Consider the following 72,089-nt stretch of genomic DNA (forward strand, 5'->3'; position numbering starts at 1 on the left):
CACCAGACGCCTCTTCACCAGACGCCTCTTCACCAGACGCCTCTTCACCAGACGCCTCTTGCTGAGGGCTGGCAGGTTTCTTTTCTGGGGGTGGTGTCTCGGGCTCATCATCTTCTTCCTCTTCCTCCGCTTTGGGTGATGGAGATTTTTCCTTTGATGCCTTTGCTGCAGGGCGGCTCTTTCCTTTGGCCTTTGCTGGACTGGGAGTAACTACAAAATACATTACAGTGAAAATAAGTGCTAGGCAGAAATTATCTTAAGAGGGGACACTGCTGTGCCTTGATAGAATTAGGGCCCTGAAGTGTATCTAACATGCTGGGGAAAACCCCACAGTGGCAGATTTACTAAGCCTGGCATGTACGGTTACACATGCCATGTACCAAGTTTGTAATCCTTTAAACACTGTCTAGTAGGGAGTTGTTAAGTGCACTTTTTTTACTGGCTACACCACAAATTAGCACAATACTTGTATAAGGTAAAACAAGATGTGGCATAATAAAAAGCGTCTAACAAGTCCACCAATATGTACGAAGCAACATATGCCACATCTTCTGCCCATCTCATCTAGTTTAAGTTGTAGTCTATCCATCAAGTGACAAAATACAGGACGGGGATTTCTCCTAAAGTGTAATTTTTTACTTCAAAAGGCGAGGCTGGGGTGCATGCAACACAAAAACGTTAGGTTATTTTTAGGACCAGCAATTTTTACTGTGCATTTCTTAGGGTTTTTTGCCGCTTATTTGTAAAACATTTGCTTCTCAACTGGGTTATGTTGAACCAGCCTTAGAGCTCAATTGCTGGCTCCTAGTCCTGGTTAAGATTTGTCCAAAGCTAGAGTAAGCCATTTCTTTCTTACCTGTTGCTTTTAGCCTAGGCTTCGGTACTTTTTTCTCCCTCTTTTCAGGCTTAGATTTTTTAACAATTTTCTTCTTCTTCTTCGATCGACCATAATCGCTGTCATCATCGTCTTCATCACTCCCAGAAGACACTGAAATTTAAGATATGTAGTTGTAAAAACTGTATCGTAGAGGAGATACTGTGAACAGCAGCAATTCAAAGTGCCTGTGTATTACACTTTATTCTCATCAGCTGGAAACGTCAGCCAAAATATAGAAGCAACCTATAGGGAGAGGCATATGCTGTGCCTGCATATCATGCACCCTTGAACTGGATTGTGTACTCAGTACTTGAGGCAGTATTTGGAAAATTTCTTCCCAATGCATATCTTTTATTGGGCCAATATCTGCCTCCCATTTATGTTTAGACGCAATTGGGCTTTGTAGATTTATATGTCACAGAAAATTAGTGTATACCTGAGAAATTCCCAGATGTAGTATTGGACACTCCCACATCAACCACCACAGAAGTTGACATTTTCATTTCCGTGTGTAGTATCTTCCACCTGGTAGGCGTGTCTTGACCATAAATACTTATAAAATTACGAATGTGACAAATCATACTCCGTTCTTATTTGGTCAAATGTCTTTATACCCTCCTCTGTTGTACTTGGTGATAGCAGTCTAATACCCTTACTTTTGCAAATGTTGAAATCTGTAAGTTTAGTTTACTTAGCTCCGGTAATTTGGCATTATCCCACATTGGGATATAGTGTGTACATTCCTTGACCCCATCAATATCCCTGGCTTCACGTCATTTTCTAAATAGGATGTGATGTGGTTCCAAAATCCGAAGCTGAAAAATCCACACCGTCAAGAAAGTGACAAAGTGTGCCATTCAAACGAAAGATATCTATTTTAAGCAGATTCTGCAGTGTGAACATACCCCTTTGCTGCCACTGAGGCCATAGCCTTCAAGAAGTGCACCACCATATGTAGGAGTATCCTGCTCATCAAGAACGAAAGTCATGTGACCTTTCCCCTTAGGAAATAAGAAGTTTAAACATCTACAAATTACCATCCTAACGACCCATAACATTGATCGGTACAATATACTGCAATACAGAATTGTATATTGTACAAGCCATCATGTGCTTAAAGGGGTTGTCCCGCGCCGAAACGGGTTTTTTTTTTTTGTTAACCCCCCCCCCCCCGTTCGGCGCCAGACAACCCCGATGCAGGGGTTAAAAAAACAAACCGCTCAGCGCTTACCTGAATCCCGGCGGTCCGGCGTCTTCATACTTACCTGCTGAAGATGGCCGCCGGGGTCTGCTCCCTCCATGGACCGCAGCTCTTCTGTGCGGTCCATTGCGGATTCCAGCCTCCTGATTGGCTGGAATCGGCACGTGACGGGGCGGAGCTACACGGAGCCGGCATTCTGCACGAGCGGCTCCATTGAAGAGAGCAGAAGACCCGGACTGCGCAAGCGCGGCTAATTTGGCCATCGGAGGGCGAAAATTAGTCGGCTCCATGGGAACGAGGACGCTAGCAACGGAGCAGGTAAGTATAAAACTTTTTATAACTTCTGTATGGCTCATAATTAATGCACAATGTACATTACAAAGTGCATTAATAAGGCCATACAGAAGTGTATAGACCCACTTGCTGCCGCGGGACAACCCCTTTAAGTCCCCCAGTGTGACAAAAGTAGTAAATAGTGCAAGAGGGTTTTTTTCCCCTGTTAAAACGTAACCAAGTTCTGTGAAGAACAAGCCCTCAAACTGATAAAATAAAAGTTATGGGATTCAGAAAAGTGTGACAAAGCAGTTTGAAGGAAAATCAAGACTGTACAGATCTAAATATATATTTTGTAGTCCTATAGACCCACAGAATAAAGTGAACCTTTCATTTTTACCTGTCCTTGAATGCCAAAAACATGCAGAAAACTGGTGGTTTTGTTTTTTTCAGATCACCCCACTGAATTTAAGTTTTTTTTTAACACATTCTATAGCAGTATTAAGAAAATAAAACGTTGCCCTGCAAGAAACAAGTCCTAATGTTTATTATGATAAAAATTGGTGTACTTAAAGGGGTATTCCATGACTATTGATTAGCTGATCATCCAAGTTTGCTGTCAGTGCAGCAAAGTCCAGCACTGACTGCAATAAGGAGCCAGAAGTATAAGAGGCAGCGCTCCCCCTGATTTCAGTTTGAGTGAAGGCAGCAAGTAAACTCCAACACTGACAAGCGACGATGTCCGGTCTGCTGCACTTACACAGCTGAATGATCAGCTGTTTGGCAGTGAGCCTGAGCAGCAGGCCCCTCATCAACTACTGATTACCTATCCTGAACACAGGTCATTAATAAAGCCCTGAAATACCACTTTAAGGGGTTAAGTTTGAACTGATGGTCTGGTGTCCTAGGGGGAAAAAAAAAAAAAAAGTGTAACCCAGGTTAAGATTTCCACACCCTCTACTAGCACATTTTGATTTTAAAAATCACAGCAGAGATGAGTGGTCCACATTGAAGTAAACCAATGCTTTGTAAAAACTCACTTTCCATTAACATCTCCCTCTGCTTGGAGACAGCCTTAGATGCAGCTTGTCTTTGTTGACGGACAGTTTTACGTTGTTCCTTTTCATCATCACTGTCATCTAAAAACAAAAAGGGGGGGGGGGGTTTAACAGAGCACTTGCGTCAGTTTTATGGTCTAAAAAATAAATAAATCTCCACGAGTTTAGATGGGTGTCATTAGCAACTTGGATGTTTTAGCACTGACTGCACTTCAAAAGGCAAGAGGGGGTGTTGCCTTAAATGGATCAACAAGTTATAGCTTACGCTAGGATATGGTGCAAGTTACAGCACAACTCTACACCTGCTCATAGCAGATACAGATTTGAATTTCAGCAATATGGATCGTTAGAGGTGTCAGAAACACACCTCTTGGGTTAGTAGTAAGATGTACCAACATACTTGATTTCAGATAAGCCTAGGATACGTTCGTATTCACCCAACATGTTAAAGTTGAATAAGATAATTTAAGAAAAAAAAAAATTTGTAACAAAAACACATGGCATAACCTGAAACCATGGACCTAAAATGGAAAGCTGCTATAAGCACAGAACACTCCATACATATATAGTCAAACCACTCCAAACTACCACTTCCTCCTTTCCTGTGAGCCTTACAACATTAACTATGTATACTGCCCATTTGAGAGGATCACCCTCCTAGAAAAACGAAAGATTTTCACTTTATAGCCAAAGGGCATGATCATAGATGAGTATGATATAGTATCCAATATGGCTCATGGAGGCTTCCTGTAGAAGCTTTAATTAAAAAAAAAAGTTAAATTTTCTACCTTGGGCTGATCGCTTCCTTCCTTTGGAAGCACGTCTCTTATCAGGCGTCGGTTTTTTGCTCTTTTTTGGACTCTCATAGTCACTATCTGCTTTTCCATCGCCTGCTGCCAAGTCATCATCACTACCAAAATCTTCCTCTGGAACAAAATTAAAGGGGTTGTCCCGCGAAAGCAAGTGGGGTTCAGCACTTCTCTATGGCCATATTAATGCACTTTGTAATATACATCGTGCATTAAATATGAGCCATACAGATGTTATTCACTTACCTGCTCCGTTGCTAGCGTCCTCGTCTCCATGGATCCGTCTAATTTCAGCGTCTAATCGCCCGATTAGACGCGCTTGCGCAGTCCGGTCTTCTCCCTTCTGAATGGGGCCGCTCGTGCCGGAGAGCTGCTCCTCGTAGCTCCGCCCCGTCACGTGTGCCGATTCCAGCCAATCAGGAGGCTGGAATCGGCAATGGAACGCACAGAGCCCACGGTGCACCATGGGAGAAGACCTGCGGTCCACCGTGGGTGAAGATCCCGGCGGCCATCTTCGCAAGGTAAGTAAGAAGTCACCGGAGCGCGGGGATTCGGGTAAGTACTATCCAGTTTTATTTTTTTTAAACCCCTGCATCGGGTTTGTCTCGCGCTGAACGGGGGGGCTATTGAAAAAAAAAAAAGCCGTTTCGGCGCGGGACAACCCCTTTAAGATAGTTAAATATTAGCACAGTGTGCAGGGGTATTCCAAGACTATTGATGACCTATGTCCCACCACTTGGGATCTCTACCGATTAGCTGATCATCCAAGCTTGCTGTCAGTGCAGCAAAGTCCAGCACTGACTGCAATAAGGAGCCAGAAGTATAAGAGGCAGCGCTCCCCCTGATTTCAGTTCGAGTGAAGGCAGCAAGTAAACTCCAACACTGACAAGCGACGATGTCCGGTCTGCTGCACTTACACAGCTGAATGATCAGCTGTTTGGCAGTGAGCCTGAGCAGCAGGCCCCTCATCAACTACTGATTACCTATCCTGAGCACAGGTCATTAATAAAGCCCTGAAATACCACTTTAAGGGGTTAAGTTTGAACTGATGGTCTGGTGTCCTAGGGGAAAAAAAAGAAAAAAGTGTAACCCAGGTTAAGATTTCCACACCCTCTACTAGCACATTTTGATTTTAAAAATCACAGCAGAGATGAGTGGTCCACATTGAAGTAAACCAATGCTTTGTAAAAACTCACTTTCCAAAAACTGCGCTTCATCTTCATCCTCCGGCTCCTCCTCTTCACTGCCAGCATCTCCCATTAACATCTCCCACTGCTTGGAGACAGCCTTAGATGCAGCTTGTCTTTGTTGACGGACAGTTTTACGTTGTTCCTTTTCATCATCACTGTCATCTAAAAACAAAAAAGGGGGGGGGGGGGTTTAACAGAGCACTTGCGTCAGTTTTATGGTCTAAAAAATAAATAAATCTCCACGAGTTTAGATGGGTGTCATTAGCAACTTGGATGTTTTAGCACTGACTGCACTTCAAAAGGCAAGAGGGGGTGTTGCCTTAAATGGATCAACAAGTTATAGCTTACGCTAGGATATGGTGCAAGTTACAGCACAACTCTACACCTGCTCATAGCAGATACAGATTTGAATTTCAGCGATATGGATCGTTAGAGGTGTCAGAAACACACCTCTTTGGTTAGTAGTAAGATGTACCAACATACTTGATTTCAGATAAGCCTAGTGTGAGGGTATATGTATATATTGCCATATGTTCTTTATGCTTTAAATACCTGTATGCAAGTTCTATTCAAAGTTAAAATGAGAAAAACGTATATGTCGCCTTACATCAGATATGCCAAGATGCTTTGCAAGGCAAACAGAGGAAGAATGTCCAAAGATACTGGATGAAGGATGAAGGTTAAAGTGGAGGAGAAAAGAGATATGGAGAATGCATGCTTGGCCGCTTTCTTAGAATTGAGTGGGTGATTCTTTGCACTGGAGTTAATTAAATACGTGATTTTCTGTACATAAGCCAGAGGCGCCATATCAAGATAAAGACCGTTCAACTATGCATCTGAACTTTCACTGTCTTAGGCCGGAAATCCGGACTTCCCATATATGGTTATGATGTGAATTTTAGCCAATGAGCCCATCACCCATTCCTGGTGATGGGACAAAAGGGTATAAGATCTCATGTAATCTGTAATAAAGCGCGGAGCGCAGTCATGTCCCCGTGTGAGGAACGATACCAGACCTCCGTGTGGTGTTTTCTTCTTACCGCCGGCAGCGGGGCAAGTGGGGTGGGCCTGATTGGTGCTGTACTTAGAATTTTACCCTGACAAAATGGCGCAACCAACTGGGGCGACAAAACCGGAGCCGTACAACGCATTCCACCCGGATCCACGCCACGGAGAAGCCGTCCTGCTGCAAACCGAGCCTGATCAACTCACAGAACTCCAGGTAAGACCAGCATATATTTATGTTGTGTTTTACGCTGAGTCTTGCAGCAGGAGGGACTATCTGTGGTTTGTGACCGGACGGGTTGGGTTAAGAGTTCTACATGGTAACTCGTGGGCTTCGGGTTTGCCGTCATGGACCACTGACCGTGATATGCGCACCAATCGCTCACCCAGAAACTAGTCTGTGGTCTATTTGTACTTTGAAGTCTGTAGCGTTTTAACGATAGTGAAGGTTGTTTGTTGTATCTGCAGAATTTTTTTTCCTCTTTTTCTTTTCATTTGGTCTCACAGAAGAAGGAACCCTCGGTTATTTTAGTTGTAGATGGTTTAGCTAAGGAGAGGGAAGCACTCTGTGAGACAGATCCCATAGAAGAAGAGACCCTCGGTTTTAGTTTAGTTAGTTGTTGATGGTTTAGCTGAGGAGAGGGATGCACTCTTTGGGACTGGTTCCATAGAAGAAGATGCCTTCGGTTGTTTTGCCATATATAAGGGGCTGACAATTCGGGTCAGAAAGATGCACTCTATGGAGCGTGTTATTTTTATTGTTGTTGTTGTTCTAATATGCGTAAGATCTTATTAAAGAAGACAGAGCCCCTTATGGGCCGCCGCCGTGTGGATGAATTTGTAAACTGTAAGAAAACTCTTATGAAAATGTGTGACACCAACCCGCACGGTAGATTACAGTATGGTGACTAGGAGGGAAGTCTTTAGGACCAAGAAGCGTGCCTTGAAAGACCAAGGTTTGCTAGAACGTGCTGGAGTGAGAAGGAGAGAGACAGTCAGAGAAAGTTAAGTATGTACACATTATTTGTTTAAGAAAGTATCCGTAAGTGAAATGTTGAAAAGTACAGTAAGTGATCAAGAGGGTGTCGGGAGAGTGTCTATTGAAGGTTACATTGGCAGTTAGGTAGGGAGAAAGTGCTGAAGGAACAAGCAAAGTCGAGAAGAAAGTTACAATGCATGTGATTTGTTGGCAGAGAGAAAGAAGAAAAGGTGTATAATACAAGATAGATAATAGATATATATGTGTGTATATATGTATATACTGTATGTGCAAATAGTTAACTGAGCTTGCTTTTAGTGTGAGAAGGTTTTGTTTACATGTAGCTGCAGTTTGTCTCGTTTTCAAGGTCGGGCAATAACAAAGCAGAGAGAATGAAGTGCTGACCCTGGAGAATGTCTCTGCTTGCCTAAATGGAATGGAGGCTTGAAATGAATTTAATTAATTATACTGTCTTAGTAGGCAGGAAATATAGCAATTTCTAAGGTATATTCTTACTTATACAGGGGTTGAAAATGAATGTTGCAAGGTCCCAGCATATGTGTTATTTATGAGTTCAAATGCAGGGAATAGTTAAACTAAAACAACTCAGTCAGTGAATGCATATTCGGAGAGATAACAGTTGGTTTTTACAAAGGTGGGGGCTTTCAGATTCACTCCAAGCTCAGGGTCACAAGGGGGGCTGAAAGATACCCACGCATTCTAAAATACTTCAGCGTTTAATACAGCATATAATAGCTTCAGTAAATAAGAAAGATAGAATGTCTCAGTCACTCAGCAAACTTTTTTCACATAATTTGTCAAAGATAGCGCTCATTCACAATCTCATCTCATTCACAAGCTCATGTACTTTATAACATTATAGCACTCACCTCAATGTTTTTCAACTGATGTATGTATGTTTGTCAAACTTTTTTTTGTCTGTGCATCTGTATGTACTGGTACACCTTCAATAGGGGGTGACGGAGCAGACTTGAGCGCATGGATGGATGAGAGTTAGTGACCCGTGTTCGGGCTGTGGTGAGTGTGTGATGCGGGTAATGACTGGGGATAAAAGTCCCCCCCATGCATGGGACTTTGCTTGGTTGTGGTGTGGATGCTTAGACTGTTAAGCTGAAATGAGCTGTGAAAAAAGACGCAAGGAGCCAATATCGAAGGGGTGGAGCTAGATGATGTAAAAGTACGTAATGTGTTTCATCCCTCTTCTCGACAAGGGAGGGGGTGAGAATCTTGAGCAGCTAGTAAAAGTTTTTGTTTTGTTTTTTTTCTCTCTCAAATTTGATAAGACATTGCAGGCAGGATCAGACTAATAATGAATTCACTTAAAGGAATATCACATTTCAAATATGAATAGATGTTTTGTAGGTTATTCTTCCCTGATGTAACTCATGTCTCTGTTATTGGTGCTAACATTTTACAGGCCTTATTGTGCATCCATCAAATCTTTTTACAATATTGTAATACCTTGAACTCGGTTACTCTTGTTCCAATTGAGTACCCTAGTTCAAAGGGGGGGAGGAGAAGGCATAGGTGATCTAGGTATTGCAAGTCAGCCATTTTTAAATTTTTTTGCAAGCCATTTTTAAATTTTTAGCAACAAGATTCTGATCTTTTTGAAATAAAATACCAGCCTGATTGTCTAGCAGTGATGCAACAAGAAAATTTAAGTTTTACAAAAGTTACTGAAAGCCCTTGTTAACAATGCATATTTTGAGTTGTTTTTTATAGATGGTACCAGGGTGATTGACGACTCCACACTGGATATACAGTGGTTACACAACAAGATGTCCTAAAAGCAGAATGCCTCCGCATGTCGCAGTAGAAGAAGCGGAACAAAAGGCCCTCGCTGAGGCGTGTAGAGTGGAGGAAGGTAAGACGGCAAACATTTACACTGATTCCCGGTATGCATTTGGCATAGCTCATGATTATGGCCCAACATGGAAGGCCAGATAGTTTTTTACCTCAGCAGGACAGCCAATCAAGAATGATGCAGCGGTGCAGTCTCATGGAGGCCCTACTTCTACCTGACAAGGTGGAAAGCTCACACCAATTCCTACACCGGAGAAACAAAAGGCAACGCCATCACAGACCACACAGCAAAAGCAGCGGCCCTCAAGCTGTGGAAGAAAAGAAGAATTTAACAATAACTTTGGACTTTGACTAAACCTTGGACTTTGATATGAACTTGGACTTTGATAAAAACTTGGACTTTGATAAAAATTTGGACTTTGATATGCTAAAGACTTTACAGTTACAAGCCAGCAAGGAAGAAAAGGAAAAATGGACTAAAAAGGGACGGCGTATGGCGAACAGTCAACAGCACTTGCCTACCACGGTCCCTGTGCCCCATGATGGCCCAGCTGATGCACGGAAAGACGCACCTCTCAAAGCAGCAATGATGTCGATGCTTGAACGAGGACGGGTGGCTCCTGGGTTTTCTGTAGCTGCTGCATCATTTGTCCAATTTTGCATGATCTTTGCCGTAAAGCAACAGGGCAGAAGTAAATTTGCCACATAACACTTGCCTGGACCACTCTACCCATTTCAGGGATTGCAAATTTGGCTACACTCAGCTCCTACTTGTTGGGAAGCATGAATATGTGCTTGTTGTTGTTGATGTTTTTCAGGTTGGAGACCTACTCTGTTACCAAAGTAAATAAGCAGGTAACCGCACAGAAGCTCATGAATGAGGTAATCTGCAGATATGGGGTACCGGAAGTGATTGAGTCAAACAAAGATACACACTTCACAGGTGAAATAATGCAACACATCATGTCTGCTTTGGGTATATTTCAGGTTTTTCACACACCCTACCATCCACGGAGTTGTGGGAAAGTAGATACAAAAGACAATGGAGGAAATGGGCAAATCTTGAATTGAGTGTCTTCTATTAGTTTTTCTTTTTCTCCGGAGGGTACATGCCACAGTAGCTGAGCTTGGGAAATGATTTTCTTGTTAATTTTGTCATAGGTCTCTCCAAGGAATTGTCAATAATGCATTCTGCAGTCTCTGCTTTTCTCCCAGGTCCTACAGATGAGTGTCACAATCTAAAACCAGGTGACAGGGTCTATGTAAAAAAGTTTGAGCGAGAAACCCGGTTTGAACGTCTTTACCAGATGTTGTTCACCACCCCAACTGCAGTCAAGCTTGAAGGAAAGCCCACTTGGATCCACACTTCGCACTGAAAAAACTCATGATTCTGCATATCCTTTACATGCTATAATGTGGTACAATTCCTCTAACACACACCTTTGACTACTGTACACTAGCCCCCTGTTTCAGAACAAATTAATACAATCAAATGTGCAATATGAAGACTACACTGAGGGTGAGACTCCAACACCGCATCGTGCTAAGAGAGAAGTTGACGCTCCAGGTGGTAACTTTGATCCACATGTATACATAGATGCAATACGAGTGCCAAGGGGGGTGCCAGATGAATTTAATTCTAGAGATCAGGTTAAAGGGGTGGTCTCGCGAAACAAAGTGGGGTTATACACTTCCGTATGGCCATATTAAAGCACTTTGTAATATACATCGTGCATTAAATATGAGCCATACAGAAGTTATTCCACTTACCTGCTCCGTTGCTAGCGTCCTCGTCTCCATGGTTCCGTCTAAATTCGCCGGCAGCTTGCTTTTTTAGACGCGCTTGCGCAGTCCGGTCTTCTCCATTCAGCACGAGCCGCTTCAGTGTGCTCCCCGCTACAGCTCTTCTGCGCATGCGCAGACGAGCTGTCACTGCTCGGGAGCGCGCTGGAGCGGCCATTCTGTACCTTCCTCTGTTAGAGGAAGGTGCAGAGCTGCCGAGCTGTCCAGAGAAGCAGCCCAGCTGTCCCGCCGTCCAGCTGTCCTGGTAAGTGATGGGCCGGTGGGGCCGCCGCTGCGCCGGGGAAGGGGCTGTCGCTGGGCCGGGGGGGGGCTGTCGCTGCGCCGGGGGAACTAGCGCTGGGCCGGCGGGGCTGCCGCTGTGATGGGGGGGGCTGCGCCGGTTACCTTCTGCCTGGCGGTGGGTGACAGGTCGGCCGTGTTCACTCCAGGGGTCCGGTCGGCGGCTGCGGGGCGTCTGGTTGCCATGGAGACACAGCTGGTAGCGTCTCGGGAGCGCGCACGTCGGGCTACAGCAAGCGATGCGAAAAGAGCTGGCGGCCATCTTGGGAAAAAGTTTTATAAGTTGCTGAAACGCTGGAACGGTAAGTAGAAACCAGCTAGGAAAGTAATTTACAGGGGTAATTAGTAATGTATGTTTAATTAGGGGGACTGGGCAAAAAAAAAAATTCACTGCTTCCTCGAGACATCTCCTTTAAAGCAGGTTTTGAGTCCTTATTTGCTATTGTCACTGTTAATAATAATTTAGATTGGATGAATTATATCTATTACAATCAGCAGAGGTTTGTAAACTACACCAGGGATGCTTTGAAAGGGTTAGCTGACCAGTTAGGGCCCGCTGCATCCATGGCCCTAGAGTGGCCCTGGATATGATTTTAGCAGAAAGAGGTGGAGTATATAATTTCCTGTACGTGTATTATCCCTTTGATCAAAAAGAGTATGAGTAAGGGACTGGATAATGTGACACCGTTTCCCTTGTTTGAAAAAGATGAAGAGCCAGTTCCGATAATGCCAACCAGATACGTTACCAGAAGAATGGAGAAATGTACTAGTACTGCGCCGCCTCGGTCTCATAAGATGAACTGTCAGTGGATTTCCCATTTGCCTAGGGATAGTGCAGAAGACCTTAGGTTCGAGCGAGGGCGCACCCTGTGGGGTGTTAACTTGTACAGATAGAGGGTATGGATGCCCGGAAATAAGCCCAGGGAATCCATGGCCTCCTTCTGAGGTGAGGTAGGGATCCCCCCTCCTAGGAGTAGGGACTTACGGGCAGTGGGAAAACCCTGACGCAAGGGAGAGACGACCGAGGAAGAGTGCAAGGTCTGATGCTTGATCTCCATATAAGTTTTTAGGGGGGTTTGTGAGGGTATATGTATATATTGCCATATGTTCTTTATGCTTTAAATACCTGTATGCAAGTTCTATTCAAAGTTAAAATGAGAAAAACTTATATGTCGCCTTAAATCAGATATGCCAAGATACTTTGTAAGGCAAACAGAGGAAGAATGTCCAAAGGTACTGGATGAAGGTTGAAGTAGAGGAGAAAAGAGATATGGAGAATGCATGCTTGGCCGCTTTCTTAGAATTGAGTGGGTGATTCTTTGCACTGGAGTTAATTAAATACGTGATTTTCTGTACATAAGCCAGAGGCGCCATATCAAGATAAAGACCGTTCAACTATGCATCTGAACTTTCACTGTCTTAGGCCGGAAATCCGGACTTCCCATATATGGTTATGCTGTGAATTTTAGCCAATGAGCCCATCACCCATTCCTGGTGATGGGACAAAAGGGTATAAGATCTCATGTAATCTGTAATAAAGCGCGCAGCGCAGTCATGTCCCCGCGTGAGAAACTATACCAGACCTCCGTGTGGTGTTTTCTTCTTTCCGCCGGCAGCGGGGCAAGTGGGGTGGGCCTGATTGGTGCTGTACTTAGAAAATGACCCTGACACTAGGATACGTTTGTATTCACCCAACATGTTAAAGTTGAATAAGATAATTTAAGAAAAAAAAAAATTTGTAACAAAAACACATGGCATAATCTGAAACCATGGACCTAAAATGGAAAGCTGCTATAAGCACAGAACACTCCATACATATATAGTCAAACCACTCCAAACTACCACTTCCTCCTTTCCTGTGAGCCTTACAACATTAACTATGTATACTGCCTATTTGAGAGGATCACCCTCCTAGAAAAACGAAAGATTTTCACTTTATAGCCAAAGGGCATGATCATAGATGAGTATGATATAGTATCCAATATGGCTCATGGAGGCTTCCTGTAGAAGCTTTAATTAAAAAAAAAAAGTTAAATTTTCTACCTTGGGCTGATCGCTTCCTTCCTTTGGAAGCACGTCTCTTATCAGGCGTCGGTTTTTTGCTCTTTTTTGGACTCTCATAGTCACTATCTGCTTTTCCATCGCCTGCTGCCAAGTCATCATCACTACCAAAATCTTTCTCTGGAACAAAATTAAGATAGTTAAATATTAGCACAGTGTGCAGGGGTATTCCAAGACTATTGATGACCTATGTCCCACCACTTGGGATCTCTACCGATTAGCTGATCATCCAAGCTTGCTGTCAGTGCAGCAAAGTCCAGCACTGATTGCAATAAGGAGCCAGAAGTATAAGAGGCAGCGCTCCCCCTGATTTCAGTTCGAGTGAAGGCAGCAAGTAAACTCCAACACTGACAAGCGACGATGTCCGGTCTGCTGCACTTACACAGCTGAATGATCAGCTGTTTGGCAGTGAGCCTGAGCAGCAGGCCCCTCATCAACTACTGATTACCTATCTTAGGTTTCTAAACACAGGATAACCAGGGATATCAATTCTCATTTTTAGGTGCGCTATAGAAAAGAAACCAGTGTTTAAAATATTTGCAAAAATATGACATTTTATGTTTTTTTTCTCCTCTAAAGTGCATTAATTCCTGAAAAACACACTGGGGTAAAAATACTCACGACCCCCCTCAGTGAATACATTAAGGGGTGCAGTTTTTAAAATGGGATCATTTGTAGGAGTATCCATTATTCCAACACCTATAAGCCTTTGCAAACTTGGCTTGGTGCAGGAAAAGAAAGTGTTCAAAATGTTAAATAATAAAAGTTAAATTTGTATGCCTCTTAAATGGTTAAAAAAACCACTGAATTGTTTCCAATGCAAGTCCCAAAGTAAATAGATGGAAATATTAAAATTTTGTACAGTATGTTCACACATATTTGAGATATTACTGTTGAAAATGTAAGAGACAATTTTTTCAAAATTTTCCCAGTTCTGGCGCTTTTAATAAATATACACAAATTCTATTGGCCAATTTTTACCGCCTAAATGAAGTATAATATGTGATGAAAAAACAATGTAAGAATCACTTAGATATGCAAAACCTTCAGAGTTATTCTATGTTAAAGTGGCACATGTTAGATTTCCAAAATTTGGCCTGGTCATGAAGGCAGAAACAAGCTCAGTCACTAAGGGGTTAACATCTGTTACCGGAGCAAAATTCAATACCAAAGGAGGAAAAAAAAATCCTGGTCTTGTAGTTTTCACTCAGCTCAAGACTCCTACATTTTAGGCTGCCTGTCCATGGCGTATTTTCATTGCGTTCCCCACGGCGATAACCTGGCTATGGAAAGCGCAGCACCCGTCCTTGAGAGAAGAACCATAGCGACTCTCCGCTCGCTGCCGGCAAATTGCAGCATGCTGCAAATTGCCACGATTCTCCCCTGTGAGCCTGTCAGATAGGCTCACCACAGAGATCCGTCTGCTGGCTCCTGCTTCCGTGCGGTGGCTCCAGCTACGCTCGTAGTCAGGCAGCCTAAAAACATAATAAAAAAAATTTTCCTGCCAATATTTTAAAAGGATTCCATATCATTTAGTTCATTTATAAAGAAAAAAAAAAAACTTAATTATCTTAGTTTTCACTTTGGCCACTTAACATACTGGTGCCATTACAAGCACTAGCAGCTAGAGTTTTCTTGACAGTTGCTGGGCTAAACTGGCAAGTGCAGCCCAACAATAAACAGCACCTGTGTAATAGCACCCTAATTAGTCTAGCATTTCCTATTCTGTGCAGCAGCTGCCTGCGATAACTACTAAAACGTCTGTATGGAACAAGTAGTACCAGCTTATTAGGCCAAAGGCTAAAGTAAAAACTGCAAGATTAGATATCTCTTAAATACACAGTACCAAGAAAATGATAATTTTGGGTATGGCTTTAGTAATTGCATCTCCATCAGTTATATTAGAAACTTGTGCATCACAGCAGAATTTTTTTTACTGCAGAAATATGCATGCACACCAGTCGACTTCAAAAAGTGAGAGACACTTATAGAATCCTGTGACTAAGGGTGGCTTTACACACATGTGCATACGCACACACAAAAACACTTCTATTAGAACCAACGCATTCCCTATGGTGTGCACACATGTCTGTGCTTTACAGGCATGCACCTGCAAAGATAGGACATGCGTGCACCACAGGGAATGCACGCATTGTCTTCAATGGAGCCACCGCTGCTGCCGGCACCCCTGAATTGTATAGGCTTTACCTATAAGCTCTTCCCTGAAAAACAAGAAAAAACCCTGTCCGCCACTGCCGTGTCCCCGCAGCGATGAACACATCTGCCGCATGCAGCAGATGTTTCCTACATCCCCACGAGGAAAAATTCCCTGCTGCACTTGCCACATCTGTGACAGACACGGCAAAGGAATTCATTCCTGCAGGGAATAAAGAATTCCCTACCACAGCTGTCACATGACAGCTGCAGTAGGGGATCCAACTGACGGCATCCGGTAATTGTTTTTCAGGGAAGGGCTTTAAATATAAGCCCTTCCCTGAAAAACAAGGAAAAGTGATGTAAAAAAAAAAAAAATTCATACTCCACTTCCTTCAGCTACCAGGGCTCAGCTGCGTCCTCTCTGTAGTGTCCCTGACTTTTCAAAGCAGTTCTTTCAGCAGGCAGGGATTTAAAATTCCTGACTGGCTGAGGCGCTCAGCCAATCACAGGCAGCTCTCGGCTGTCAGTCAGTCATTCAGGCTGTGATTGGGTGAGGTGCTCAGCCAATCAGAAGCAGCTGTCTGAGTGGCTGAGCACCTCAGCCAATCACAGGCAGCTCTCGCTGAATGACTGATAGCCAAGAGCTGCCTGTAATTAGCTGAGCGCCTCAGCCAATCAGAAGCAGCTCTTTCAGCAGGTGGGGATTTTAAATCCCCGTCTGCTGAAAGAACCGCTTTGAAGAGCCAGCGCAGGGAGGACATGACTGAGTCCCGGCAGCTGAAGGAAGGAGAGCGATTTTTTTTTTTATTATTTTTATAATCAACACCACTTTTTCTTGTTTTTCAGGGAAAGGCTTATATTTAAAGCCCTTCCCTAAAAAACAATTACAGGATGCCAGCAGCTGGATCCCCTACCCCAGCTGTCATCTGTGACAGCTGTGGTAGGGAATTCTTTATTCCCCGCAGGGATGAGTTCCTTTGCTGCATGTCTCACAGATGTGGCAGGTGCAGCAGAGATTTTTTTTCCTCCTTGGGATTAAGAAAACATCTTATATGTAAAGCCCTTCCCTGAAAAACAATTCAGGGGTGTCGGCAGACCATTGCCTTCAACGCAGCCGCGGCTCCATTGAAGGCAATGCTCAAACCTGCATTCACACGTGTTTGTGCACATATGTGGGTGCAAACTTATGTAACCACACGCTCGTGTGAAGCCACCCCTAACAGCAGGTAGGTTGTTGCAGAGTGAAAAAAAACCCAAGCCATGTAAACTACAAAATGACCAAGGCCGAATGCATACAGCCGGGTTGGATGCTGACTGCGAGATATCGCAGCGGAATCAGACCCTGTGCCTCGGCATTGACCCGTGTACCTGTCCGGTCTTCTCTGCGAATGTGCCGCCACACATGCAGTCCAGAGTTGTGCCTGTGGTGACGTGGATCTGCCACTACTCGCCATTGACTAAAATGGAAGCAGTCTGTGCGAGCCCTGCACTAGAATAGGTCATGCTGCGGTTTTCCTGAGCAGGGAGAAGAGAGCAAAAAAAAAAAAAGTAGATTTCCACTTGTGGACATAGAAAAGCACTTTGCTTAGCACGTCCTATAGGCAATATTTGCTGTGGGATTAGGAGATAAAAAAAATCACTCGCTCCAGATTCTGTGGTGCAAATACGCCCGTGTATTGGGTCTTAAGGAGAAAGTTGCGACTGCATTAAAACCCACAAGTAACTCATTCAAATATTTGAAAGCCATATTGTATTTAATGGGGGTCTTACCAAAGACACTTATTCACAGGTTAGGGAATAAAATATCTGCTTACTGCGCCCCCAAATACTCCTCTGAATGGAGTGGCAGAATGCATGTTTAACAGATGAAGGTCAATGCACTTGGAATTTTTTTTTTGTCCATCATATAGATGTGAAGGGCACAGTGGTCATATATGTGCACTGCTGCTCCATTCACAGGCATTTCCAGGGGTGCAGTTCTTTGAATCACTGGAAATTATAGTGGCAAGACCCCAAGTGACCAGACATTTGTTCCCCCAACCTGTAGATTAGGAAGAGTTGCCTGTAATAGTAAAACTGCTTTAAACCAGGCCCTGTTTAAACCAGGCCCTGTTTCAACAAACTTTACATAAATTAATAGTTCAAGTGAATGTAAACCTTATGAGCCACCTCTCCTCCCAACTGCTTTCTGTACTATTGATTCACTTTAAACTACCGCTTTAAAAAAGAAAAAAAGAATAAATCTAAACTTGAGATGGATTAGCTCACTAAGGAAACTTGCTACATGTTGCCCACATAAGTCTATGCAGGGAAGTAGCTGCAGAGAGAAACACTACTGCTGAAGGCTTTAGTGTGTCTCACCACACTGCTGTATTCACAACTACACCGATTTACAATATTCTCCATGCCCGTGTACTACCAAAATATAAGAGAGCAGGATCATCTTGTGTGCAGAAAACCCAGCAGCTAGACTCCATCCACCAGCTCTGGGAAAACAATTAGAGATGGAGCCTGCAGAGTGGAAAGACAGTTAAAAAAATACCATATACAAGTAGTATTACGGCCATAAATAGTACCACTTCCAATAGTGTACACAATTGTTTTCCATGACCTGAAATGACAACTATGATTTAAACCAGAAATGCATGAAGGGGTGGGGCATTAAAACCACATTTTAATGCACTTTCAAAAGACTGCATTATAAAAACACATTTTCTTGCAGTTAACCAGTTTTGTATTTGTAGTTTCTCTAGAGAAAAAAACCCCTGAATGTGAACTTACACTAATACAGATGTTAAAGTGTGGCTTGATTACAGCTTTGCTTTCCATATAGTTCACCAGACTGCATGTATGGAGTCTTTAGAGTTCACAGTTCTCAGTAATAAACAGAGCCAATAGTGGTGTGATACCAACTGCATGTTCATGTTTTATTTTCATATTATAACCAGTTTCTTTACAATAAAGGAGAAAATTGAAACGTTTAACAGATCACTTTTATAAGATGGCTTCCAACAATTAAAATTACACATCGCTTATATTAGGTGTTCTGACAAAATTTAAATACACATCTTTTGTCAGTACCTTCAAAATGGTCTATCAAAAAAAGGTAAATCTTTATTATAAGATACCTGCATGGGCCGGAAGGTCAAACCATGAAAACCTCAGCAGTGCATCTGGGTAACAGCACTGCACAGCTTACATCTGTTAAAGAGGTACAACAACATTTGCTGGAGTTCAATTCCCCATGAAGGTTTGAACTGTCTGACAAAAAGGGATTCCCATGCCATTGGATACATAACAAAAAAAAATTAAGGGAAAATTATAAAACAGTGAGTTGGGAAGTTTCCCCATTAGTTACGGTCAGAGGGACATGACCACATACAAATGAATCTATTGAACAGCAGACAATATTCCAATTTCCAGATTACCATTCAGATCACTAAAATTCTAATGAATAATGTAATAAAAAAACAAATTACAGACGGAAAAAAAAGGGAAAATATATCAGCAATGCAAACTTATTAAAAATGTGCATGGCTTTATTTCAAACAGGTGATGGGAGCAACCAACCATTAACCCCAAAAAATGGCAAAAAGTATCACCTTTTGCTGGATAAAATAGAAAAGCGCATATGTAACTCTTAAAACAGAAATTAAAGACAGAGTTGGAGGTGAAAAAGTCAAGCAATAGCCTAAATCATGTTCTAAACCAAGTCTGTCTTGTTGGTTTTTTTTTTTTTTTTTTAGAACTTTTGTTTTTTTGTTTTTTTTTAATAAAATCTCCCCCCAAACATCACCCTCACACCCTTGCCCCCCAACCCAACTATTTAGTCTTCTGTACTCTGCGCTTCTTCATCAGATGCCTCTTCACCAGACTTCTCTTGCTGAGGGCTGGCAGGTTTCTTTTCTGGGGGTGGTGTCTCGGGCTCATCATCTTCTTCCTCTTCCTCCGCTTTGGGTGATGGAGATTTTTCCTTTGATGCCTTTGCTGCAGGGCGGCTCTTTCCTTTGGCCTTTGCTGGACTGGGAGTAACTACAAAATACATTACAGTGAAAATAAGTGCTAGGCAGAAATTATAGAAATTATCTTAAGAGGGGACACTGCTGTGCCTTGATAGAATTAGGGCCCTGAAGTGTATCTAACATGCTGGGGAAAACCCCACAGTGGCAGATTTACTAAGCCTGGCATGTACGGTTACACATGCCATGTACCAAGTTTGTAATCCTTTAAACACTGTCTAGTAGGGAGTTGTTAAGTGCACTTTTTTTACTGGCTACACCACAAATTAGCACAATACTTGTATAAGGTAAAACAAGATGTGGCATAATAAAAAGCGTCTAACAAGTCCACCAATATGTACGAAGCAACATATGCCACATCTTCTGCCCATCTCATCTAGTTTAAGTTGTAGTCTATCCATCAAGTGACAAAATACAGGACGGGGATTTCTCCTAAAGTGTAATTTTTTACTTCAAAAGGCGAGGCTGGGGTGCATGCAACACAAAAACGTTAGGTTATTTTTAGGACCAGCAATTTTTACTGTGCATTTCTTAGGGTTTTTTGCCGCTTATTTGTAAAACATTTGCTTCTCAACTGGATTATGTTGAACCAGCCTTAGAGCTCAATTGCTGGCTCCTAGTCCTGGTTAAGATTTGTCCAAAGCTAGAGTAAGCCATTTTTCTTACCTGTTGCTTTTAGCCTAGGCTTCGGTACTTTTTTCTCCCTCTTTTCAGGCTTAGATTTTTTAACAATTTTCTTCTTCTTCTTTGATCGACCATAATCGCTGTCATCATCATCTTCAACCATGAAGTCTTCATCACTCCCAGAAGACTCTGAAATTTAAGATATGTAGTTGTAAAAACTGTATAGTAGAGGAGATACTGTGAACAGCAGCAATTCAAAGTGCCTGTGTATTACACTTTATTCTCATCAGCTGGAAACGTCAGCCAAAATATAGAAGCAACCTATAGGGAGAGGCATATGCTGTGCCTGCATATCATAGCAGTCTAATACCCTTACTTTTGCAAATGTTGAAATCTAAGTTTAGTTTACTTAGCTCTGGTAATTTGGCATTATCCCACATTGGGATATAGTGTGTACATTCCTTGACCTCATCAATATCCCTTCACGTCATTTTCTAAATAGGATGTGATGTGGTTCCAAAATCCGAAGCTGAAAAATCCACACCGTCAAGAAAGTGACAAAGTGTGCCATTCAAACGAAAGATATCTATTTTAAGCAGATTCTGCAGTGTGAACATACCCCTTTGCTGCCACTGAGGCCATAGCCTTCAAGAAGTGCACCACCATATGTAGGAGTATCCTGCTCATCAAGAACGAAAGTCATGTGACCTTTCCCCTTAGGAAATAAGAAGTTTAAACATCTACAAATTACCATCCTAACGACCCATAACATTGATCGGTACAATATACTGCAATACAGAATTGTATATTGTACAAGCCATCATGTGCTTAAGTCCCCCAGTGTGACAAAAGTAGTAAATAGTGCAAGAGGGGTTTTTTTCCCTGTTAAAACGTAACCAAGTTCTGTGAAGAACAAGCCCTCAAACTGATAAAATAAAAGTTATGGGATTCAGAAAAGTGTGACAAAGCAGTTTGAAGGAAAATCAAGACTGTACAGATCTAAATATATATTTTGTAGTCCTATAGACCCACAGAATAAAGTGAACCTTTCATTTTTACCTGTCCTTGAATGCCAAAAACATGCAGAAAACTGGTGGTTTTGTTTTTTTCAGATCACCCCACTGAATTTAAGTTTTTTTTTAACACATTCTATAGCAGTATTAAGAAAATAAAACGTTGCCCTGCAAGAAACAAGTCCTAATGTTTATTATGATAAAAATTGGTGTACTTAAAGGGGTATTCCATGACTATTGATTAGCTGATCATCCAAGCTTGCTGTCAGTGCAGCAAAGTCCAGCACTGACTGCAATAAGGAGCCAGAAGTATAAGAGGCAGCGCTCCCCCTGATTTCAGTTCGAGTGAAGGCAGCAAGTAAACTCCAACACTGACAAGCGACGATGTCCGGTCTGCTGCACTTACACAGCTGAATGATCAGCTGTTTGGCAGTGAGCCTGAGCAGCAGGCCCCTCATCAACTACTGATTACCTATCCTGAGCACAGGTCATTAATAAAGCCCTGAAATACCACTTTAAGGGGTTAAGTTTGAACTGATGGTCTGGTGTCCTAGGGGGAAAAAGAAAAAAGTGTAACCCAGGTTAAGATTTCCACACCCTCTACTAGCACATTTTGATTTTAAAAATCACAGCAGAGATGAGTGGTCCACATTGAAGTAAACCAATGCTTTGTAAAAACTCACTTTCCAAAAACTGCGCTTCATCTTCATCCTCTGGCTCCTCCTCTTCACTGCCAGCATCTCCCATTAACATCTCCCTCTGCTTGGAGACAGCCTTAGATGCAGCTTGTCTTTGTTGACGGACAGTTTTACGTTGTTCCTTTTCATCATCACTGTCATCTAAAAACAAAAAGGGGGGGGGGGGTTTAACAGAGCACTTGCGTCAGTTTTATGGTCTAAAAAATAAATAAATCTCCACGAGTTTAGATGGGTGTCATTAGCAACTTGGATGTTTTAGCACTGACTGCACTTCAAAAGGCAAGAGGGGGTGTTGCCTTAAATGGATCAACAAGTTATAGCTTACGCTAGGATATAGTACAAGTTACAGCACAACTCTACACCTGCTCATAGCAGATACAGATTTGAATTTCAGCAATATGGATCGTTAGAGGTGTCAGAAACACACCTCTTGGGTTAGTAGTAAGATGTACCAACATACTTGATTTCAGATAAGCCTAGGATACGTTCGTATTCACCCAACATGTTAAAGTTGAATAAGATAATTTAGGGGGGAAAAAAATTTGTAACAAAAACACATGGCATAATCTGAAACCATGGACCTAAAATGGAAAGCTGCTATAAGCACAGAACACTCCATACATATATAGTCAAACCACTCCAAACTACCACTTCCTCCTTTCCTGTGAGCCTTACAACATTAACTATGTATACTGCCCATTTGAGAGGATCACCCTCCTAGAAAAACGAAAGATTTTCACTTTATAGCCAAAGGGCATGATCATAGAGGAGTATGATATAGTATCCAATATGGCTCATGGAGGCTTCCTGTAGAAGCTTTAATTAAAAAAAAAGTTACATATTCTACCTTGGGCTGATCGCTTCCTTCCTTTGGAAGCACGTCTCTTATCAGGCGTCGGTTTTTTGCCTTTTTTGCTCTTTTTTGGACTCTCATAGTCACTATCTGCTTTTCCATCGCCTGCTGCCAAGTCATCATCACTACCAAAATCTTCCTCTGGAACAAAATTAAGATAGTTAAATATTAGCACAGTGTGCAGGGTGATTCCACAGACTAACTGCACAATACCAAGCTACCCACGCATTAAGGCCTCATGTCAGACACGCACAGTTTTTAAGTGTGGAATTCAGCAGCGGATTCCACCCTTGCAATAAGACATGAGGTAAAAAAAATTACATTTACTCACCTGTCTGGACGCTGCGGGGCCTTCCTCAGTCACGGCCGGATCTCTTTTCTTCTGCCCTCACTTTTTTTTATTAATCTCCTGCTCTCCGCAGCACAGCCACAATGACAGCTGTGGCTGTGCCGTGGATATGACAGCTTCCATGGAAGCCATCTTTGCGGAATCCGCCGCAAAAATAGAGATTTCTTTTCACACGGGAAGAAGTCACATCCACGTGCATTAAATTGCCCTGCAGATGTTAATGCATCATTAGGAGCTTCTAGATCTGTGGATTTCCCGCCCGTATTTTATAATTAAAATCTGCCCATGGACATTGGGCCTTAGTCCCCCACACCTAGCTGGTTATGAATGCCACCTCTGGAAAGCACAAAATTGAAAAAAGTTCTAAAATCCTGTACATTTACTGTAGAAATCTAATACATGTTTGTTAACTTAACGATAATTAGGTGAAACAAGTCAAACTTCTTAAATTTACCTGCCGAGTCAACGTCTTCTTTTTTGGTTTTCTTGGCATCTTTTTCAGTTTTCTTGACCTCTTTTTCATCAGACTCCTCACTGTTTAAAGAGAAAAACTGATGTGCATGAATAAACAAAAAAAAAAAAAAAAAAAACTTCTATACCAGGTCTGTAACTTGGAGCATGCACAATGCTAGTGGAAGCTGGATTACTTCTAGGACAGGTTCACGCAGCAGAATCCACCACAGAACTTTGTGCAGTTTCAGCCTCTAAAACAGTTGCTATTCTAACACAGATCTGTAAACCATTTTAGTCCGACTATGGGCAAAATACTAGTGCACACCTTCCGACACTTCATGCCAATGGCAGTCAAGTAGTGATAGATCGTCTCACATGGAAGCGCACCAGAAATTATGCACATGTATTTGGCTTACTGACAGGACTAAAACCAAGTGCTGATCTGTGACAAGATCAGCAGCAGATTTGTGGCTGCTTTAGGCTGGTTTCACACAGCTGAGAAACTCATACAAGATTTGAGAGTTACCCATGAATATGAACCCCATGCTTTTGAAAGAAGTCATATAGATAAGCGATTGTTTCCTGCACCACTGCATGCCCTATCTTTTCACGTTCTTGGAACGCATCGCCCATTGTTCTCATCGGACAGTTAATCATTGCACGGTGTGCGATGTAAACGCGAGAGCAATGGGAAGCACTTGCAGATCCTCTAACATTGCTGAAAGCTGCACTGCAGTATTGCTACTTTACTAAAGTGATGGGAGGGGGTTTTACCGTGAAAACACACATTGGCGAGCACGACATCGGGCTGAGTTTCTTGGCCCGATATCACACTTGCCCATGTGTAGGTAGCCTTGTAAGCAGGATCCAGGCAGAGAATTCTACTGCATGAACCCCTCTTTACTGTAACTTTTTAAAACTTATGTCTTGCCTTAAAAAAAAAAAGCACACCATTTCCCTGTGTAGTACAGTTAGGCTAGCCATAAACTTCAGATAACTGTAGGCCAACAGCGATTCCTCCAGACCCTCTCATACTACTCATGTATACTTGGCCAAGTGTGCTTATGTTGATAATTGGGGGATAAGATAGTAGCTGAAGTCGCTTATCTCCAGTGTGAACAAAAGGATCAGACATGTTGAAATCAAAGTTACACACATGGGAGAGTCAGCAGCTATTAATTAACTGTATATGGCTACCTTAGAGGGATTGTCTCATGAAAGATTGTGGGCTGTGTTTAACAAAGAAAAAAAATTACTTTCTTTTGTATTTACACGCAAGTTTATATCCTAAGATATTTGAAGATTAATGTTAGAATAGCACCACACATTACTTCTATTGAAGAGCGTTTGTCCAAACCACGACAGAAAAAAAAAAAAAGTAAAGGTTCCAGGGTGGTCACACCTACTCAGTCTTGCTTCTCTGCAGTAATACTGTCTCACTTGGGGCCTTTATACATGGGATGACCTGTCCTGGGTAGATGCCCAACAGGTCATCCCAGTGATAAGCGTTCCTGTGCCTTGACACAGAAACTAGCATTGCTGAGTTAACGGATACGGAGCAAGAGTAGGCTTGTTCCAGCCCGCCTGCCTTTATTCACAGTAAACAGGCAGTTGTTCCTAAATGAAAAAATTTTGTTTACACAGGATGATCTGCTGTTCAGTTTTATGTATGTATGAACTGGACGAATGAGAAGCAAACAAATTTTCATTTGCTGTTCATTCAGGGCATGCACTTATAGTGAACGATTTATCGGCCCATGTAGAAGGGCCCTTACTCAACAGCTCATCTTACATCAGAGAAAAGGCAGCAACAGAAGCTCACTACACAAGGGATACCTCCACATACCCAGTGAAGCAGAGAGAAGACTGAGCAAATGTGATCACCTTGGAAAAAAAAATTATATCCATCTATCTAGACATACACAGGAACAGCAGGTGGAGCTGCTATTTCATCAGTCCTAGAATAGGAGGAGAAGGCCGAATGCATATGGACGGGTCAGATCCTGCATGCAGAATCTGACTCTGTGCCCAGCCGGGGACCCCATGTACCTGTCCGGATTCTTTATCCGAGTTGCAGATGTGGTCGGCCAGCACACATGCTTAGTACAGATAATGCCGCACTGTCAGGCGAAGATGCATATTCCTCTTAATGCCTTATGTCCATGGCATGCGTGGGTTCCATGCAGGGAATCAAGCACTGCCTGCAGCCAGTGAGTCCTGCTTTTCACTGGCAGGGGCATCTGCGCGGATCCCTACATTTCTGGGTTCGCTATACCGCACATCGTCCTCATCGCTCGACGTCGGACATGCACAGTAGTTTTGCTTTTTTATGTCTCCTGCGGATTTATGGCACGTCCGCTACGGGTGTGCCGTGGATTGGACAGCTTCCATTGACTTCAATGGAAGCAGTCCGTGCGAGAACCTCCCAAAAAAAAAAAAAAAAAAGGGAGCATGCTGGGTTTTCTTTTCCGGACCAAAAGGTCCGCAAATCAAATCCGCGTATTTTAATCCATTTGCGAACACCGATGCACCTCCATGAGCGGCTTGATTTGCAGATCTCCCGCGTGGATTCTGCAAATCAAATTAAGTTTGTCTGTGGACACTGGGCCCAAGTTGGGTTTTTTCAAGTGTAAATACAACAGGTTTATAATTATGGGCTGGATTTAAATCTAAACAAATGGGACAGATTAAAGGGGTTGTCCCGCGATAGCAAGTGGGGTTATACACTTCTGTATGGCCATATTAATGCACTTTGTAATATACATCGTGCAATGTGCCATACAGAAGTTATTCACTTACCTGCTCCGTTGCTGGCGTCCCCGTCACCATGGTGCCGTCTAATTTCAGCGTCTAATCGCCCGATTAGACGCGCTTGCGCAGAAGGGTCTTCTGCCTTCGGCTCGGTCCGGCAGCAGTGGCGTTCTGGCTCCGCCCCCTTCTACGCATCATCGCGTAGCTCCGCCCTCACTGGCTGGTACGGCACACGTGACGGGGGGAGCTACGCAATGATGCGAAGGGGCGGAGCCAGAACGCCGCTGCTGCCGGGCCGAGCCGAAGGCAGAAGACCCTTCTGCGCAAGCGCGTCTAATCGGGCGATTAGACGCTGAAATTAGACGGCACCATGGCGACGGGGACGCCAGCAACGGAGCAGGTAAGTGAATAACTTCTGTATGGCACATATTTAATGCATGATGTACATTACAAAGTGCATTAATATGGCCATACAGAAGTGTATAACCCCACTTGCTATCGCGGGACAACCCCTTTAAGGCCTCATGTCCACAGGGAAATTCAAGCCCGCACAGATTCTCCATGCAGAATCCTGCAGCAGTTCACTCTTTTACGCAGACACGAGGCCAATAAATTTGATTATACTTACCTGTCCGGAGGCTGCCGGTCTTCCATCCATCGGGCCAGATCTTCTTTCTTAGGCCCGGCGGATGTGCTCGGCACGCCGGCAGCATGCATGCGCCGTGCACACTTTTTTAAACTGCTGCTTTCCCACGGTACAGCACAAATACAGCTGCGTGTGCCCCGGAACCAGACGGCTTCCATAGGCTTCAGTGGAAGCCACAGGATCCCCGCACAAAATGGAATATGATGCAGGTGGTTTCCCTCATGCGCGATCCGCGCACCAGGCAAAAAATGACATCCATCCTATGGGCGCAGTATTCTAAATTTGATTTTGCCCGTGGACATTGGGCCTAATACAGCTGTATTGCAAGTTGCACTTGGGAATTTTGGGTGCAATTTGCATTGGACAGTGCAAGTATACTACCTGATCTGTATGAACCATGCACATTGCATGCCCTATTCTCACCCAACATGGACAAGAATAGTACATGTATCCCACCCCCCTCACACAAATTTTTCAATAGAGCTGCTGCGATGTGTACAGAGCATCAGTTTCCTGCTTCATTCATGCTGTCAGTGACTGAGACAACAGCTGGTAGGTTGGCCCCTGATGACCAACAATTTATGACCTAGCCTCAAATATCCACCACTAAACTATTAATGATCCAATCTATTTTTTTGGAAAAGTCTGATTGGCTAACATGAATCAGTTATTGTTACAAGGTGACACGAAGTGCTTGTTATGGGTAGAATTGACCTGTATTTAAGAATTTCTTTAAAAACAGTACACAGATGGTTGTAAAGTATTAGCCACAAAATTAAACCAAAAATCACAAGACAAGTTTAACAAAACGCTTAACATTTGATGTTTGTGGACATACATATTTGGTGAAAACCCTGCATATTTTTCTTTTACGTGAACCAGTCATGCACTTTATGCTGCCCTCACTTAGGCCAGTTTAAAGTAGCGACGTGCCGATTCCAGCAATTGTCACTGAGGAGCAATGTTGTATAGTGTCCAGGTGCTTACATATTCAAATTAAAGCACTTCACAAGCAATAGGTCTAGCTCATTTATGAGTCCCACCATTTACCCTGCGCACCATGACTGATATTTTTCTCGCCATTACACTGCAGAAGTGTCAGTTGTGGAATTGGGCAAGGTTACCAGAGCCTCACGAATTAAGATAGACCCATCATTTAGTGGTTTGTGGGTGTTAACACTTTGAACTATACACAGCACTGCCCCATATACGAATCTGTGTCTCACTACATTATACTTTCCTCAGTAAGGGCAAGTACATGGTAGGTTCCCTTTAACTGCCACCAAGTCATCCTGCAGACACAGGAATTGGGAGAAACTTCACTGCAAGTCTTTGATGACCTTTCAAATGGTGATGCCACAGTTTAATTGGCGAATACGAAAGTCAGAAGCAACTTACTGACAGGCAAAAACAAAGAATAGAAAGTTTCCAATAACTACACTAAAGAACTGATGCAAATATAAATACCAGTTTTAAAAGAAATGCCATTTCTCAGCAGCACATGTGCACATTTACCTGTCTTCTTGTGAGTTTTTGCCAGATTTTCTTTTCTCCTTCACCTCTCTAGGAGATGACCGAGACTTCTTAGGAGGAGGCGCAGATTCTCTTCCATATTCTTCATCTATTCAATAAAAATTAAAAAAATTTCTATCTACTTACAACACTCAAAAACACCACACAAGATCGCTCATGTATATGACTCCATTCAAAATAGGGTTCATACCTGTGCATCTTGCCCATGTGAAGACAACCTTAAGTGTGAAGATATATTACAAAGTCACCCATTTACTTGGCTAAGTTCTGTGCAATACAATCATCACTGTAGGTAAAGTGTGCATAACTTTGCATTCTACCAGCAAGTGTCGACTCCCACCTCGGTAGCTCATTACCATGCTTGCTGCATCATGAAAAAAAAAAAAAGGGTTGTCCCGCTAACATTCATTACTTAACACAGAAGTGTGCAAATAATGAAGGTACCCATGAACACACAGGATATGCTTGCTTATGAATTACCTAAAAAGGTTAAATTAAAGTTGGACCTCCACACTTGCTTAGCTGTAATTTTGTTAGCTCATGAACTAGTTAAAGTAAAATCCAGGTTCATTTTGTTCAGGTTTGCTGTATACTAGCTGAAGGGCAGCATAAGGTAGTGAGAGAGACGCAGATTGCTGCAATGAACTATATATCTGTGAAGGTTTGTCAGAAACACACATTAGTAGCAGCACACAGGACTACAGGATGTAGTTCTTTATATTCATGAGCTGCAGCAAACCTTGTCCATCCCACTCTAACCACAGATTGACAACTTTCTATGCAGTCAGGCCTGCTTTACATTGGTCACTCAACTGGGATCGGTATTTTACTTGCACTCATTTACACGTTGGTGATCAGATCAATCATGTAAACCGAGCCCAGAATAAACCCTCCTGCTGCTATTCTACCTGGCCTGTGCACTGCCCTATTAACGAGTGAACAGTAAAGAGATGGCGAGTGGGCAGGCAACTATGCTATCAGCTCTACCACTCCACTCTCCCCTGTGCTTGCCCAGTTACTGTCCACTCAAGTGTATTTACACTAATTGAGCGTTCATGCTTTTACTAACTTGCCTGCATACTCGACTATTTACTTTACCAAGGTAAACTAGGTCTAAAGCGGTCAGTGACTGGAGGGTAGGGAACGTAGCCTGAAGCTCATGGATATTAAGGACTGCTTCCTTTAGTCCTCCATATACAGCTGATACTAATAAAATGAAGGTTTCTGAGAAACTGCTTTAAAGAAACAAGACAGACATATTACTGCAATCAACATCCTCATCTAATACTGCCCTCAGAGCAGCATACAGGTGTGACTCCTTTAAGGCTTCGTTCACATGAGCGACAAAGTCACGCGATTTTCTCACGTTGCTATAAATCGCATGTATGTGAAGCCCATGATTTCCTATGGGTTCCTTCACATTTGCAATGTTTTCTAGCATGCGACACTGGGAGTCAAAAACCTCGCAGGTTTTGAAATATGCACGTGACTTGTGCGATGCAACTTTGACAGTAGGAAATCCTACTATCAATGCCCTAAACTAAGTCCTAGCTGCAGAAAAGAAAAAAAAAAAAAAGAAAAGACATACATCACCTTAGCAGTGCTGTCCGACCCATCTTCTCCGCGGTGCCTGGCAGTTGTCTTCAGCATCTCTTCTGGCCAGGGCTTAGAAAATCCTTGCCTCAAGGAAGCGCTGCCTCTGATTGGCTGAGTCGAGGCTCAACCAATCAGAACAAGCGCTCAATTACCCAATTACAGCCAATGAATGGCTGATTGGTTTAACGAGCGCTGCCTCTGATTGACTGACTGAGTGCTGTGATGCTCAGTCAATCAGAGCCAGCGCTTTCTGGAGGCAGGGATTTTCCAATCCCCAGCCAGAAGAGATGCTGAAGGCCAGTGTCAGGGACCGAGGAGAAGACGGGCTGGAGCCAGACAGTGTTTTGGGGGGTTGCATTTGTTTTTCCTGCAGCTAGGGCTTATATTTCAAGCCCCCATCCCCTGAAAATCCTCACAAGTGGTGCTCAAAATCACAGTATCACCGTGAGAAAACGCAGCGATATTGTACAGACCACCGATGCAATATCGCTGTGATTTTTTCTCAGTGATATCATGTCACCCGTGTGAAGGAGACCTAAAATGGGTTTCTTAGTAACAGCCCATTTGGGACCCAAAGATGCGAGAAGGGGACAGGGATTTTCATCTTCACTTTTCAAAAGCCAGAACTTTTAACATTTGCCACATCGGTGCTTGTTTTTTCAAGGAGAGCTGTAGTTTATTGGAACCATTTTGGGGGTACATAAAATGTAGTGTATAATTAAATTTTGCTTGGATGGCAGGGAAAACAAATGAGGAAAAAAAAATAGATAACAGACCTCTATTCTATTTTTTTGTAGCATTAATTATGCAGCACAAATAAATTTGTGAGTTGGTACGATGTCAATACCAAAACTAAATATTTTTTAGGTTTTCCTTGAGAAAAAAAAAATTATGTATTTTGCATTGTTGCATTTAAAGCCCCATAACTTATTTTCCGTCAATGGAGCTCTGCGAGGGCTTTTTGTGACCGACTGTAGTTTTTATTGGTATTTTGGGGTATATATATATGACATTTGGTAGTTATACCTTTTTTTGGAAGGCAAAACAAAGAAGCATTTTTTACTTCTTTTCTAGAGCATTTGCTGTGCAGGAGGAAAAAAAGTGTTCAGCTTGTACTAGTTGTCATAGATGCGGCGATACCAAATGCAAGTTTCAAAAAAAAAAAAAAAAAAAAATGTTTTTAAAAGTTTTTCTTACATTTTGGATGTCCCTGTAGGGGACCTGAAACTATAGTACCATGATTGCACGGGTAATATATTGCAGTATTTCTGTGCAGCAATGCATTATGGCTTCTCGTAGTGATTACAGCCCACTGCAGATCTGGAAGCCATGGCAACCCATCAGCCCTCTGCGATTACATGGCCGAGCGACAGTGATGTCACAGAGAGCGCCCACCCTCTAAACCCTTATAGGTGTTGCAATCAACACTGATTGCAGCATAAAAGGGTTAACAGCAGGGATTAGTCTTTTCACTGATCCCTGTTGTGGCAGTGGGTGGCCAGTTGGAAATTTATATCTTACGGATGCTATGGGTATTTTCAGAAACCGCTTCCAAGTCAGGATGTTAGCTTATGTCCTGTGTTGGGAAAGTTAAAGATTTTAAAAAAACTATCAGAAAACCCTACAATAATGGATATGCCACTAAGTTTCTCACTCAGCTTGTGTTTACTGCACTTTTATTGAATGAAATCACTGGCTTCAGTAGTACTATGAGTGATGAATTGATTCTGGGACTGGAGTCTTGGGATATTTCAAAGGAAAATAGTTTTTATTCTGCATTTATATATGTATCTGCTCTCTGGCACATTAAAAAAATCTCAAGATACCTTTAAGGAATAAAAAAAAAAAAAAGTGTCATGTTCCTTAGCAACAGACTTTAGCCAGACAGTAGGTGCTGGCAAAGTATTGGAGGATAATAAAACCTTACATCAAGAACCTGGTTTTGAATAGAATGACAATGTTAATGATGTTTTAACATTTACATAAACCACACTGACAACAGGAGGCTAATATACTTACCATCAGAATCCTGGAACTGTGAATAATCAACCACTTTTCTGTTCCTGCAAAATAAAAGAGGATTTGCCTTTAAAAGATGGAGGGGAGCGGCTCTCATCCTACATTAATGGGTAAAGTTTTTTCTAAAAACGCCTTGGAGCCGTGTTTGGCAGAGTTTTTACTCTGGCCGTTACCAGTAGTGGCCTCAGACCAACCATAGTGAATGTTAGTTAGCATCAACGCTACAAGTCTATTTGATAGTCAATGGAGCCTCATGATAGTTCCTCATAGTCCTCTACACTAGTTGTACAATATCTCATGTGAAGAGCAGCACTTACTCTACATAGATGTGACTTGCTAAGGGGACTTCAATATGGGTTATGAACATTAGTAACTTACCAAGTTTACTACAAATTAGTATAGCTTTTGAGCACAACTAATCCCAAGTAGATAAAAAGTCACTAGTTTTCCCATCAAATGTGGCTAATCGTAACGTAGAAGAAACGGTAACCCCAGTGAGCCGACCTGCAGAGTTGTGAATTTCCATGTAACTCCTGGCAAATATGGACACCATTAAAACACTAAGTAATATGAAGGCTAACATTGCTCACAGGGACTAGTACCACACAGCTTTCCCAGAACCCCGAGACAACTCTTATAGTAGGTTTGATGACACAGGCACTGTCCAAAGGACTTGTTACAACTTTATCTACTTCCCTTATATAATGAACACAATCCCACAGCCATCCACGAGACTCAACAGAAGGGCAACTCAAGGGCTTGTATTAGCCATCAAGTGATTTTAGAGGGCAGTGCCCGCTTATAGCCATCCCATACATCATAAATCAATTCCCAATTTACCTACCATTGCAAACAGACAGCTATATAGAAAGCCAAATGCAAGTAGCTGACCTTTGGAGCTCACTCGTGCATCAATGTCCTACGGATTACGCGCATAAGATACACCGCACACAGCAAACACATGAACATGCCATTGGCTGCACATGCTAAACCTCCATATTTGTGCGTACTATGCATTAAAATAGGTCATATTGCGTATTTTTTCCTGCAACCAAGTTTCGCCCATGTGAACGAACGCATTGAAATCGATGGGTGTTATTCACCATATTAAGAAGCCTTAAGGCCGCTTCTGTACCCCCGCTGAAACCTTCGCAGATCTGGCACAAAATACCATTAGAAAAGGTGCTCCATGCAGTGTAAAAAAATAGACAGCTGAGCGAGAAAACGAAAACGGATCCCTCTATAGTCAATGCATTCTGTTCAGATCACTCAATTCGGTCTGAGCAGGAAAACCGAACCTTTTGTAGCGCAGATGTGAAAGCAGCTTAAGAGGAACAGAAGTATAAGGGGGGGGGGGGGGGGGGCGAACAAAAAGCAACATTACACACGAAAGTGAAACAAATCGCACTTTTGCAGGAGAGGGGGCGATCGCTACAGATACAAGACGGTGCCTGGGAGCTTTCTTATCCTGGGCAGCCTTTGTTCCGATGTGCAGCAGCCAGTGTGTACACACTTTTTGCCCTCCCCCCCCCCAGAAACAGCTGCTAGCCCAGCCCTCTACTAGCCCCCATGTACTGGATATGGCAGAGCAGGACTTTTACACACACGTAATGTATATATATATATATATATATACACACACACACACACACACACACACACACGTGATTGTAGATTTACTCTGCATCTGCCAACTCCACCAAGTGTGCGCGTGCATCTTACCCCCTAATACAACGTCAAGGGGCCGAAAAAATAAAAATAAGGCTGCACGCGCCGTGAATCCCCCCAACATGTCGTCTCCAGTGTGCGCGACAATGGCAGCACACCTGTGCACGTCCCCGGCGCTCCGGAGGCGGCGGGCTTCGCATCTGCCGCCAGTTCTGCACGCGGACCCCCCCTCATACATGCGCCGCGATGATCGCGCTCCGCTTAGTACATACAACGGCAGCGGGTCGCTCCTCACACACGTGTCTGCAGGGAGGCATGCACGGCCTGCTCTGCGGGCCTCGTACTCACCTGACCGGCCTGGACATGGTGCCTGCGGATACTGCACAGCGAGGTGAGAGATAAGGGGGCGAGCGCGGCTTCCTTTGTATGAGTCCCCCGGGAGGCCGCTGGATGGAGGGTGGGGGTTGCTGAGGGAGGGGGGTTGGGAGAGAGGAGGCCCAGGCGGATGTGTCCTCTTACTACAGATGGCTAGAGAAAAAAATCCCAGCTATCTCTTCTTCCCCGGGAAAACCTCACATTAATGGCCGTCTAAACCAGGAGTGAAAAGAGGCGGGAAAACCGGGGGAGGCGGAGCCGCCAACCTACTCCAGCAGCAGGCAACGTAATCTGCGAGCGCTACAATGGCGAGCCGCCCTCCGCTGGCACAGCCGCCCCCTACAGGCACAAGGACGGAAGCCTTAAGCCGAATTGTAATGCAATTTATCGCTTAGTTCAGTCCGCGAAATCCCCCCCTCCCCAACCGCCGCCTCAAGCCCCTGAGCCAAGGGAGCAACCTAACTCGCTGGCTGCACGCCTCGCATTGCCATTGGGGCGTTCACGGCACACAGAGTGCTGATTGGATGATTCAAAACATCACTCTTGGAAATAATTTGCTGCGAGGAGGTCTGTGGAGGTGGTGCGGCGGCCTAGGCACAAGTGGGTGTGCTTGAGAGGTCACGCCTCACACAAAAATGGAAGATGGATTCTGCCTCAGACTGTGAGGAGGACAGCAGATTCGACACAATGTCGTGCCGCCTGCTCGGCGCTAATCATGTCCCTGGCGTGGTTTATAGACACGCTTATAGCGTTCCCCGAGGAGATAAAGAGCGGGGCTTGGTCACAGTGTCTTGCTGGAGGTGGAAAGAAGTGATCTCTGCAGATTCGTCATTAATAAACGAATTTGCACACATGGGAGGGAAAGTAGGGAGCATGGAGGAAGGGACTGTTGTGAGCTTCCTGTGATGGAGGCTCATGTATGATCTGTAGGATAATGGCAGGCCCCCTCCTCACTGTGAATTATAGGAATATTGGAAGTAGTCCCATGACCGGATATATAACAACAAGGTCGTGGGTTGTGTGCGTCCGTACAGGGCGCAGACCTGAGGGGATTCACAACATTCAGCGGTTTTGGTGGGGAAGTGTTATTTTTTGCACACGGGACAAAATAAACCGCAACAGTGCGGCAAAATGCGCCATTCTGAAATTTCGCAATAGAATACGCCGTCCTGTGGGTTATTCAGCAGCAAAATCTGCACTGCTAACTGTGTATTTTGCTGCATCAATCCTCCATCTTCAATCCCACACGAAGCAGTGCAGATTTTGGTGCTGAATATCCCATAGGACGTTGTTGTGAAATTTCAGAATGGCGCATTTTGCCACGGTGTTTCGGTTTATTTTGTCGCGTGTGAAAGTGCCCTGACGGCTTCAGCTGCTGAAGAACCTATTTTTTAAGAGTAAGGGCTCAATCACAACTGTTCTAGGGGGTTCCCAGCGAATATATAGGTACATGAACATTTACGTTAACTCTCTATAGCCTGGATTGGTGCGTAATATGCATCAAAATAGGACATCCTGCGTATTCCTTCATACAACTGACCATCATGTGAACGAAGCCATCAGAATCAATGGGTGCTCTCACTGTGTGTTACGCCCGTGTTAACGAGCCCTGAAGCCGCGTTCGCGTCCGCGCTGGGACCTCTGCTAGGAGTTTGCTTCACAGATCCGGCACAAAATACCGGAAGAAAAAGTGCTGCATGTAGCTCTTTTTTATCTGGTAAAACGGAACCAAGTGAGCTCCATTATAGTCAATGTGGTCCGTTCTGCGCTGCGTTCGTCTTCCTTCATAAGACGGATCCGTTTGGACACGGGGCTTCCACTTTCCTGCTTCTATAACAGAGTAGGAAAACGGAACCCCCGACGCAGATGTGAAAGTCAGCCCAAGAGGAAAAAGCAATAATATTACACAAAGTGAAACATTTTAACTGCACTTTCCCAGCTAGCTCCTCAAAATCCACAGTTATGGCTCATACCCATGGGCATATGCGTTAAACGCTGCGTGGAACAGCATTTTACCACCGTGCAAGACGGCTATGGGCGCAAATGGCAGCGATAGTGCACTGCGCATGACAACGTATCTCATGTGCAGTGTGACCTGTTTTAATTCCCCGCTCTGTCTCATAGTGGCGTTGCGTACACAATGTCGCACATACATAATGTATCGCATATGGACAGCGTTGAATACAGTACCCAGAAAGAACAGTAGGGCTGTGCGAGCGCAATATGCAGTGAAATAGAGCATGCTGCAATCTTTTTCATGCATATAGTTACATGCAATGAATATACACTAATGTGAATGGGTCAATGATAATCAATGTATTTTCGTTGACGCCATTCACCACATACTACGCGGGCATGCATAATATGCGGTGAAATCACGCTCATGGGCATGAACTCTTAGCAATGCAGAATACCAGGATGGCATATTTCGCAACTCTTTCAGAATATTCTGTCCTATGTGAAAGCACCCTAAGCGGGGTTAACAAAGGTAAGTGCAGTATGCCGCCGTGAATCCCACCCCATATTTTGGCTCCCCATGTGAATTTACAAGGGATGCAAAGAGATTTCATGTGAGAACAGCCTCGCATCACTTCGTGGATGCAGGATCCTTCGGCACGGCTGCCATAGCCAAGCAGAGGATTGTGGAGTTTCTCCTATTGCTTTCAATTGGGCCGGCAATGCTGCGCACAAGATAAGGACATGTCGCGATTTGTGTCCTGTATAGCATCACTTTGCAGTGCCATGTGAGAAAACATTGCTCATGTGTATGACCCCATTCAAAAGAAGAGGATTCATATTTGTGCGAAGTTCGTGCGACTCGCAATGCACAGTTCTTGCACGATTTTATCGCTTTGTGAAGCCGGCTTAACAGACTCAGCTGCTGAAGAGCCTGTTTTTAAAGAGTAGGACCGCTCTCACATAGCCTGCTTTTAACCACGATTAATGCAGCGTTTTAAATGCGGTACAACGTCCCCATTGATTTCAGTGGGGCTATACAGATCAAACGCAGCTATGTCTGCTCTATTTTCACGGGTTTAGCGCTTTTTAACACACCTCATCACAATGGCAAGGTGTGTTAAAAAATGCTGTAGCATGCATTCGAAAATGCGTGAAATAACGGTAAAACGCGGTGGTTTCGGATGCGGCGTTTTGTGAACGTGTGAGAGTGGCCTAAGGGCTCAATCACAACTGTTCAGGGAGTTCAGTTTTTCTGCTTCATGATGCCAGCATGAAAGCGGCATACACGGGCCAAACTGGTCTATTTTATGATGGATCCAATGGACTTTAATGGGTTTCTTTGGTTTCTATCCAGTGTTTTACAGGCCCAAATAGCGCTGCACGCAGCACAAATTCGCAGTGGTATGTTTTAGCCAGAATTCAGTGACAGAGGTTCCATACATAACCTCAGATTGAGATGTCAAGAAACCCTAAAAGAACGTGCACACGGGCACAGAGCTGGTACATGGCAGGATTCGCCCAGTGCTTCTAGGGGAGAATACCAATAGTGGAGTCTGATGGACAATATTTTTTTCTATCAGATTTATTCAGAGGCCAGCAGAAAAACTTCAGCATGAAATCAGAGGCATACAGAAGTAGAGCAGTAAAGCCTGCAGTGTGAGAGCTGTCTGAGTGAGTGCTAAGCAGGAGAGACCTGTCCATCACTGATTGTTATGAAACTCGTAAAAAGAAGGTCTGCAGCATCTGAGGTAGTAGGATGTACTCAGACAGCTGGGACATAGTCCCATATAATACATACTACATTTGCTCAAGACCCTTTTTTTTAAAAGAGAACACTATGGGAAGGATTTATGAAGAGAAAAGTGGTGTAAAAAAAATTGAAAATGTTAGTACAAGCCATGCTGGTGCAAAAAGTTGCAGCTTTTTGAATTTATGCCAGATCAGGACAATAAGAAAAAGAAGTGGCTGTAGCCCGTCGAGAGGGGGGAAGTGGCTGCCCCGTCCCAACAGATATAAGTACAATTTAAGGCCACTGCACATGACCGTATTTGCATTGCGAACTCCGGAGCAGGCATCCGCCTCCAGGTCCTGCAGCAAATACCGCCCATATCATGCTATGGAAAAGCGTTTTTTCCTGCACATGAGCTGAAATCAATTGCGATTTTCAACTCGCGGAGGAAAAATCGCAGCATGCTCTATTTTTGAGGGAATTGCGCATGGAAGGCTTCCATTGAAGTCAATGGAAGCCGTCCAGCCTACGTCCCTTCTGCAGTTGACATTGCGGAAAGGTCACGAATTCTGCGTTATCTCTAGGCGATGACATGGGAAAAGTAGATTTTAAAAAATATCTGGAATTTTTTAAAATTCGCATAAGACCACAACATAAGAACCTCCTGTTGGCGGTTCTGTAGTAGATCTGGCTCAAAATACCAAAAGAAAAAGTGCTGCATGCATCAGTGCTGAGCGCAGATATGAAAGTGTGAAAAGGCTTCCCCCCAAAAATATTCATCTTATTGTGGGGGAATGAAAAAAACTGAAATTCCACAATTTTTAGGGTTCTTTTTGGGTTTAATTTTTACTGCATTTAGTGTGCAGTATAAATAACCCGTTACTTTTATTCTGCACATCGGTACAATTACAGCGATAGCATATTTAAATACATTTTTTAAAGGTTTTCCTACTTTTGCACAATAAAAACATCATTGTTTTTTGTGTCGCCATATTCCGAGAGCCATAACATTTTAATGTGAAGTAATTACAGCTTATTGGTCCTGTGATGAATCTAATATAATAAAGGGGAAACGCGCTGGGTTCTAATTCATGTTTATAAATTTGTTGATTAGGCGTAATAGTGACCTAATAGAAGAGCACCGAGGAGTGGGAGCAGCGCTGGCCCCATTGAAAACATAGGGAGAAGATGCATTCCTTGCTGTGGCAGAGGAGCGCAATGCCATCCTATTGCTTTCAATGGGGCCGATGCAGCCATGATTTTCGAGGGGGGTGATCCTTAAAATATAAGCCCTACCCCGAAAATCATCCCTAGCTGTTAAAAAAAAAAATGTAACTCACCTAGAAGCGCTGTGTGGCTCTTCTCCCCGTCCCCATCAGTCTTCATCTGTATTCTGGTGGCCGAGGATTGAAAAATCTCCGCCTACAGAAAGCGCTGCCTCTGATTGGCTGAGTGCTGTGACCAATTAGAGGCAGCTCTCATCTGTCATTCAAGGAATGGCTGAGCGCTACCACTGATTGGTCACAGCGCTCAGCCAATCAGAGGCAGCGCTCAGCCACTCATTAAATTCAATGAATGGAAACACTCACTTCTAGGTGAGTTAATTTTTTTTTAGCAGCTAGGGATGATATTCAAGGTAGGGCTTATATTTTAAGCCGCTCACCCTTCCCCCCAAAAATCATCGCTGCAGGAGTTGCCTTCACCCCATTGCCTTCAATGGGGCGGCAGCAGCACTGGCCCCATTGAAAGCAATTGGATGGCATCGCGCTCCTTTGCCAAAGCTGTGACAGGGGATTATTTTGTGCCCGCGGGGAGTCCCATTATCACTGAACACTGTGACAGTGCTGTTACAGTGTTCAGTGATGAGGGAGCTTTTGTGGAGCAGCTGCGCTTCTACAAGCACAGCTGCTCCAGTAGCACGGAGCTTCAGTCACGCATATTGTGCACATCAGTGGAGCAGATTTTTTTTGCGCACATAGGCACGCAAAAAAACACGTTCATCTTACAGACCCCCTAATGACAAGGCCTATTTTGGCCTTCAGGATGTGGTGATTTTTTTTCACTTTTTCATCTTTGTCTTCCTAGAGCATGACTTTTTTCAATTTTCTGTCAACATAGCCATATTAGGGCTTGTTTCTTGTAGAATGAGTTGCATTTTTTATGCTACTACTTTTATTCATTTCTTGGGTGGGATGAAATGTGATAAAAAAGAAATTCTGCAGTTTGTTTTTTCATTCAGTGTTTACTATGCAGTATAAATAACATGATAAGCTTATTCTGCAGGTCAGTGTTATTAGGCCCTTCTTGCACAGGCATTTGAAAAAAACGCTGCATTTTTTTTAACATAGTGTTTAGGATGGGTTCACACGGGGCGGATTTTCCGTGCGGACTTTCCACAAGGAAATTCCATCTTCAGTCTTAAGCCTGAGACTAAGCTGCAAAGTGGACAAGATTTGTAAATCTGAAACTGACATGCCGCGTGGAATTCAAAGTCGCAACATGTCAATTGTATCACCATTTGCCGCTGCCGGCTCTCTTCTCTCTATTGGGAGCAATGGCCGCAATGGAATGAGCTGCTTTCGAAACCTGTGCCAAATGTCTTGCGGAATTTTAACTCATGTCTGAGAAGCCCGATTGAAATCCAGGGTAGAGATTAACAGCGTTTAGCATCGCTCTGAAAATGCAGCGTTAACGCAGAATAAACATGTTAGTTAGAGTGGCCTTTACAAATGCGCTTGTAAAAACGCTGTAATTTTTAACGCTGCATTTACAGCTGCATTGACATGTGGTTTTGACAGCGTTTGACTGCATTTTCAGCACAGTTATAAACACAACCAAGCAAACTGATAATGCCAGAACTGAAAAAAAACGCAGCTGAAAACGCAGTAAAAAGTGCAGTAACCTTATTCTACCGCATTTTCAGCAGCGTTGGCTAGCACCCCATTCATTTCAGTGGGTAAAGCATCGCGTTTTCAAACTCAGAAACACATGGAAATAGAGCAGACAGCGTTTGAAAAACGCAACGTTAAATACGCATTTTAACGCTTGTTTGAGAAGCCAAATTGAAATCAATGGTAGTGATTGGCAGCGTTTAGCACTGCACCTAAAGACACAGCGTTAAAGACAGAAAAAAAATGACTGTGTGAGAGTGGCCTTACAGTGAGACCAAATTAATATGGCTTTTTTAATATTGTACTACTTTTGTTCAATAAAAACACTTAAGAAAATGAAAATAGGGTCACTTGATTTTGTACTTGGGCTAAGGCCACTCTCACACATACGTTCAGTTAAACGCCACTCAGAACCACTACATTTTACTGCAATTTTGAGCAGCATTTCACAGCGTTTGACAGTGCTTTTTAACCCCATCATTATTGTAATGGGTGATGAGGTGTGTTAAAAAACTATGAAAAATAGAACAGACAGCGCTTGAAAATCAAGCTGCGTTCAAGTCAGGGAAGCCCCATTAAAATCAGTGGAAGCTCTTGGGACACCGCGCTAATTGTGGTTAAAAAGTGGTGTGTGTAAGAGTGGCCTAAAGACCCATTTAGACCCAGTGATTTTTGAGCCGTCTTTTAAGAGAGAATCGTTGGGTCTAAACGCACGGACATTGTGCAGTTTTCGTTAATGATGAGTCTTATTAGGACCGTGCGCTAAGTTCTCAGCGGGATACCGCTGATACTATTGTTTCAACAGGTATCCTGCTCGGAGAATACAGCAGGAGTATGCAGAGGACAGCGCTCCAGCTGTCTTCTGTATACCCCGCTCGGAGCGCTCAGCTGTATACAAGCTGTGAGCTCCATGAACACCGCAGGAGTATGCAGAAGACAGCGCTCCAGCAGTGTTCTGCATACCCCGCTCGGAGTGCTTAGCTGTATACCAGCTAAGCGCTCCAAGAAGACAACAGCTTGTCTTCTGCATACTGCATGAGCCTTCATTTACACACTTATGCAAAGTGAACACTTAAAACTGTCACTCAACATGCCGTTTGAGCGATCATCTTGCCGTGTAAATGCACACAACGATTATCGCTCAAAAGATGTCTTTTGGTTCAAAATATTTTTATTCAAAATTTTCACCACATTACAGATTATGTATGAACTCAATTATATTGCAAAATCTGTTACTTAATAACCATGAACTCGTTAGGGCCTCATTCGTCTTACTGAGAAAAGACCTAGTATAATTGGAAACAGAAATAAGCTATAGTCAACTAAAAATAAAAAAAAACGACAAAACTCAGATAAACAGTATACAAAGCCATAAGACAAGACCGGGGAACACTAAAGCACACGGGGGTCGAATATTAGGAATGAGTGGTGTGGGGAGAGTTATGGGTCGCTGGGGAAATAAAAAGGTCATAGGAGAGAACATCATCCACGCCGAGCTGCTCTTACCCTTGTTCAGATCTTAACCTACAGCCGCCCAGAATCCACCCGGGATCTGAATCTCTCTGAGGACCGGAAAGAGATCCAGACCTGCCATGTTATGTAAAAGTCTTCATGGGCTTCATTCTCACTCACTCTTAGTTCGTCAAAGCACATAAGATCCTTGAGCTCCTCCACCCACATCATTCTTGAGGGGGACACACAGGACTTCCAGAGTCTAGGGATGATTCTCCTGGCTGCGAGAATAAAGAATCTCAGAAGACCCCTTTTTGCTTTTTTAATGGGTCCGGGGAGGACTGAGAGCAGTACCATCTCCACCGTCAGTTTCACATGCGTCCTGCATATACAATTGTAGACCTCCATCACCTCTTTCCATAGGGTGGCTACCACAGGACAGCTCCACCAAATGTGGGCCATGTTTCCTCTATTGTTGTTACATCTCCAACAGATGGGTGAGGCCTGGGGAAAAATTTTATGTAATTGGTCCAGACTCCTATACCACCGGGATAGGATTTTAAAGTTTAGATCCTGCGCATTGCAGGCAGGTGAAATTTTGTGACAAAGGACCCAGGCTCTCTCCCAGTCCTCCCACGGAAGACTCCGCCCCAACTCTCTCTCCCACGCCTCCACGTAAGGTAGCATCTAGATCTCCGACTCCAGATTCAGCAATAATTTATAGAGAATGTAAATCGTGTCTCTGTGAGGATGAGAACATGCAAATTTGCTCAAATGGCGTGAGGGGGTCTGTAAGATTCACCTGAGGGGTCAGGGACCCCACAAAGCCCCTTAGTTGGAAATATTGTAACCAGGAGTCAGGCCTGGAACCTATCCCACCCGTGATCTCCACCAGGGGCCTCAGACCCGCTCCCAACACCACGTCCCACACACGAGGTAGCAGGGAGAGTGGCAGCCGCAAAATAGGGGGCCCTTGCATGGAAGCCATAAATTGTGAGTTGGAGACCAAGGGCGTGAGGGGCCCTGTGACCGACACCAGTCCACCCCCCGGCGCGAACTCTGACCAGGTCTTAAGTAATTGGCCCAGGAATGGCAAGATATTGGGGATAAGACTCATATATTTGGGTGGGATCCAGGCCGCACCCCGCAAAGACCGTGGCACCAGGACGTGTTCCGATGCCACCCACAGTTTTTAGCTCTCTCGTTTAAGTAAGTCAAGTATACAATTGTCCAAGCTAGCTTTATAATAAAGAGTAAAGTTGGGCAGCCCCAGGCCTCCCCTTTCCTTGCTTCTCATAAGGAGTGAAAAGTGCATCCGTGGCTTCCTTCCTCTCCACACAAACGCTGTAATGAGGTATCGAATATGTTTTAAATAAGGGTTTGGGAGTTTCCTTGGGACAGTCTGACATAGATAAAGGAACTTAGGCAAAGAATCCATTTTAATAACATTGACCCTCCCACTCCAGGAAAGGAATAGAGACTTCCACTTGCTCAGATCTCTCTCCAGACTCTCAAGGAAGGGTTCGTAGTTTAGTTTAAATGCCTGAGAGACATCTGCAAGGAGTCGAGTTCCAAGATATTTTAACGAGGAAAGTTTCCACTTGAAAGGGAACTGACTCTCCAGTTGAGAGACCTCGGTCTGCGGCAACGACACGTTCAGTACCTCCGACTTTTGGGTGTTTACTTTGCAATTGCTTACTCTACCGAAGCGGTGGAACTCTTGTAGAATCCCCGGAAGACTGATGCGCAGGTTGGACAAGTATATCAGGAGATCATTCGCAAAGAGTGCCATTTTGTGTTCTATGTCACCTATGTGGAGACCCTTAATAGAACTGTTTTGACAAATCGCGTTTGCCTCCATTGTTAGGACATAAAGAAATGGGGATTAAGGGCACTCCTGTGTAGTTCTATTCTTGATTTGAAAGGCGTCCGACAGGGCCCAGTTGACTCGAATCCCGGCGGAGGGATTTTGATACAAGACATGATTTTGTCCTTCATTCTTGGGCCAACGCCTATTTTATCTAGAGTGGCCGAGAAGAAACTCCAACTGACCCTGTCGAACGCCTTCTCTGCGTCAACTGTTATTCACCGAGGCAGTAATTCTTCAAATTAATTCCAGAGCAATCACTGAAGAATAATAATAATGTTAAAACCAACTAACTTTATTGAAAAAAATTTAAAATGGACAGAACAACACATATAACAAAAATAGGAACCCTCGTAAATTTAGTATTCCTTAGTTCCAAATAGAAAACCCGTATACAAGAACCATGTAGTATCATGGATACTGGATACCGAGATCACTTATGAGGCCTATAGTTAGGAGGTTAGACAGCGGCCTTCAACCTGTGATCAAATATTGTTCTATGTTCGGGAAGGAAAGAGTCCTTTTTATTACAATCTTATAGGTGGTCCACTATGTCAAAGGAACCCTTAGATTGTAGACGGTTTCAGAGAGTGAGAAAGATAATGTGTCTCATGTACCTAGCCGCCCAGACATACACCCCTTAGTTGTAATAAAAAACAAACAAACCCAGTACGATATATTATCTATGAGGGGATACAAAAGATGGGTGTTCAATGTCTAGTCTCCCCTCTTTCTAAGGCAGACCCCCATATGCTGAGATGTAATGCAGGGGATAGGGCCTGACCAAAATTAATGTCGCTGATGTAGATGTGGAGAAAGGCACTTTGTATCGTTTATATAGAAATAATCACATCATATGCTCAGAGGCCATGTGATTATAACATTTTGTTGTTCAGACCGTAAAGGGTTAAAATTTCCCATATATTACGGACAGAATTGATTACTAAAAAGTTTATTAGGAACACTTGGTAGATAAAGAAAAAGATTTTTAGTTTCCTAATTTTTCAGAGGTGGCATAGTAATTCAGCGCAGAAGGGTTTAAATGTGTGCACATTGACTGGTGTCTGAAACACACATATGATCCCACTCAGGCTCTGTGCATTGTCACCTTAGCCCCAAAGATCCCCTGTATGCTTTTAATGCCACTTAGATACAGCACACCAGGGGTTAATGCTCCCCGCGTGCTTTAAACAGTAGTGCACTCATGGGAATTGCTCACCACACCACTAGTGCCTTAAAAATCTCCACTTGATAAGGTGATCCAAATGGTGTAAAGGTCCTAACTGCCCATAACAGCGCTAACCGCTGTAATAGATAAACAGCTAGCTCGGCATCGATGCAGCCGCCTGGCGGATAGCTAACACTGATTCTGACTTTCTGATAATGTTAAAAGTGGCTCACTAATTACTGCATCCCTGTCAACGCGTTTCTGCAGATTACCACTCAGTTAACTGCTTCATCAGGACGGAATGAAAAAGCGGGACCGGCCGTGATAGCTGGCGGCATCCCGGTAGTGAGACACATTATCTTTCTGACTCTCTGAAACCGTCTACAATCTAAGACCTCATGTCCACGGGGAAAATCAGGCCTGCTAAGGATTCTCCATGGAGAATCCGTAGCGGGTCCCTCCTGCCCCGCAGACATGAGAGCTGAAAATAAGAATTAACTTTCCCGCATCGGACCGGGCAGGTCTTCTCTTCTTCACGGCCGGATCTTCTTTCTTCGGCCGGCGGATGTACTCGGCACGCTGGGCACATCCTCCGGGCCGAAGAAAGAAAATCCGGCAGTGAAGAACAGAAGACCTGCCCGGTCCGCTGCTGGTAAGTTATTCTTATGTTAGGTCTCCCCCGGATCCGGACGGCTTCCATAGGCTTCAATAGAAGCCTGCGGGAGACCCGCACGAAAAAGGAGCAGGTCACGTTTTTTTTCATGCTCCATTATTTTTTTATTCACTTTTATTGACCATCCGCGGGTATTTATCTACCCGCGAGTGGTCAATGCATCCCTATGGGATGTGGATCCGCATGCGGGTGATCCGCTGCGGATCTAAAATCATAAGGGGTTTTGTTATATGTGTTGTTCTGTCCATTTTTAATTTTTTTCAATAAAGTTAGTTGCTTTTAACATTCTTCTTCGGTGATTGCTCTGCGTCATTTGCAAGCAAGCAGAGGGGACTGCTCGTGTGTTTGGCTCTAGCTATCAAGGACAGGGATTTGATAGTGTTAGCCCACCTGCTCCTTATGGATTAGGTGTGGGATTGTGACCTGGAGGCGGGTGGCGATCAGCTTTGTGAATAATTTTATGTCTATGTTGAGAGGGAGATTGGCCTGTAGTTGCCGCACACCGAGGTATCCTTCCCAGGTTTAGCAATGACCATGATATGGGCCATCAAAGCCTGAATCGGGAAGGGGCACCCCCGACCCACTGCGTTAAAGGACCTGAGAACCAGTGGCAAGATCTCCTCCTGAAATGTCTTATAGAACCTGGCTGTAAAGCTACCTGGTCCTGGGCTCTTCCCCACTTTTAGGTTTTTAATCAACTCACCAAGTTCCTGAGAGGAGAAATCAGCCTCTAGGTCCTCCGCCTCCTCCCTTTTTGCGGCGTTAAGGGCGAGATAGGCCTCTGTCTCCTCTGTCAAACTCTGGGCGCCCAACTGTATGGGCCTTTCAATATTGTAGAGTTTGGAGTAGTAATTTCTAAATTCTTCCAGTATTTTTGAGGTGGCCTGAACCATACCTCTCCGGCCCGATTGAATTTTAGAAATATGGGAAAGGGACGATCTTGGGTGGAGCACTCTAGCTAACCAACTCTTACATTTGTCACTGTATTCAAAGGCCCCTCTGCGCTCAAAAGATGTCTTTTGAGCGATAATCGTTGTGTCTAAATGGGCCCTAAGGCTACATGTTGACACTTGCCGTGACAAAGGGCATGTGGCCAAAGATTGCAGTGTAGTACTGCAATCTAATAGAACTTAATGCTGTGGTGTTGTGACTTGCAAGTTGCTACAACAGCGACGAGCAGCTTAAAGGGGTTGTCTCGCGGCAGCAAGTGGGGTTAAGCACTTCTGTATGGCCATATTAATGCACTTTGTAATGTACATCATGCATTAAATATGAGTCATACAGAAGTTATTCACTTACCTGCTCCGTTGCTAGCGTCCCCGTCGCCATGGATCCGTCTAATTCTGTCTTCTTGCTTTTTTAGACGCGCTTGCGCTGTGCGGTCTTCTTCCTGGTGAATGGGGCCGTTCGTGCCGGAGAGCTGGTCATCGTAGCTCCGCCCCGTCACATGTGCCGATTCCAGCCAATGAGGAGGCTGGAATCGGCAATAGACCGCACAGAGCCCACGGTGCACCATGGGAGAAGACCCGCGGTGCATCGTGGGTGAAGATCCCGGTGGCCATCTTGGTGAAGGAAGAAGAAGGAAGAAGTTGCAGAGCGGGGATTCGGGTAAGTAATAAAAAATTATTTTTTTTTAACACATCCCTTGGGGTTGTCCTGCGCCGAACGGGGGGCCTATGAAAAAAAAACAAAAAAAAAACGTTTCGGCGCGAGACAACCCCTTTAAGACATTCAGCAGGATTTGATTTTTCGCAGTCTGTGGGCCTCAGCAATTCACAACGTGACCACATTGCGTTCTTTTGGATTGTGAGATCCTGACCTGTATCACGTCCAAAGACACCATGTAGCCCTAGTCTTAGGGCTCCTACCCACTTGCGTTTTTTAACGCTGCGATATTGCGTCTTTTTACTGCGATTGTCAATGGGACTTTCTAATGTTAAAAACGTATCGCAAGTTTGTGCTTTGCAATTTTTGTGTGATGCGTTGTAAGGAGAATTTGTGTGTTTACCAAGGAGAAGACAATCTCAGATCTAGTGTAGAAGCATGGGCCCATAGGAGAAATACATATCACACCAGCCTGAAGCGATATCAAATGACTTCTAATGTATTCAAAGTTGCATGTGCTTTATGTATCAGAAATGACATCACAAGAAAAGTATATCCCTCCAAAACTAATAAGAGTATATGATAAGCTATAACTAAAATGATTAACATTAGTTTACACCTTTTAAGGTGTAAATATAACATAGAAAGAAACCACTATTTTATTAGGAAGGAATGCAAGGGAGGGGTCTGTAGAACTATCTTATCTATGTCAGTAACATACACTCACGGGTATATAGAAATGGTTACATTTAACCCCTTCACTACTTATACTAGCAGGATGCTATATTTTTGTAGTCTACAATCTAATAGCAAAAACAATCAACCAATACATTGATCTACAATTTTCTTAACATTCCCTACTTTAGATCAATACATCAACACAGTATTTTAGTAAGATTATGTCTCAAATATATATATATATATATATATATATATATATATATATATACTAGCTGATATGCCCGGCTTCGCCCAAGTTAATTTGGTACTGGTGTTTATCTGATGTTCACACGGAAATCTTATGAAGTCGTGGTTACTTTAGAGATACTGAGGAAAAACATATGTTCACCATTTTGCATAGTTCTCTGCGTTACCCAGGAAACACCACGTGGAGGTAACCATGCGACATTTCCTTTATATAAAATGACATCAGGAAGTGAGAGAATTAGATTACGTACGTAAAATTTGGACACTAATTCTTTTGCGCTTAGAATTGAATAATCGAGTTGGGACCTATTAACTTTTCATATTTATGACACAATCAATGCTTGTGCCAAATTTCATGTTTCTATGAGACCGGGAAGTGAGAGATTTGGATTATGTACGTAAAATTTGGACGCTAATTCTTTTGCGCATAGAATTGAATAATGGAGTTGGGACCCATTAGCTTTTCCTATTTATGACATAATCAATCCTCGTGCCAAATTTCCCGTTTCTATGACACCGGAAAGTGAGAAAATTACATACCGCACGTAAAATTTGGACGGACGCTAATTCTTTTACGCATAGAATTGAATAATGGAGTTGGGACCCATTCGCTTTTACTATTTATGACATAATCAATGCTCGTGCCAAATTTCCTGTTTCTATGACACCGGAAAGTGAAAAAATTACATTCCGCATGTAAAATTTCGACGCCAATTCTTTTGCACTAGAATTGAATAATGGAATTGGGACCTATTAACTTTTCCTATTTATGACATAATCAATGCTCGTGCCAAATTTCCCGTTTCTATGACACCGGAAAGTGAGAAAATTACATTCCGCACGTAAAATTTGGACGCTAATTCTTTTGCGCATAGAATTGAATAATGGAGTTGGGACCCATTAGCGTTTCCTATTTATGACATAATCAATGCTCGTGCCAATTTTCCCGTTTCTATGACACCGGAAAGTGAGAAAATTACATTCCGCACGTAAAATTTAAACGCCAATTCTTTGGCGCTAGAATTGAATAATCGAGTTGGGACCCATTCGCTTTTCCTATTTATGACATAATCAATGCTCATGCCAAATTTTCTGTTTCTATGACACCGGCAAGTGAGAAAATTACATTCCGCACGTAAAATTTGGACGCTAATTCTTTTGCGCATAGAATTGAATAATGGAGTTGGGACCCATTAGCTTTTCCTATTTATGACATAATCAATGCTCGTGCCAAATTTCCCGTTTCTATGACACCGGAATGTGAGAAAATTAGATTCCGTACGTAAAATTTGGACGCTAATTCTTTTGCGCATAGAATTGAATAATGGAGTTGGGACCCATTAGCTTTTACTATTTATGACATAATCAATGCTTGTGCCAAATTTCCTGTTTCTATGACACTGGAAAGTAAAGAAATTACATTCCGCACGTAAAATTTGGACGCTAATTCTTTTGCGCTAGAATTGAATAATGGAGTTGGGACCTATTAACTTTTCCTATTTATGACATAATCAATACTCGTGCCAAATTTTATGTTTCTATGACACCAGAAAGTGAGAAAATTAGATTCCGTACGTAAAATTTGAACGCTAATTCTTTTGCACATAGAATTGAATAATCGAGTTGGGACCCATTAGCTTTTCCTACTTATGACATAACCAATGCTCGTGCCAAATTTCCTGTTTCCATGACACCAGAAAGTGAGAAAATTAGATTCCGTACGTAAAATTTGGACGCTAATTCTTTTGCGCATAGAATTGAATAATCGAGTTGGGACCCATTAGCTTTTCCTACTTATGACATAATCACTGCTCCTGCCAAATTTCACGTTTCTATGACATTGGGAAGTGAGAGATTTAGATTATGTACGTAAAATTTTGACGCCAATTCTTTTGCGCATAGAATTGAATAATCGAGTTGGGACCCATTAACTTTACCTATTTATGACATAATCAATGCTTGTGCCAAATTTCCCGTTTCTATGACATTGGGAAGTGAGTGATTTAGATTATGTACGTTAAATTTTGACGCCAATTCTTTTGCGCTAGAATTGAATAATCGAGTTGGGACCCAATTTCTTTTCCTATTTTGGAGATAATCTATGCTTGCGCCAAATTTCATGTTTCTACGACATCGGGAAATTGGAGAACTTTTGGCGAGTCAGTCAGTGAGTCAGTCAGTGAGTCAGTCAGTGAGTCAGTGAGGGCTTTCAGCTTTATATATATATAGACTAGCTGATATATCCGGCTTCGCCCGAGTTAATTTGGTACTGGTGTTTATCTGGTGTTCACACGGAAATCTTATAAAATCGTGGTTACTTTAGAGATACCGGAAAAACATATGTTCACCATTTTGCATAGTTCTCTGTGTTACCCAGAAAACACCACGGGAGGTAACCATGCGACATTTCCTTTATGTAAAATGACATCAGGAAGTGAGAGAATTAGATTCCATATGTAAAATGTGGACGCTAATTCTTTTGCGCTTAGAATTGAACAATCGAGGTGGGACCCATTAGCTTTTCCTATTTATGACATAATCAATGCTCGTGCCAAATTTCATGTTTCTATGACACCGGAAAGTGAGAAAATTACATTCCGTACGTAAAATTTGGACGCTAATTCTTTTGCGCTAGAATTGAATATTCGAGTTGGGACCCATTAACTTTTCCTATTTATGACATAATCAATGCTCGTGCCAAATTTCACGTTTCTATGACACCGGAAAGTGAGAAAATTACATTCCGTATGTAAAATTTGGACGCTAATTCTTTTGCGCATAGAATTGAATAATGGAGTTGGGACCCATTAGCTTTTCCTATTTATGACATAATCAATGCCCGTGCCAAATTTTAAGTTTCTATGTGAGAAAATTACATTCCGTATGTAAAATGTAGACGCTAATTCTTTTGCGCATAGAATTGAATATTCGAGTTGGGACCCATTAGCTTTTTCTATTTATGACTTAATCAATGCTCGTGCCAAATTTCACGTTTCTATGACACCGGAAAGTGAGAAAAATACATTCCGTACGTAAAATTTTGACGCTAATTCTTTTGCGCATAGAATTGAATAATCAAGTTGGGACCCATTAACTTTTCCTATTTATGACATAATCAATGCCCGTGCCAAATTTCACGTTTCTATGTGAGAAAATTACATTCCGTACGTAAAATTTGGACGCTAATTCTTTTGCGCATAGAATTGAATGATCGAGTTGGGACCCGTTGGTTTTTCCTATTTATGACATATTCAATGCCCGTGCCAAATTTTAAGTTTCTATGTGAGAAAAGTACATTCCGTACGTAAAATTTGAACGCTAAATCTTTTGCGCTTAGAATTGAATAATGGAGTTGGGACCCATTAGCTTTTACTATTTATGACATAATCAATGCTCGTGCCAAATTTCACGTTTCTATGACACTGGAAAGTGAAAGAATTAGATTCCGTACCTAAAATTTGGACGCTAATTCTTTTGCGCATAGAATTGAATAATCGAGTTGGGACCCATTAGGTTTTCCTATTTATGACATAATCAATGCCCGTGCCAAATTTTAAGTTTCTATGTGAGAAAATTACATTCCGTACGTAAAATTTGGACGCTAATTCTTTTGCGCATAGAATTGAATAATCGAGTTGGGACCTATTAGCTTTTCCTATTTATGACATAATCAATGCTCGTGCCAAATTTCACGTTTCTATGACACTGGAAAGTGAAAGAATTAGATTCCGTACCTAAAATTTGGACGCTAATTCTTTTGCGCATAGAATTGAATAATCGAGTTGGGACCCATTAGGTTTTCCTATTTATGACATAATCAATGCCCGTGCCAAATTTTAAGTTTCTATGTGAGAAAATTACATTCCGTACGTAAAATTTGGACGCTAATTCTTTTGCGCATAGAATTGAATAATCGAGTTGGGACCTATTAGCTTTTCCTATTTATGACATAATCAATGCTCGTGCCAAATTTCACGTTTCTATGACATTGGGAAGTGAGAGATTTAGATTATGTACGTTAAATTTCGACGCCAATTCTTTTGCGCTAGAATTGAATAATCGAGTTGGGACCCAATTACTTTTCCTATTTTGGAGATAATCTATGCGTGTGCCAAATTTCATGTTTCTACGACATCGGGAAGTTGGAGAACTTTTGGCGAGTCAGTGAGGGCTTTCAGCTTTATATATATAGATATATATAATGGCTTTACCACAGACCCCCTGGCTTCCTCGGGCCTGAAGCTTTATTACCAGAAGGTCCAGGTTCACACCTCAAGACTAACTATGTAATTATCTATATATATATAAAGACTAGAGATAAGCGAGCACCAAAATGCTCGGGTGCTCGTTACTCGGGACGAACTTTTCGCGATGCTCGAGGGTTCGTTTCGAGTAACGAACCCCATTGAAGTCAATGGGCGACCCGAGCATTTTTGTATATCGCCGATGCTCGCTAAGGTTTTCATTTGTGAAAATCTGGGCAATTCAAGAAAGTGATGGGAACGACACAGAAACGGATAGGGCAGGCGAGGGGCTACATGTTGGGCTGCATCTCAAGTTCCCAGGTCCCACTATTAAGCCACAATAGCGGCAAGAGTGGGCCCCCCCCCCCCCCCAACAACTTTTACTTCTGAAAAGCCCTCATTAGCAATGCATACCTTAGCTAAGCACCACACTACCTCCAACAAAGCACAATCACTGCCTGCATGACACTCCGCTGCCACTTCTCCTGGGTTACATGTTGCCCAACCCCCCCCCCCCACGACCCAGTGTCCACAGCGCACACCAAACTGTCCCTGCCCAGCCTTCAGCTGCCCCTATGCCACGCCACCCTCATGTCTATTTATAAGTGCGTCTGCCATGAGGAGGAACCGCAGGCACACACTGCAGAGGGTTGGCACAGCTAGGCAGCGACCCTCTTTAAAAGGGGCGGGGCAATAGCCCACAATGCTGTACAGAAGCAATGAGAAATCCAATCCTGTGCCACCTCCATCAGGAGCTGCACACGTGGGCATAGCAATGGGGAAGCTATGTGCCACACACTATTCATTCTGTCAAGGTGTCTGCATGCCCCAGTCAGACCGCGGTTTTTTATAAATAGTCACAGGCAGGTACAACTCCGCAATGGGAATTCCGTGTGCACCCACAGCATGGGTGGCTCCCTGGAACCCACCGGCTGTACATTAATGTATCCCATTGCAGTGCCCATCACAGCTGAGGTAACGTCCGATTAAATGCAGGTGGGCTTCGGCCCACACTGCATGCCCCAGTCAGACTGGGGTTCTTTAGAAGTGGACACATGCAGTTACAACTCCCTGGGGACCCACGGCATGGGTGGCTCCCTGGAACCCACCGGCGGTACATAAATATATCCCATTGCATTGCCCATCACAGCTGAGCTAATGTCGTGCTTAATGCAGGTGGGCTTCGGCCCACACTGCATGCCCCAGTCAGACTGGGGTTCTTTAGAAGTGGACACATGCAGTTACAACTCCCTGTGGACCCACAGCATGGGTGGGTGCCAGGAAGCCACCGGCGGTACATAAATATATCCCATTGCATTGCCTATCACAGCTGAGGTAATGTCATGTTTAATGCAGGTGGGCTTCGGCCCACACTGCATGCCCCAGTCAGACTGGGGTTCTTTAGAAGTGGACACATGCAGTTACAACTCCCTGTGGACCGACAGCATGGGTGGGTGCCAGGAAGCCACCGGCGGTACATAAATATATCCCATTGCAGTGCCCAGCACAGCTGATGTAACGTCAGCTGTAATGCAGGTGGGCTAAAAATTCATTTGATTACACTGTAGGCGAGGGCCCCCAAAAATTGGTGTACCAACAGTACTAATGTACCTGAGAAAAATTGCCCATGCCCAACCAAGAGGGCAGGTGAAATCCATTAATCGCTTTGGTTAATGTGGCTTAATTAGTAACTAGGCCTGGAGGCAGCCCAGTTAAAATAAAAATTGATTGAGGTGAAAGTTTCAACGCTTTAATGAGCATTGAAACGTATAAAAATTGTTTAGAAAAATTATATGACTGAGCCTTGTGGGCCTAAGAAAAATTGCCGGTTCGGCGTGATTATGTGAGGTTTCAGGAGGAGGAGCAGGAAGAGGAGGAGGAATATTATACACAGATTGATGAAGTAAAAAGGTCCCCTGTCGGCACTGTCGGTTGACAGGCGGGTATGCTTATCCGTGATGATTCCCCCAGCCGCACTAAACACCCTCTCTGACAAGACGCTAGCCGCAGGACAAGCAAGCACCTCCAGGGCATACAGCGCGAGTTCAGGCCACGTGTCCAGCTTCGACACCCAGTAGTTGTAGGGGGCAGGGGCGTCACGGAGGACGGTCGTGCGATCGGCTACGTACTCCCTCACCATCCTTTTACAGTGCTCCCGCCGACTCAGCCTTGACTGGGGAGCGGTGACACAGTCTTGCTGGGGAGCCATAAAGCTGTCCAGGGCCTTGGAGAGTGTTCCCCTGCCTGTGCTGTACATGCTGCCTGATCTCCGCGCCTCCCCTGCTACCTGGCCCTCGGAACTGCGCCTTCGGCCACTAGCGCTGTCGGATGGGAATTTTACCATCAGTTTGTCCGCCAGGGTCCTGTGGTATAGGATCACTCTCGAACCCCTTTCCTCTTCGGGTATGAGAGTGGAAAGGTTCTCCTTATACCGTGGGTCAAGCAGTGTGTACACCCAGTAATCCGTAGTGGCCAGAATGCGTGTAACGCGAGGGTCACGAGAAAGGCATCCTAACATGAAGTCAGCCATGTGTGCCAGGGTACCTGTACGCAACACATGGCTGTCCTCACTAGGAAGATCACTTTCAGGATCCTCCTCCTCCTCCTCCTCCTCAGGCCGATGACAGGCAAGCAGCATGTGTACCCTCAGCAGTGGGCCAAGCTGTCTCTTCCCCCTCCTCCTCATGCTCCTCCTCCTCCTCACCGCGCTGAGATATAGACAGGAGGGTGCTCTGACTATCCAGCGACATACTGTCTTCCCCCGGCTCTGTTTCCGAGCGCAAAGTGTCTGCCTTTATGCTTTGCAGGGAACTTCTCAAGAGGCATAGCAGAGGAATGGTGACGCTAATGATTGGAGCATCGCCGCTCACCACCTGGGTAGACTCCTCAAACTTTCCAAGGACCTGGCAGATGGCTGCCAACCAGGCCCACTCTTCTGAAAAGAATTGAGGAGGCTGACTCCCACTGCGCCGCCCATGTTGGAGTTGGTATTCCACTATAGCTCTACGCTGCTCATAGAGCCTGGCCAACATGTGGAGCGTAGAGTTCCACCGTGTGGGCACGTCGCACAGCAGTCGGTGCACTGGCAGATTAAACCGATGTTGCAGGGTGCGCAGGGTGGCAGCGTCCGTGTGGGACTTGCGGAAATGTGCGCAGAGCCGGCGCACCTTTCCGAGCAGGTCTGTCAAGCGTGGGTAGCTTTTCAGAAAGCGCTGAACCACCAAATTAAAGACGTGGGCCAGGCATGGCACGTGCGTGAGGCTGCCGAGCTGCAGAGCCGCCACCAGGTTACGGCCATTGTCACACACGACCATGCCCGGTTGGAGGCTCAGCGGCGCAAGCAAGCGGTCGGTCTGCTCTGTCAGACCCTGCAGCAGTTCGTGGGCCGTGTGCCTCTTATCTCCTAAGCTGAGTAGTTTCAGCACAGCCTGCTGACGCTTGCCCACCGCTGTGATGCCACGCCGCGCGACACCGGCTGCTGGCGACGTGCTGCTGCTGCTGACACATCTTGATTGCGAGATGGAGGTTGCGTTGGAGGAGGAGGAGGAGGAGGGTGGTTTAGTGGAGGAAGCATACACCGCCGCAGATACCAGCACCGAGCTGGGGCCTGCAATTCTGGGGGTGGGTAGGACGTGAGCGGTCCTAGGCTCTGACTCTGTCCCAGCCTCCACTAAATTCACCCAATGTGCCGTCAGGGAGATATAGTGGCCCTGCCCGCCTGTGCTTGTCCACATGTCCGTTGCTAAGTGGACCTTGGCAGTAACCGCGTTGGTGAGGGCGCGTACAATGCTGCGGGAGACGTGGTCGTGCAGGGCTGGGACGGCACATCGGGAAAAGTAGTGGCGACTGGGAACTGAGTAGCGCGGGGCCGCCGCCGCCATCATATTTTTGAAAGGCTCCGTTTCCACAACCCTATACGGCAGCATCTCCAGGCTGATAAATTTGGCAATGTGCACGTTTAACGCTTGAGCGTGCGGGTGCGTGGCGGCGTACTTGCGCTTGCGCTCAAACACTTGCGCTAGCGACGGCTGGACGGTGCGCTGACAGACATTGGTGGATGGGGCCGAGGACAGCGGAGGTGAGGGTGTGGGTGCAGGCCAGGAGACGGTAGTGCCTGTGTCCTCAGAGGGGGGTTGGATCTCAGTGGCAGGTTGGGGCACAGGGGGAGAGGCAGTGGTGCAAACCGGAGGCGGTGAACGGCCTTCGTCCCACCTTGTGGGGTGCTTGGCCATCATATGTCTGCGCATGCTGGTGGTGGTGAGGCTGGTGGTGGTGGCTTCCCGGCTGATCTTGCCGCGACAAAGGTTGCACACCACTGTTCGTCGGTCGTCTGAACTCTCAGTGAAAAACTGCCAGAACTTTGAGCACCTCGGCCTCTGCAGGGTGGCATGGCGCGAGGGGGCGCTTTGGGAAACAGTTGGTGGATTATTCGGTCTGGCCCTGCCTCTACCCCTGGACACCGCACTGCCTCTTGCAACCTGTCCTGCTGCTGCACTTGCCTCCCCCTCTGAAGACCTGTCCTCAGTAGGCGTAGCAAACCAGGTGGGGTCAGTCACCTCATTGTCCTGCTGCTCTTCCTCCGAATCTTCTGTGCGCTCCTCCCTCGGACTTACTGCCCTTACTACTACCTCACTGATAGACAACTGTGTCTCATCGTCATAGTCCTCCTCACCCACTGAAAGGTCTTGAGACAGTTGCCGGAAGTCCCCAGCCTCATCCCCCGGACCCCGGGAACTTTCCAATGGTTGGGTATCAGTCACGATAAACTCCTCTGGTGGGAGAGGAACCACTGCTGCCCAATCTGAGCAGGGGCCCGAGAACAGTTCCTGGGAGTCTGCTCGCTCCTCAGAATGTGTCATTGTAATGGAGTGAGGAGGCTGGGAGGAAGGAGGAGCAGCAGCCAGAGGATTCTGAGTTGCAGCAGTGGACGGCGCAGAACTGGGTGGACGATAGATTGCTGGATGCACTTTCTGCCATCCACGATAGGACCTGCTCACACTGCTCATTTTCTAATAAAGGTCTACCGCGTGGACCCATTAATTGTGCGATGAATGTGGGGACACCAGAAACGTGCCTCTCTCCTAATCCCGCAGCAGTCGGCTGTGATACACCTGGATCAGGAGCTCGGCCTGTGCCCACACCCTGACTTGGGCCTCCGCGTCCTCGGCCGCGTCCACGTCCTCTAGGCCTACCCCTACCCCTCAGCATGCTGTATTACCAGTAATGCAGAAACAGAGCGCTGTAATTAAATGTGCCGCTTATTGGCCTGTGGTTGGAGGCTGACTTCGCTTACGGAACGCCAGGAAATAAATTTGCGCAAGCCTGCTGTAACACTTAGCTGGCTGCGTATGAATTTGGAGAACTACTACACCCAGCAGAGACCCAGAACACTGAGGACACTCACAGGCAGCCCAAATAGATTTTTTTCCCCAAATGTTTTTGCAAAGGCCCACTGCCTATATTCAATCAATATGTCTTCTGTCCCTGCCTAAGCGCTTCTGGCCCTGTAGTATGTCAAAGAACTGCAGAGTGTTGCACTGTGGACTGCAATACAGCAGTGATTTAACAGCCCAGACAGAGCCAGGAAATAATTTTGCGCAAGCCTGCTGTAACACTTAGCTGGCTGCGTATGAATTTGGAGAACTACTACACCCAGCAGAGACCCAGAACACTGAGGACACTCACAGGCAGCCCAAATAGATTTTTTTCCCCAAATGTTTTTGCGAAGGCCCACTGCCTATATTCAATCAATATGTCTTCTGTCCCTGCCTAAGCGCTTCTGGCCCTGGAGTATGTCAAAGAACTGCAGAGTGTTGCACTGTGGACTGCAATACAGCGGTGATTTAACAGCCCAGACAGAGCCAGGAAATAATTTTGTGCAAGCCTGCTGTAACACTTAGCTGGCTGCGTATGAATTTGGAGAGCTACTACACCCAGCAGAGACCCAGAACACTGAGGACACTCAGAGGCAGCCCAAATAGATTTTTTTCCCCAAATGTTTTTGCAAAGGCCCACTGCCTATATTCAATCAATATGTCTTCTGTCCCTGCCTAAGCGCTTCTGGCCCTGGAGTATTAATGCTCTGCACGGCTGATATACCAAAAAAAAAAAAAAGTGCAACACTGCAAAAAGCAGCCTCCACAGTACTGCACACGGTTAGATGTGGCCCTAAGAAGGACCGTTGGGGTTCTTGAAGCCTACAATAACTCCTAACACTCTCCCTATAGCAGCTCCACCAAGACAGCACTTTCCCTAAAGTATGTCAGAACGCATCTGTGGCGAGCCGCGGGAGGGGCCGATTTTTATACTCGGGTGACACCTGATCTCACCAGCCACTCACTGCAGGGGGGTGGTATAGGGCTTGAACGTCGCAGGGGGAAGTTGTAATGCCTTCCCTGTCTTTCTATTGGCCAGAAAAGCGCGCTAACGTCTCAGAGATGAAAGTGAAAGTAACCCAAACATCGCGTGGTGCTCGTTACGAGAAACGAGCATCTCGAACACGCTAATACTCGAACGAGTATCAAGCTCGGACGAGTACGTTCGCTCATCTATATATATAAAATTGAATGTATGCGTGTCTGTGTGTCTGTCTGTCTGTGTGTTTGTCCTTTATGCGCTACTACACCATTCATCCGATTGCCATGAAACTTTGGGAAGTTGTTGAGTACACTCCTGGGAAGATTATAGGCATAGTACAAATATTCTATGATAAATGGCGCGTGCGCGAGCGTCGTCGACAGTTACGACCCCCCACGTAGATCGTTCGATTTCCATCATTGCCACTAATTCTCTCACTTCCTGATGTTGTAGAAACATGAAATTTGGCACGAGCATTGATTATGTCATAAATAGGAAAAGTTAATGGGTCCCAGCTCGATTATTCAATTCTAAGCGGCAAAGAATTAGCGTGCAAATTTTACGTACGGAATCTAATTTTCTCACTTCCCAATTTCATGGAAACTTGAAATTTGGCACAAGCATTGATTATGTCATAAATAGGAAAAGTTAATAGGTCCCAACTCGATTATTCAATTGTAAGCGCCAAAGAATTAGCGTCCAAATTTTACGTACGGAATGTAATTTTCTCGCTTCCTAATGTCATAGAAACTTGAAATTTGGCACGAGCATTGATTATGTCATAAATAGGAAAAGGTAATGGGTCCCAACTCGATTATTTAATTGTAAGCGCCAAAGAATTAGCGTCCAAATTTTACGTACGGAATGTAATTTTCTCGGTTCCTAATGTCATAGAAACTTGAAATTTGGCACGAGCATTGATTATGTCATAAATAGGAAAAGGTAATGGGTCCCAACTCGATTATTCAATTGTAAGCGCCAAAGAATTAGCGTCCAAATTTTACGTACGGAATCTAATTTTCTCACTTCCCAATTTCATGGAAACTTGAAATTTGGCACAAGCATTGATTATATCATAAATAGGAAAAGTTAATGGGTCCCAACTCGATTATTCAATTGTAAGCGCCAAAGAATTAGCGTCCAAATTTTACGTACAGAATGTAATTTTCTCGCTTCCTAATGTCATAGAAACTTGAAATTTGGCACGAGCATTGATTATGTCAAAAATAGGAAAAGCTAAAGGGGCCCCACTCGATTATTCAATTCTATGCGCAAAAGAATTAGCGTCCAAATTTTACGTACGGAATGTAATTTTCTCACTTTCCGGTGTCATAGAAACTTGAAATTTGGCACAAGCATTGATTATGTCATAAATAGGAAAAGTTAATGGGTCCCAACTCGATTATTCAATTGTAAGCGCCAAAGAATTAGCGTCCAAATTTTACGTACGGAATCTAATTTTCTCGCTTCCTGATGTCATAGAAACTTGAAATTTGGCAGAATCATTGATTATATCAAAAATAGGAAAAGCTAATGGGTCCCAACTTGATTATTCAATTCTATGCGCAAAAGAATTAGCGTCCAAATTTTACGTACGGAATGTAATTTTCTCACATAGAAACTTGAAATTTGGCACGGGCATTCAATATGTCATAAATAGGAAAAGTTAATGGGTCCCAACTCCATTATTCAATTCTATGCGCAAAAGAATTAGCATCCAAATTTTACGTACGGAATGTCATTTTCTCACATAGAAACTTGAAATTTGGCACGGGCATTGAATATGTCATAAATAGGAAAGCTAATGGGTCCCAACTCGATTATTCAATTCCATGCGCAAAAGAATTAGCGTCCAAATTTTACGTACGGAATGTAATTTTCTCACATAGAAACTTGAAATTTGGCACGGGCATTGATTATGTCATAAATAGGAAAAGTTAATGGGTCCCAAGTCGATTATTCAGTTCTAAGCGCAAAACAATTAGCGTCCAAATTTTACGTACGGAATGTAATTTTCTCACTTTCCGGTGTCATAGAAACTTGAAATTTGGCACAAGCATTGATTATGTCATAAATAGGAAAAGTTAATGGGTCCCAACTCGATTATTCAATTGTAAGCGCCACAGAATTAGCGTCCAAATTTTACGTACGGAATCTAATTTTCTCGCTTCCCAATGTCATAGAAACTTGAAATTTGGCAGGATCATTGATTATATCAAAAATAGGAAAAGCTAATGGGTCCCAACTCGATTATTCAATTCTATGCGCAAAAGAATTAGCGTCCAAATTTTACGTACGGAATGTAATTTTCTCACATAGAAACTTGAAATTTGGCACGGGCATTCAATATGTCATAAATAGGAAAAGTTAATGGGTCCCAAGTCGATTATTCAGTTCTAAGCGCAAAACAATTAGCGTCCAAATTTTACGTACGGAATCTAATTCTCTCACTTCCTGATATATATAAATGAATGTCTGTCTGTCTGTCTGTCTGTCCTTTAAGCATTACTACACCATTCATCCAATTGCCATGAGACTTTGGGAAGTTGTTGACTACACTCCTGGGAAGATTACTGGCATAGTACAACTATCCTACGATAGGTGGCGCACGTGCGAGTATCGTCGACAGTTATGCCCCACAGACAAAGATCGTTTGATTTCCATCTCAAGCACGAAAGCAAAAGGCATTACGAGCAACGGGATGAGTGTTCAACCACAAAATGATGCATCCGCCGAACGTTTCGCAAGACAATTGCTGGATATTGAGAATGCTGAGGTAAAATGAAAGCTGTGCTGTGATTGGTTGCTATTTCTTATACTGCTGAGGTAAAATGAAAGCTGTGCTGTGATTGGTTGCTATTTCTTATACTGCTGAGGTTGCATGAAAGCTGTGCTGCGATTCGTTGTTATATATTATACCACTGAGGTAACATGAAAGCTGCGCTGTGATTGGTTGCTATATATAATACCGCAGAGGTAACATGAAAGCTGCACTGTGATTGGTTGCTATTTATTATATTGCTGAGGCAGAATAAAAGTTGCGCTGTGATTGGTTGTTATTTCTCTTACTGCTGAGGTAACATGAAAGCTGCGCTGTGATTGGTTGTTATATTTTATACTGCTAAGGTAACATGAAAGCTGCGCTGTGATTGGTTGTTATATATTATACCACTGAGGTAACATGAAAGTTGCGCTGTGATTGGTTGTTATCTAGATATATAAAAACGAATGAATGTATGTCTGTCTGTCTTCGCAGCAACGCGCAACGGGTAAGCTAGTCTCTAATAAAGACGAAAGCCTTCACTGACTCACTCACTGACTGACTGACTCGCCAAAAGTTCTCCAACTTCCCAATGTCGTAGAAACATGAAATTTGGCACAAGCATAGATTATCTCCAAAATAGGAAAAGTAATTGGGTCCCAACTTGATTATTCAATTCTAGCGCAAAAGAATTGGCGTCTAAATTTTACGTACATAATCTAAATCTCTCACTTGCCAATGCCATAGAAGCTTACAATTTGGCACGGGCATTGATTATGTCATAAATAGGAAAAGTTAATAGGTCCCAACTCGATTATTCAATTCTATGCGCAAAAGAATTAGCGTCCAAATTTTACGTACGGAATCTAATTCTCTCACTTCCCAATGTCATAGAAACTCGAAATTTGGCAGGAGCATTGATTATGTCATAAATAGGAAAAGCTAATGGGTCCCAACTCCATTATTCAATTCTATGCGCAAAAGAATTAGCGTCCAAATTTTACGTACGGAATGTAATTTTCTCACATAGAAACTTAAAATTTGGCATGGGCATTGAATATGTCATAAATAGGAAAAGTTAATGAGTCCCAACTCGATTATTTAATTCTAAGCACAAAAGAATTAGCATCCAAATTTTACGTACGGAAAGTATTTTTCTCACTTTCCGGTGTCATAGAAACGTGAAATTTGGCACGAGCATTGATTATGTCATAAATAGGAAAAGTTAATGGGTCCCAACTCGATTATTCAATTGTAAGCGCCAAAGAATTAGCGTCCAAATTTTACGTACGGAATCTGATTTTCTCGCTTCCCAATGTCATAGAAACTTGAAATTTGGCAGGATCATTGATTATGTGAAAAATAGGAAAAGCTAATGGGTCCCAACTCGATTATTCAATTCTATGCGCCAAAGAATTAGCATCCAAATTTTACGTACGGAATGTATTTTTCTCACTTTCCAGTGTCATAGAAACGTGAAATTTGGCACGAGCATTGATTATGTCATAAATAGGAAACGCTAATGGGTCCCAACTCGAATATTCGATTCTATGCGCAAAAGAATTAGCGTCCAAATTTTACGTACGGAATGTAATTTTCTCACATAGAAACTTGAAATTTGGCACAAGCATTGATTATGTCATAAATAGGAAAAGTTAATGGGTCCCAACTCGATTATTCAATTGTAAGCGCCAAAGAATTAGCGTCCAAATTTTACGTACGGAATCTAATTTTCTCGCTTCCCAATGTCATAGAAACTTGAAATTTGGCAGGATCATTGATTATGTCAAAAATAGGAAAAGCTAATGGGTCCCAACTCGATTATTCAATTCTATGCGCCAAAGAATTAGCATCCAAATTTTACGTACGGAATGTATTTTTCTCACTTTCCAGTGTCATAGAAACGTGAAATTTGGCACGAGCATTGATTATGTCATAAATAGGAAACGCTAATGGGTCCCAACTCGAATATTCGATTCTATGCGCAAAAGAATTAGCGTCCAAATTTTACGTACGGAATGTCATTTTCTCACATAGAAACATGAAATTTGGCACGGGCATTGAATATGTCATAAATAGGAAAAGCTAATGGGTCCCAACTCAATTATTCAATTCTATGCGCAAAAGAATTAGCGTCCAAATTTTACGTACGGAATGTAATTTTCTCACATAGAAACTTGAAATTTGGCACGGGCATTGATTATGCCATAAATAGGAAAAGTTAATGGGTCCCAAGTCGATTATTCAATTCTAAGCGCAAAACAATTAGTGTCCAAATTTTACGTACGGAATCTAATTCTCTCACTTCCTGATATATATAAATGAATGTCTGTCTGTCTGTCTGTCCTTTATGCATTACTACACCATTCATCCAATTGCCATGAGACATTGGGAAGTTGTTGAGTACACTCCTGGGAAGATTACTGGCATAGTACAACTATCCTACAATAGGTGGCGCACGTGCGAGCGTCGTCGACAGTTATGCCCCCCAGACAAAGATCGTTTGATTTCCATCTCAAGCACAAAAGCAAAAGGCGTTACGAGCAACGGGATGAGTGTTCAACCACAAAATGATGCATCCGCCGAACGTTTCGCAAGACAATTGCTGGATATTGAGAATGCTGAGGTAAAATGAAAGCTGTGCTGTGATTGGTTGCTATTTCTTATACTGCTGAGGTAAAATGAAAGCTGTGCTGTGATTGGTTGCTATTTCTTATACTGCTGAGGTTGCATGAAAGCTGTGCTGCGATTCGTTGTTATATATTATACCACTGAGGTAACATGAAAGCTGCGCTGTGATTGGTTGCTATATATAATACCGCAGAGGTAACATGAAAGCTGCGCTGTGATTGGTTGCTATTTTTTATATTGCTGAGGCAGAATAAAAGTTGCGCTGTGATTGGTTGTTATTTCTCTTACTGCTGAGGTAACATGAAAGCTGCGCTGTGATTGGTTGTTATATTTTATACTGCTAAGGTAACATGAAAGCTGCGCTGTGATTGGTTGTTATATATTATACCACTGAGGTAACATGAAAGCTGCGCTGTGATTGGTTGTTATCTAGATATATAAAAACGAATGAATGTATGTCTGTCTGTCTTCGCAGCAACGCGCAACGGGTAAGCTAGTCTCTAATAAAGACGAAAGCCCTCACTGACTCACTCACTGACTGACTGACTCGCCAAAAGTTCTCCAACTTCCCAATGTCGTAGAAACATGAAATTTGGCACAAGCATAGATTATCTCCAAAATAGGAAAAGTAATTGGGTCCCAACTTGATTATTCAATTCTAGCGCAAAAGAATTGGCGTCTAACTTTTACGTACATAATCTAAATCTCTCACTTGCCAATGCCATAGAAACTTACAATTTGGCACGGGCATTGATTATGTCATAAATAGGAAAAGTTAATAGGTCCCAACTCGATTATTCAATTCTATGCGCAAAAGAATTAGCGTCCAAATTTTACGTACGGAATCTAATTCTCTCACTTCCCGGTGTCATAGAAACTCGAAATTTGGCAGGAGCATTGATTATGTCATAAATAGGAAAAGCTAATGGGTCCCAACTCCATTATTCAATTCTATGCGCAAAAGAATTAGCATCCAAATTTTACGTACGGAATGTAATTTTCTCACATAGAAACTTAAAATTTGGCACGGGCATTGAATATGTCATAAATAGGAAAAGTTAATGGGTCCCAACTCGATTATTTAATTCTAAGTGCAAAAGAATTAGCATCCAAATTTTACGTACGGAATGTATTTTTCTCACTTTCCGGTGTCATAGAAACGTGAAATTTGGCACGAGCATTGATTATGTCATAAATAGGAAAAGCTAATGGGTCCCAACTCGATTATTCAATTCTATGCGCAAAAGAATTAGCGTCCAAATTTTACGTACGGAATGTATTTTTCTCACTTTCCGGTGTCCTAGAAACTTGAAATTTGGCACGAGCATTGATTATGTCATAAATAAGAAAAGCTAATGGGTCCCAACTCGATTATTCAATTCTATGCGCAAAAGAATTAGCGTCCAAATTTTACGTACGGAATGTATTTTTCTCACTTTCCATTGTCATAGAAACGTGAAATTTGACACGAGCATTGATTATGTCATAAATAGGAAAAGCTAATGGGTCCCAACTCGATTATTCAATTTTATGCGCAAAAGAATTAGCGTCCAAATTTTACGTACGGAATGTAATTTTCTCACATAGAAACTTAAAATTTGGCACGGGCATTGAATATGTCATAAATAGGAAAAGTTAATGGGTCCCAACTCGATTATTTAATTCTAAGCGCAAAAGAATTAGCGTCCAAATTTTACGTACGGAATGTATTTTTCTCACTTTCCAGGGTCATAGAAACGTGAAATTTGGCACGAGCATTGATCATGTCATAAATAGGAAAAGTTAATGGGTCCCAACTCCATTATTCAATTCTATGCGCAAAAGAATTAGCGTCCAAATTTTACGTACGGAATGTTATTTTCTCACTTTCCGGTGTCATAGAAACATGAAATTTGCACGGGCATTGATTATGTCATAAATAGGAAAAGTTAATGGGTCCCACCTCGATTGTTCAATTCTAAGCGCAAAAGAATTAGCGTCCACATTTTTCGTACGAAATCTAATTCTCTCACTTTCCAATGTCATAGAAACTTGAAATTTGGCACAGGCATTGATTATATCATAAATAGGAAAAGTTAATGGGTCCCACCTCGATTATTCAATTCTAAGCGCAAAAGAATTAGCGTCCAAATTTTACATACAGAATGTAATTTTCTCACTTTCTGGTGTCTTAGAAACATGAAATTTGGAACGGGCATTGATTATGTCATAAATAGGAAAAGTTAATGGGTCCCACCTCGATTGTTCAATTCTAAGCGCAAAAGAATTAGCGTACACATTTTACGTACGAAATCTTATTCTCTCACTTCCCAATGTCATAGAAACTTGAAATTTGGCACGGGCATTGATTATGTCATAAATAGGAAACGTTAATGGGTCCCACCTCGATTATTCAATTCTAAGTGCAAAACAATTAGCATCCAAATTTTACATACGGAATGTAATTTTCTCACTTTCCGGTGTCATAGAAATGTGAAATTTGGCACGGGCATTGATTATGTCATAAATAGGAAAAGTTAATGGGTCCCAACTCGATTATTCTATTCTAAATGCAAAAGAATTAGCGTCCAAATTTTACGTATGAAATCTAATTCTCTCACTTCCTGATGTCATTTTATATAAAGGAAACGTCGCATGGTTACCTCCCTGTGATGTTTCCTGGGTAACGCAGAGAACTATGCAAAATGGTGAACATATGTTTTTCCGGTATCTCTAAAGTAACCACGGCTTCAGAAGATTTTCCGTGTGAACACCAGATAAACACCAGTACCAAATTAACTCGGGCGAAGCCGGGTATATCAGCTAGTTTCATATAAAAGTATTACATTGATCTATATATACAAAGTTATTTTACCAATTGTATTCAAAATTAGGCTTGCCCCCCACGAGAATCTTGGCCTTGATTTATTATTATCCGATTGACGTTTTTTCTTTCTTCATATAATAGAAATTATTGTCCATCATGATATAAAATCTTACTTATTGAAGTGTCAATCAGTTTTTTGAGCAATTCTCTGGTACACAATCAGAACACACTGGAATCAAAATGCCACACTTTAAAATCATCAAAGTAAAATGGCGCTTTCTTTATAGAACTTTTAACCATCACTTGTCGTAGAGAGGTAGACGCCTGACCCAGTAAGTCATCTTGTATATTTTGGAACATAGTTTTAGTAATAGAAGTGTCAATAAGGTTTTGTAGCAGTCTTTGGATACATGGAATACAGCAGCAACGCCTGAGTACTAGAATGGAGGCAAATACTGACCAGAGACTAGTGTGGAGTATATGACTTGTGACCAGTGTTCGAACAAGCTTTCCCACCAGTCCCAGAATGGATCGTCTATTCCAGAGTTTTCAGCTTGTTCATTTGATAATGCATTTAACCCTTCCAGTGCTCGGGTAACACTACCATCTGGTGCAGTGTTACAAGTACAACAATATCCTCCAATCATTTTACAACCCCCTCCTTTGTCTGCTAGCAACATAACATTTTATTTTGCCCTGCAATAAGTGAGGTAGGTCCTAGTTCCACTAGGCCCTTGATTGCATCTCTTGTGTAATAAACAAATTTCTGTTGGTTACAGTAAATGTAATTAATCCAATTTACATTTTTATCCACTGTTACCCACCATGCAAGAAGAGACTTGGGCCCCGCAGCTATCTGATTTCTCGCCTTATACTTGACTGGTACCCCACTTGGGACCCTGATTGTGTTAATGTAAACACTGGCGTCAAAGGGACCTTTGAAAGAGGTTTCCCTAGTTCTCCAGACAGACCCTGCTATTGCCCTCTGAGGTCATGAGGTGTACAGGTATTATCAGCTGTACCAAAGCACAGTCCCCGCCAGGCCACGTACCTGGCACTTGTTTTATCCGTCTGTCACCACACAACCACCACACATCTGTGTATGTTCTTTGTTGATCAGGCCATATCCCAAAAAACAACGTGCCCTTTCCTGTTCTCCTCTCCATCCAGTATCCCTCAGACAGTCTCCCGTAGTCTGCTTTAGTCCCATTACCAAGTAGCACAAAGCAAGTATAATTCGAGGATAGGAGACAACAGCAGGTGGTATTTGGTCCCCGCCCACAGGTGGAAACAGCAAACTCAATGTATAACATGGATCACTTATCTGTGATGTGTAGGTAAAGTTGAAAAGCGTCATCATACATTTTACATTTATCACAGCTTGAACACTTGTCATTAACTTTTATCTATCCGTGCGGCCAAGTCCTTCTCTCTCATATAAATATTAATAACCGTATAATTCTCTACACACAATGTTTACTACATAGCATAGGAATTCACGCAACTACTACTACTCCAATCATCTGCAGAGTCGCTTGATCCTCCAACCTAAACAACCTCCCTCCGGAATTTCTCTTATCAAGGAGAGGTAATGAAGTAAGATAAACAAAGCTTTAACTGTTTCTTGAATTCTACAGCTAACTGTAGTATCATTGTAATATTTTTCCCTTAATAGGAACACTCAGGTCTCACATAAAAGTTACCAACAACTCATTTCTCCTACAGGACATTCTCACAGAAAAAACACAACAGTAACACCATTTAGCAAGTATACACATGTCCAACCAATCACAGAACTGACATTAACTCAAATAACGGCAAGAATATACCTTAAAATTCCTATCTTTCCTATTTTTAAGACAGTATATTTCACTTGATTCATTACAAGTTTCTATTCCATTCATGTAAGAGAGTACAGCTGTAAGATTTTGCAAGGTCAGTCACACACTTCCCCCTCCCTTCTCACTGAACTCTAAAGCTGAAAGGTAGGGGTGAGGGTGAAAGTAAAAATGCAGCCTTATCAGAGGTTTTCGAGAATCAAGCATCCTTTAACCATTTATTCTTTTCCTCATATCCCCCTTCTAAAGCTAGCTGGTCTTCCATTGTGAGATTTTTGAACCTTATAGTGTCACCAAAGTCTTCAACCACTGTCTCACTCTGTGTCTTAGTTGCTTCGATATATTCTGTTTTATTCTTGAATTTCTTGTATAAAGAAATGTCCTATTGGATTTATTCCAGATACCCATGCATCTATAGCAAACAACCTTTGGTCTTTTAAGGTAGGATTTTGCAGTGTGATAAACAATTGATTACAACCTTTGCTACGCGTGCATGGAGAATTTACTTCCTTTATTATTGATAACCTTTTTTTTTTAAACTTTGTGTATCTGTCCTTGACATTGTATAAGCCCAATCCTGGGCTGCCATGGTCCATAGGGCCTGAGTCCAATCTTCACACTCAGTGCTGAGGGGGATGAAACAGATTTATTTGTCTGCCCAGATAAGTTTCTTTGCTTCAGTTTGATCCCCACAGTCCATCATCTGCCACATATCTACCAAAATGGTGCTCGTCACACCTTCTATAAAAGTTAAATTCAGGGCTTTACCAGTTCTATCCAACCATGTAGGTTCAGACATTCCCCAGTAACGGTTCCCAGGTTGCCCCCAACAAAAAGTACTCTCCAGATTCACGAATATTCCCAAAGTAATACTATCCCTCCCGTCCTGCACTGAAGGTTCCCCGTGGGTATGAGGTTGGAATTCTTTACCACCTTAGAGACATCAACCACCTTATGTAGTATCTCCCCCGGTGACCAGTCTATTCGGGGAATCTCCAGCGGACTGTCCCTGCTCTGCCTGTAAAACCTTTTTACAATGGGACAGGTGAATCCAGGTTTGTCTTTCAGCAACCTTAATTACTGTGGGGGTTGTGAGGAGTACTTGGTAGAGTCCTTCCTACTTTGGGGTCTTCCAGTTCTTTTTTTTATAACTTTGATAAGGACCCAGTCACCAGGTATTATTCCCTTAGTAATGCTTTAGCCACTGGGGCTGCATCCATCTGACCTGTGGGAAACTTCTGTCCACTTGGTCAAAGAATCTATAATAACTAGGCAATATTTTTACCTTCACATTTGTTTAATTCAATATACTGTATATACTGGAGTATAAGCCTAGTTTTTCAGCACATTTTTTTGTGCTGAAAAAGCCCCCCTGGGCTTATACTCGAGTCAGGGAAGGCTTAAAAAAAACCCTCCATACTCACCTCCCAGCCGGCGTCTGTGTCTCCGGCGGCGGTGCGGCAGGCTGCTTGAATTCTCTCCGCTGTCATCCCCCACCGTCCTCTTTGCTCGGCTCTGTCATCTCCCGCCGTCAGCGCTGTGTAAGTAGGAGCTGTGATTGGATCGAGTGTCGGCCAATCACAGCCGGTGCTCGATCATTCACAGCCAATCCAGCTGCTTTAAAATTCTCCCTGCTCAGCTTTCAAATCCCCTGCTGTCAGTGCTGTGTAAGTAAGCGCTGTAATTGGATCGAGCACAAGCTGTGATTGGCTGGCGCTCAATCCACTCACAGCGCTTACTTACACAGCACTGACAGAGCGAAGCAGAGAGGACGGCGGGGGATGACAGCAGGGAGAATTCAAGCAGCTTGTCGCACAGACACAGACACCGACTGGGAGGTGAGTATGGAGGTTTTTTTTACCTAGTATATACTCGAGTATAGCTCGGCTTATACTCGAGTTAATAAGTTTTCCCAGTTTTTTGTGGGGAAACTTATTGTCTCAGCTTATACTTGGGTCGGCTAATACTCGAGTATATACGGTAATCTATACAAATTTGCGGAATAGATACTGAGGTGTTGGAAAATACCCCCTTTTTAGTCCTATATTCCCTTGTACATTGTGTTTTAGCACAAACAATACAGGACAAACAAAATTTTTTTTAGAGTAATTTGTGAAGCCATACACTATGAATACTTTGGATATGAGTGCAACCATCCCTCCTGTTGAGACATGGCATAGGCCATGGCTCAATACTGCTGTATATCTAAATAGTGACCTTTTTACCCTGTGCCCACTGACAGGCCTTAGTCAGAGCTGCTAGTTCTGCTGCCTGCGCAGAATAGTGCCTTGGCAACTACCCAGCTATTATGGTCTCTTGTAGTCTAACCACAGCATATGTGGTGGCGTTAGTGGCATCGGGGTTCTTTCCAGGTGATCCATCTACAAAGAGCATGTATTCAGCATCTACAAGAGGTATATCTTGCAGATCTGGTCTGGGTAACACCTTTTGTGCTATCTCTCCTAGACAGTTGTGTGGAGTACCGTCTTAAGAAATAGGCAGTAAGGTAGATGGATTGAGTGTAGTACAACTCTCAATTGTCAGGTGTGGCTGTGAGAGCAATAGTGTCATGCAGGAGAGATGTCTGGAAGGATTAAGATATGAGATCTTGTTTTGTAGGAGTAGAACCAACTGTGTGCGGTACTATTAGTGTGAGTGGGTGGAACAGTACTATAGTGGCAGAAGAGTTGACTGCTTCAGCTGCCGCTACTACCGCTTGTACATAGGTGGGAGTGCTTAGCCCGCTGCATCTAGTTTGGAAGAGTAGTATGCCAGTGGTCTTTGTTTCCCACCATGTTAACATAGAGGTCATGTACCGTTCCCTTAAGTAAACAGTTTACACAAAGGGCTTGTTGTAGTTTGGAAGCCCCCAAACTGTTGTGCTCACCAGAGTCTGTTTTAACATAGCAAAGGCTTCCTCAGAGGGTGCATCCCACTGGATCCTGTCAGCTGCAGCGAGAGGTTTATCATAGATGAGTCTGGTACACAATTATTGGAGATTCACAATAGCCCTGAGGTACTCTGGTGAAGGTATACCTTCTTCCCTTAGGGATAATAGAAATACC

General features: G+C 43.3%; 2 protein-coding genes across 2 annotated transcripts in view; both read right to left on the reverse strand.

Annotated features, from left to right (window-relative positions):
• LOC136625727 (nuclear ubiquitous casein and cyclin-dependent kinase substrate 1-like) overlaps positions 1-13,549 on the reverse strand; it is a 14,583-nt gene extending 1,034 nt beyond the window's left edge. The window contains exons 1-6 of the mRNA XM_066600180.1: positions 13,345-13,549; positions 5,415-5,570; positions 4,198-4,335; positions 3,392-3,490; positions 857-988; positions 1-210 (exon numbers count right to left, since the gene is read on the reverse strand). The exon at positions 1-210 is cut by the window's left edge and continues 1,034 nt beyond it. Coding sequence (XP_066456277.1) covers positions 1-210; positions 857-988; positions 3,392-3,490; positions 4,198-4,335; positions 5,415-5,484 — 649 coding nt within the window. The 5' untranslated portion in view covers positions 5,485-5,570; positions 13,345-13,549. The remainder of the gene's footprint in view (positions 211-856; positions 989-3,391; positions 3,491-4,197; positions 4,336-5,414; positions 5,571-13,344) is intronic.
• A 4,868-nt stretch (positions 13,550-18,417) lies between these two features.
• Positions 18,418-34,561, reverse strand: LOC136625728 (nuclear ubiquitous casein and cyclin-dependent kinase substrate 1-like). Its single transcript, XM_066600181.1, has 8 exons — positions 34,090-34,561; positions 32,074-32,117; positions 28,441-28,546; positions 23,530-23,609; positions 22,721-22,867; positions 21,859-22,014; positions 20,205-20,351; positions 18,418-19,551 (listed from the first exon to the last, which is right to left on the reverse strand). Exons 1-8 carry the CDS (start codon positions 34,104-34,106, stop codon positions 19,346-19,348), a joined length of 903 nt encoding a protein of 300 aa, XP_066456278.1. The 5' UTR covers positions 34,107-34,561; the 3' UTR covers positions 18,418-19,345.
• Between the last annotated feature and the right edge of the window lie 37,528 nt (positions 34,562-72,089).

The sequence above is a fragment of the Eleutherodactylus coqui genome, chromosome 4 (genome assembly GCF_035609145.1).
Source record: "Eleutherodactylus coqui strain aEleCoq1 chromosome 4, aEleCoq1.hap1, whole genome shotgun sequence".
NCBI classification, from domain to species: Eukaryota; Metazoa; Chordata; class Amphibia; order Anura; family Eleutherodactylidae; genus Eleutherodactylus; species Eleutherodactylus coqui.

Excerpts from the sequence above, each read along its gene's own strand:
- LOC136625728 (XM_066600181.1), bottom strand. Across the intron at positions 22,868-23,529 it reads AGAAGACGTTGACTCGGCAG|AGGAAGATTTTGGTAGTGAT; the intron begins GTAAATTTAAGA and ends ATTTTGTTCCAG. Across the intron at positions 22,015-22,720 it reads AAGGAAGCGATCAGCCCAAG|ATGACAGTGATGATGAAAAG; the intron begins GTAGAATATGTA and ends TTTTGTTTTTAG.